Source organism: Chlamydotis macqueenii, chromosome 20 (assembly GCF_036417535.1).
Source record: "Chlamydotis macqueenii isolate bChlMac1 chromosome 20, bChlMac1.mat, whole genome shotgun sequence".
In the NCBI taxonomy this organism is placed as follows: Eukaryota; Metazoa; Chordata; class Aves; order Otidiformes; family Otididae; genus Chlamydotis; species Chlamydotis macqueenii.
In genome coordinates this window covers 9,715,378-9,776,325 of record NC_141575.1, presented here as the reverse complement: position 1 = coordinate 9,776,325, position 60,948 = coordinate 9,715,378, and the positions used below count along the sequence as shown (strand labels likewise).

Genomic DNA, 60,948 nt, shown 5'->3' with positions numbered 1-60,948 from the left:
TCCTATCTAAGTTTTACTCCTGCGTTGTGCTTAGATTTCTAATACTCAGTTTATAAATTTAAAATATCTCTCCAAACTATGAATTCTAATTAATAATTATTCATTGGTAGTCTTCTAACGATCAACCAATGATCATTTATCATCAGCCAACAGCTGCATCGTCTCAATGCCTCGAAGTGATTTCTGCTAATGAATTAAACCTCAGAAGAGAGAAACCAGTTCGGTTCCCAGGCGTTCAGCACAAAACCTTTTTAAAAGAGTAGACAATTGCACAGCATAACAGTTTAAGTCAGGGAACGGAGAATAATAACATATCCAATTGAAAGTGCAGGGGAATTTAGAGAGGAAAAATGTCATTATCTGCTCTGGAAAGAAGCCAAACACAATGTTTAAAATCTCATTCTTGCAAAATGTGTTTTGGAATTTGTAATGACTGCAGGATCATAAGACATGGCATGTGTTTTCTGTGCTTGGAAATTAAAACAAAGACAAGGAAATCTGTATTTTTTTTTCATCCTATTCTAGAAACATCTTCTGATATTTCAGAAACCAGGGTAACATGCATGGAGTTACGACCCAGTGTAGAACAAAAGCAGAAAGATGAAAGACATCACTCCAAAATGAAAATCAGTCTTTAACACTTGCAAGAAAATAAAAAAGCTTTTGGAAAAAGAAAGACAATTAGTTAAGAAATGTGTTTAATTTACTTTCATTAATATGACCTGTGGAAACAGCCAAAGAAAAATAAAAGCTGTTGTTTCCTTCAAGCTCTGCAAGACAGTCCTCCCTTTCAGGCAAGAGCTGGCACGTGAGCCCTAAGCCACCACCCCGGCCCAGCGCCTCTCCTTGCTCCTGGGGCACTGGGATGTTTCGGATCCCAGCAGACTCCAGATACGGAGATGGTATTTCTGAAACAGTAAACTTTTTCACGGTACTTAAATATCTTTATATCTAGCCAGAGAGGCTGGAGTCCCAGCGTGGCAGGGAGGGGGAAAGCAGAGCAGCAGCTCGGATTCACGTGCCTTGAGTTACCCGCCAGCCCGAGCAGAGCTGCACGACGGGAAGCAGTTTCGTACCAGAAAGATTTTAGCGTTTTGTTTTTTTTTTTTTCCATGTGCTTGGAGCACTACTAGCCTTAGCCTTCTAAAGAAGTTCTTCCTCCAGTCTTTGTCGAATGTGAGGCACATGAAATTCAGGGTTAGGCAAGTGTACGGTAAAGAAATCAGTGCTGGACAAATAACGGGGTGCTGGTATCAGGTTCAGCAAGAACCGCTTTCTCTGTAACAGCGAGTGACAAGCTCAGCTACAATGAGTCTGGGGGATTAAAATCCAAGCTCAGAAGTACTCGTGATGCTAATTCATTATAAACCCATTGCTGATAGAAGCTGTACGAGCAACTCTATTACTCATGCAAATGCAGGTTTGAGGATTGGAAACACTTTTTTTTTTTTTTTGCAACAAGTAAGAAGTGATTTTTCAAAATTGTAAGTGAATTGAAAAGTTGATCAAAGAGCTTTCAGATTCACATGTGTTTCATGTGATGCACACCATGAGGTTTCAATTAGCTTTTGGGCAATCTTAAACTGAAAAGCAACACAACCAAACACAAGATCGGTTTAAATACAAGCTATGACTGCCTCATTTGTTAACCATCAAAATGAAACCACTGAAAACTCACAAAATGTTTTTTAGTCAACCCAAACCTATACTTTGGGCAGGATTTTTGTCTGAAAACCTAGTGTGATCACAGCCAGGGTAGTTCTGGGAGCAGAAACGGCAGCATTATCAGCATTATCTTACAGACAGAAGCAACAAGTCTGAAAATCACACTCACCCAGGAGGAAAATAACGCCCTGGTGACTGTTTTGACTTCAGGGGAGAGCTGGGCCCTTTTCAGTCCCTTTGCTGCAAACATGGCTGGATGTGTTGCATCTCCTTGAGAGCATCCTGCTGCGGGGGAGGTTTGTGAGTTCAACTCAAGTGCTTTAATTGGCAGTAGATGGATCTCTCTAAAAAATGGCAGCAGCTAATGAGGGTGGTGTGTTCCTAGATGGGAATGGAACTGAGGCATCGTCTGAGGGCTGCAGGAATTTAATGATCTCGTGGCTTTTGCAGAGATCTGATGGTGTCGGGGGGAAAGTTGCTCCTCAGACTTGTTCCCTGTGCACCAACCGCCCGGTTCCAGGCTTCCTTCAAACCCCAGATTTACAATCGGAGCTCTTCTCTCTTCTCCCCATCTTTCCTTTCATCTTTCTTTTACTGGAGTGAGTGTAACGCTGGATGGACAGACCCGTTAAGCCCATTTTAGTTCATCGCTGGGCCCAGACGAAGGTCACCCTGCCAGACGCTCATAATTCCTGTTTGCACTATAAATATGCATTTGATTCATCGTCTCCTGTCCCTTCCATCACCGCGGACAGAACAGGCGTAACTGCAGCCCCCCGTTCCTCCCTGCAGCGATGTGAGTCACTGTCACGGCTCTGACACTTCATCAGACCAATATTATTCATCAATAATTGTAATTTATGCTCTGAATGTGTTGCGGGAGCCACGTTTCGGGCTTTAAATCATCCCTGGGACGGGATGGCCAAGGGCTGGGGTGAAGTAGGGGTGTTCGGAGCAGAGGGCCCTGGAAGCCCCTGGAGAAGATTGCCCTGGACGGTCGGAAACCCCACCGTGCCGACGGGTGACAGCCCCCCAGAACACGCCGGTGCTGCCGCGGCCTGGAGGAACCGGAAGGCCCGGAGCTGCCGTGGGCGGCGGGGCCGAGGCGGGGCCCGGGCGGTGGAGGCGGGGCCGGGCCTGGCGCAGCGGCTGCGGCGGGGAGACGAAGGGAGAGCTCCGTCATGGCGAGCCAGTCGCAGGGCATCCAGCAGCTGCTGCAGGCCGAGAAACGCGCCGCCGAGAAGGTGGCCGAGGCCCGCAAGCGTGAGTACGGCCCGGCCCGGCCCGGCCCGGCCGCGGGAGGCCTGAGGCGGCTGGGTAGGACTAGGCCAGGCCGGGCACCCCCGGCGCTTCAGGCCTCTCAGGCCCGGCCGCCTCGGGAGAGCAGCGGGGAGCAGGGAGGTGGGAAGCGGGGGAAGGCCGAGGGAGCTGGGATACCGCGCGGTGCCGCCGGGGAGGGGCCGCGGGCCTGGCCGGGGAGAGCAGAGCCGGACGGCTCCGGGGTTCGGTGGTGAGCGCGGTGCTGGGCCGCTCCTCCGGCAACCGGTAACCTGCGTGGAGGGGTCCGAACCCAGGTCCCCGCGGTGGGGAAACCTTTGCTCCAGCGGCCGGAGAGGCCTGCGCGGGGCCTGGAGGAGCTGGGTGGCTCCCGGCCCCGTGGGACTGCCCCTCGGAGGGGGCTGCCGTCAAAATCCTGGCCTTCGTGACAGCAGGGGCTTCAGCTGGGGAACGCTGGTGCTTGTCTGCATCCCTCCTGCTTGTATTTCCGTGTTAGTGATTAAACATTTTGTGTGGAGCTGAGAGAGCTACTCCTTAGGGGGGCAAGTTAGCTTTTCCTCTAAACAGAAATTCTAGTTACATAAATCCCCACCTTTACAAATTTTTCCTGCTTCAAGGTTTTTTTTTTTTTTTTTTTTTTTTTTCCTCTAAATGGAGCTGCAGCATGTTGTGGTTCTACCCCCTGTCAGTTTTGTGAGAAGTAGACTGTTGTAGCTTACTGTAATGATGATAACCTTGGAAAGTGGAAAGTCCAAGAGGGGAAGTTGATGCAGCTGTCATTTTTTCTATCAGTTGCACAATTGGCCTGAGGCAAAACTAAGACTGAATGTCCTTTCTGCTACGCTCTTCGGGATCACTCGGGGATGTTGCACGCTTACATGAGCAAGGCCAGACCTGCAGGTTGTCTAACACATCCCCTGGCTCAGTTCTCGCTGGTGGAAGCTCATTGTGTGGTGAGCTTGGTGATGGTTCAGCAGCGCGCAGGGAGACCTCGTGCTCCTGAGGTCGGCTGGCATCGCGAAGCTGGAGGGGCTGCGAGGCTGTGCAGTGCCCTGCTGATGCCTCCTCCAGAAGGAGCTGCTGCAGCAGCAAACGCTGTTTGCATCGGGTAGCGGGAGAGGTGTGGGGAAATACGCTCTTGATGCTTTCTCTTCTTTATTTCATTTGGTATGTTCTTTGGAAACAGGAAAGAATCGGAGGCTGAAGCAGGCAAAAGAAGAAGCCCAGGCAGAGATTGAGCAGTACCGCCTGCAGAGGGAGAAGGAGTTCAAAGCCAAGGAGGCAGCGGTTTGTTCTCTAGATCATTCACTGTTACCTACCCAGCCCCTTAGCCTTGTGTTCGGGATTACTTGCCCTGAGAGCAGCCCTTGGTGTGGAATATGTTACCGGAGGAGTACTTCCCTAACTGCCTTCCTCTGATACACAGCCGCGTGTCATGGAAAAACCAGTGGCAGTGAATCAGAACATGGTGTAGTGCATCTCAGCAGCCAGAACTATTGACTAGCACAGAATTAGCTTAATAAGCTCATGTGCTAGCTGGTGCCCGATGGGTGCTGGCCTCCCAAAACCTGCTGTATGTGGCAGTGTCAAAGAGAGACTGAGCTCGTTCCTCCTGTGACGAGCTGCTTGTATGATGCAAAGGTGGTAGAAATCTGCTGCTCTCTTGCTGAAGCAGTTGTAAGGCTGTATTCTGCTCAGCAGTCTTGCTTGCTGTGTCCCAAGGGGTGCGTTTTTCTTTCCTTCCCAAAAGGCACAGAGCTGAGGCCCTTTACCAGCCAAGGGCTGCAGCGTAGGCGGGATGTTTCCACCGCCTGTGTACCCCTGTCAGTTTTGAAATCTTGAGAAAATGACCTGGCAACCCTCACCTCTGTCCATCCTCTTGTTAGCACAGTACCACCTCCTGTGTTCTCCTGCATCATAGCCTCCATGTCAGTAGGTCAAGATTAATTTTTTACAATCGCTTGCTAGCTTGGTTCGCTACATGTGTGGTACCAGCCAATTCCAGGCTGATAAAGTGGACTTCACTGCCTGGCAGCTGGTTCTGTTTTATTTATCCCTCTCCAGAGACAGAAGCTCTTTGAATTTCAGTCCCAGAGTGCTGGTCTCCTTCAACGTACTTTTTCTGTGCTTTCCCCCCCCCACTTACCATGGGAATTTACTCTCTCTTTGAGAGACTCCCTGCTGTGCGGGTCATGTGGCCCACAGTCCTGGTCAGAAGGCAGGGGTTTTGTAAAGATTCTCCAAGGGTAGAAGCAATGGGATGATGTGAAGAGTGGGATGGGTGATACTTGTCTTATGCTATCTAGTACAGTAGTGCCCAGGCGTTCCCAGTTCCAATCACCAGTACAGCAGGACTTCATTTTAGGGCCTTATCTCTCTCAGATAGATAATGAATAAGAGAGGGCTTGCGGCGTGAGCTGTAGATGAAGTACAAACTTGGGCAAGTTTAGTGGGAAATCTAAGCAGAGAATCCAACAGTTCCTTTTTGGTGTAGTTCTTCCCTCAGCAAAGATTGAAGGTTGAGATGCACTGAGCCAGAATAACAAAGTACAGAGTTAAGCACAGCATTTTCTTTGTCAAACTGTTTGCATGTGAGCTTTCTTTTTCCGTTGCTGTTTATAGGCGCTTGGATCTCATGGCAGCTGCACCACGGAAGTTGAGAAGGAGACCCAGGAAAAGATGAGCGTGATCCAGCAGAACTTCCAGAAGAACCGAGAGGTGGTCCTCTCCCAGCTGTTGTCCCTAGTGTGTGACATCAAACCTGAAATCCACGTGAATTACCGCATCAACGGGTAGAAGAGGAAGAAGGAATAAGCATAATGGAAATGCTGGTAGTAACGTCTTAGCTTCAGGTGGAATGTACAGCTCTTAGCCATACCTTAAGTGTTCCTCTTGTAAATGTGTTAAATTATTTCAGTGAGTTTTAGGTCATCAGTGTCTTGTTGGAGTTCTATTAGTTTCTCTCTTGACATGGATTCAGAGCTTATTCAAACATTAAATGGCCATGTCTCACATCTGTCCTTAGTTGTTAAATATATACTCCAGTTGGCACCTTAATGCTCCATTTTTATTTGGGTGGTGTTCAGTGAAGGACTTTCCTCTGAGAAGTAGAAAGCGGAGACACGCTGGCCAGGTTTAAATGGAGAGCCTGCAGCAGTAATTTAGACCTGTGTGACTGTATTCTTGTCGACCAAAATGTGTGTCTCAGTGCGTTATTAACCTTTGTACAGGGATTGAACCTTGTAAGAAGAATTCTCTGGCTGTACAGTGCTGGCTGATAATTTTCAGGTGCTTGAGTTCCTCTGTATTGAATATCCTCTGTATATTCTGCTGATAGCTTGAGTTACAAGTCTGGCACTATGACACTAGAAAGTAAAAACACTTATTTAACTCCAAAGTCTCTAGTCAGTCTTGTTCCTGCTAACTTGTTCTGAGAGTGCTGAAAGGTCTCGGTGTGTTCCATGGGAGTCTGGACTCTGGAAAAATGAAGATGAAGAAAAAAGAAAGAGTAAGAGATACAGGAAATGTCTGAAGGTCGCAGCAGGTGAGCTAAAAACCCATTACAGAGCTCCTCCTCTTGGCCCCAGCCTGATGCTTTACCTGCCAGATCATTCTCAAAACCTTCAGGAACGACTGTTCTAGTGACCATTAGGGGCAATAAGATGCTGCCAGTTCATTAGAATAGCTCGATAGCCAGGTGCTGTCAGTAATTATCCTTCCTTTAGTCAAGTACTGGTTGCTGTTTGTTTATACCAAGGTCATACTGTGTCCCACAGCACCCTGCTAGACCCGGGACCAGTGTGAAGTAAGTGCGTTGGGGTTGTCTGTGCATCACTGTCTAGCTCTTTAATCAAAAGTATACACAAATGCATCAAGAGGTTTCATGTTTCAGCTGTTTCTTCCTCTCTCACTAACAGAAAAAAAATCAAGCTTTGCTTTTTTGTTGAGTTCAATTTAAGGCTTTTTGCAGAAAAGAGACCTCGATGGGCATGTACCCGATCAGAGCCGAGAGCCATGCAGTTGGGGATCCAAGCAAGGAGCCTTATTGATGCTGTTCCTCAGACAGAACATCCTTTCTGCGTATTTCCACAGGCTCTCAGCGTAGCATTGAAAAGACCTCTAGAGTTTGATTGTGATTGGGAAGGAGGAAAGCAGGATGGAGGAAAGTCGTAACAGAGGAACAAATGTCTGCCTGCAGTCACACAGGGCAGTGGAAGAGTTGACTGCTATGGTGTCTCCTGTTGTAATATTTTATGTTGGTGTGCTGTAGTTGTGAAGGGATCTCTTTAGGAATTCGAGCTATTAAAGGGGTTGTAAAATTGAAACAAAAGATGCCTGCAAAGTCAAATGTGCCAGGCTGGGGAAAAAGCCAGGTTGGTACAAGGAGAACAAGATCAAAGCAGGTTTAATCAATCTGCTCTAATGACTGGAGAGGTGCTATGGCCTCATAAAAGGTTGCAGCCATGCTGCGTCTAGTCTGTCCTTTGGAGAGGAAACATTTCTTCCTGTTGAGAACAGGTGCTCAGACTCCAGCATGATACTCTTCATAAAAAGTCCTCCTAGCTCCAGGCTGTAATTAGCAATTTTGTCCCATTTGTTTATCAGCAATAGACTTCCACTGTGTCCAGAAAAAATAGAGTGTGCGCCCCACTTTCTCGTATTGGTTCCTAAGTTTCCATTTGTTAATGAGGACTTTCTGTCCTTGCTCTCTAGAGTAGTAAGAAGCAGAAGAAAAGGAAAACCCTTTCCCTCATCATTTGCCCTTAGCGAAAGGTGGTGTGAAGATGCTCCCTTTGGAACACGCAGGAGTTTTGATGTGTTGCAACAATATCCATTTTCTGTAATACTGCCCTGAAACTTGACTGTTGAGAATTACCTGACTCTGTAACTTTGCACAGAAGAAAGTATTTCCAATTACTGCTCTTGAGGAAAGCTGGCTTTGTTTGCAGTGCAGATATTTTATTTTAAATTGAGATTCTTTCATCTTACATGGTGATGCCCTGGGAAAGGGAGGCCCTACTGCTATCTTTGTGCCTAAGCCAGGCTGCGCCAGGAAAGTGCTCTGCAGGGAACTGTCATCTACTCGTCACAGGTATGGAGTTCGACACGCGGCTTCTTGCCTCTGAAATACGATTTTCTAGATTTTTTTTTTTTTTTTTTTTTTGCTTAATCAGAGTAAAACCTACCCCAGCTGCTACTACAAGTCTGTCTCCAAAGTCTCCCTTCTGCTGATCTGTCTGCGTCATCCCTCGCAGATGTGGCCCTTTGTACATGAGCCATAGGTTGCTCTGGCCCCGCAGAAAGGGCCAGAAGCTTTGGGCACATATGCCACTGTCTGATCGCTTTACTTTGAGCTCTCACCCCTGGAAACAACGGCTGACTGCCAGCCCAGAGTCCTGGTGCTGTATGGAGGTAAGAGGTGGTTAGCACTCGTGTCTTGTTTTATTCATGCAATGTCAAGTGAGTGGTTACTGCTGGTGATTTCTCCCAGTTAAAACTGCTTGCAAAGAAGCACTTTCCTGGGATCAGTGTGGGCATGTTGGGATTTACACAGTGCAGTTTGGCTTCAGTCACATCTGTGGACATCAACAATGGTTTATACTTGATTTTCACTAATTCCTTTTCAGACATTATTTATATATTTGTAGAGCTGATTCTTTTCTCTTCTAAAATACCGTTGAGAAGACGTGTCCTCTGTACAAGCACCAGATGGACAAATGGCCTATTAACACCAGAATGTGAGTGTCATCTGGACAGCCTAACGTGCAGTACGAGGTACAATTAGGACGCACATTTGTGCTGCTTGAAGCCAGAGTTCAATTTTTAAGGCAGGTCTCTGTTGACAGAGCTTGCTCCCTGTTTAGCTTTGTGCTGTTCGATCTGAAGGTCGGCGTCTCCTCGCTGCCGCCTGTATAAGCAAGGAGTTAAAGAGCTCAGCACCCTTCTGGGAGGGGAGGCAGAGGGGAAATCAAAGCCCCCGATCCTGCTCAGGTCTGCCACCTCTGCTCTGTCTGATGACGCTTGATACTTTTTTGGTTGGTTCAGAGGCAGTATAGGTCTGGTCCCCTGTGCGTTTGTTGCAGTTAAATTCCAAAAAGTGAGATAAAGGTCCAGTGATGGACAGGAGGGATGAAATGTGATGTGCGGTTGTGGCAGGGAGGTCCTTCCTCGGTCCTTCACAGCCTGGGTGATCCCACCAGGTACTACAGAAGGCAGGCAAAGGGCAAGGCAGTGCTGCTGCTGGAAGACTCATTCAGACCGTGTAGAACGGCAGTGGAGCATGCTTCTTTTCAGTGTTTGGTTCCTGGTGCTTCCTGTGATGTTACAACAATCGTAATTATTTTTCTAGGAAGATTTTATGTGATATTTAACTTGCAATTTTTGTTGTTTGTTTCAGAGAAAGTAATTTTCACCTCTAAAGATCACCCTTCCTCCCTTGCTGGGGTCCAAACAGAGAAATAAAGGAGGGAAATCACCCACAACCCCACATCTGGAGTCCAGGAGTTTGAGAGAGCTTTCATTAAGACAGGAGCAATTTTGACTGCAGTGCTTTAGCAATAGAGTTGTCCAGCTTCATCAGGACAGTTTCAGAACCACGAGAGAGGCCCCTAAATATTCCCAGTGCTGTGGCTACTGCTGGAGGTCAGTGAGCTGTCCCTCGTTCTGCCCGCCGTGACAGGCTGCTGCTAGATGGTCACGTACATGTGCCTTGGATGAATCGTTCAAGGTATTCCAGTGTGTAAGTCCAAATTTGACTGCCTTAAATTCCTGAGGTCCCTATACAATTCCTGATGATCTTTGTTAAAGCTGGGGCTTTTTTTTAATGCTAGATACACCCCACCGAGCTGCTGGCAGTCCCTCTCCTCTCCCTTCCATCCACAGCCTTGGGCTCCTGTTGTTTTCCCCACCTGACCCCACAGCAAGCAGAGTTAGCTGGCAGTAAGTAAACCTGCAGAAAAGCCAGTGATTCCTGACTTGCAGACAGCTCGTGGGAGATGTGGACAGCAAGACGATGTGTCCCAGCAATAGCTGCATGTAGAGTTGCCGGGTTCGCTCTTATGAAAGCGCATCCTAATTTTGGTTGACCTAAATACTGTTGTGCTCTCCTGCTGTTCTGGTGTACCATCGCAGTCCCTTCTGTAGGTTCCAGATAACTATGGAAAAAGAATGCCATTCCTCTTCCTTCTCTCTGCCCACATGAAACCTGCTGGTTTTTCCTTTTTGTCTCCTTTTGGTCTCTATTTTCCTCATCTGGAATCTCTTTCCCTTTTATCTGACATCACCAGTTCTTGCATTAATGCCTAATAAGAAAGACAAGCCTAGAACCCACTGATCCCAGCTGAGGTTTTGGCTTCAAAGCATGAAAAGGCTATCAAGAACCCTGAAGATCAATATTTTGTGGAAAAAGTTCCCCGAACTAATCCAAGAAAGGAGCATAGTGTAATCTTTCTTTGAGGTTGAAAGGAGAAAGTACTAATTTCATGCTGAAAAGAGCGTAGCTCGGACTTGCATAGGAATAGAAAATAAATAGGTATTAAATTACATTTGGCTGTCTCAAAATAATCTAATAAAGCATCTGCTGGATCAATAACTGAGTCATTACCCAAGGCATAGAGCAAGCTTTCTGTCTTTTAATTTGAGATGCAAGGAAGAGGTTTTCACATTACCATAATAAAAAGAATAATACTTTAAGTATTCATAGGAAAAAGGCAGAAGTAGGCAAAATACCCGAGAACCACACTTTATGCCCTAAGCAAGTGTCATTTTTTATTTGAAAGATGTAATTTAGGGCTATTGTGCAATGAAGTTTTTATATTTAATGACTGTCAATCTGTCAGCTTTGCTGAGCTGTTTGACAAAAAAAACCCAACCCAGAGTCTGTGAAGGAAGACTTTATGTGCAGGAAGAGAGGGGAAGGGCAAGACAAGGCTTTCAGCAACTTTATTCTCCTAATTATGGCTCACTGGAAGAAAGAATGATGGAAGTTATCCACTGAAAATGCAGTTTCATCAAAAGAAAATGCGATCTGCCCGTGTTGGCTGCTGCTCACCGCTGCAGCGTGCATGGCCACGAACAAGACTGAGGGAGGGAGAAACTGTAATTGCATGCAGACCACTCAAATAAAGCAGGAAAAACAGGCATGTGTTGTCAGCCTTTCAAACACTGCCGAAAATTTGATTGAATCATGTAATTAATGTAGTAAGAAAATACAGAATAGGAAAAAGGAGACTCATGAGTATGTGTCTCAGTATTTAAAGCTGTGGGACTTGAAGAAGTGAAGAGTGATCTAAGAAATGGTATTGAGAACACGATAGAGGATGAGGTTATCCCAGAGGATGAGGCATCGGTGGTTGCTGCCAGCCTGGGACAGCACTTCAAATGCAGATTTTTTTTTTCCTGGAGTCAGGTTCCCTCTAATATATTCATTAATGCAGCACGATGGAATAGGGAGTGCAGTTGTAATGTATGTCCAGGGCACCAAGCTGGGAAGAGATACAAACAGTGCAGGGGCCTGAATTACAATTCAAAATGATCTTGATAAATGGGAGAAATGATCTGAAACCGACAGCATGGCACTCCCTGAAGAGAGGCGTAACGCTGAACTAAGAAAGGTGAAATCAAACACCCAAACCCGCGCCATTGATAACTGCCTGTACGGCACCGCAGAAATTGTGCAAAGGAGGGTGGGCTCCCCCAGACTCAGCGGATATCTTGGTTTTGAAATGAAGTCACCGCTGTACAGCATATTGATACAGGTGTCCTGGGTGCGATGGAGGTGAGAAAGAGTTGCTACCCTCAGGAATGTGGTGAGGTCTCGGTGTCCTGTTTGGATGCTGAGCTTTGAAAGAGGTGGAAATAATTTGCGCTTTGAACAGAGCGTTGAGGGGCTCTGGGGAGATTTGGCAAACGTGGCTCAGAGCGAGGGTGTTGAGGGCTTATTTACTCTGGAGTCTCCATCACAGAACGGAGAAGTCTTGAAATAATTAGAGGTTGTTTCGAAGAGGAAAGATATTTATTTTTTCACCAAATTCGCTGAGGCTAGAAGAAATAATCAGCTTTATTTGAAATGGGAAAGATTTCGATTCTAACTGCTTCTTCCCAGGAAGGTTGAGGGGCTGTGGTCAGGTGGCTGTGGAGGCTCCAGCATCGCTGCTGCTGGGGTCCCGCTGTCCCCGTGTCCCGGGGCTGTGCGGGTGGGCTTTGTCCCCAGATAACCAACCGGCAGCTGGTTTCGTCGTGTCGGAAGGAAGAGTGAGGTCTCATTTGGCGAAGGGGTGAAGGTGTCCCCTCGTGAGAAGGCTGCAGTGGGAGCTCCTCAATTATCAGAGAGGTAAGACTGGGAAGCAGAAAATAGGCAAACAGTAAGTGAAGTGAGAGAGGGAGAGCTTGCAAACAGCTTTGCTGTGGGTTTCTGTTGAGTCAGGACTTGCTTCTTCGTAGATGCCAGTGAATAAAGCTCAAGACAAACCTCACGCTGCCTTAGCTCTGATTTGTATAAAACAAATCCCCCAATCCCCTGCCAGCCAGCACAGGCTGAATGTGCAGCGAACACAATGCTTCCTGGAGCAGAGAAGTCCGCTTTTTCATTCGCTTTCAATTCATTCTCACTGCAATTTTTGGAAGACTTTCATTTTTAAATAGGGCTGGATTCAGGGGTGTCAGCTGGGCTCGGCAAACAGAAGCATTCCAGTCTGCGCTGGGACCCTGCCAGTGTCCTCTTTCTGTTTTACATGCAAATAGTTCCCTATTTCTTGTGTGCCTTTGCCTCTTTCCAAATGACTTTCTAGTTTACTGATTGACTTTGTATTTGCTGTTAATTACCAGTCTCCCTGTTGGCTTTAGGAGGGTTACATTTCTAATGCTCGAGTTTCGGTAGGGCTATTAATAGGTGGGATAGGGATGTTACAGACGCATCTTTGCATTTCAGAAGCCCAGATATAAAGGCATATGTGCAAATATATATTCTTGCACCTTCTTATCCAGCTAGAATCTAAAATGTGGTGTGTACTGGAATATATTAATTTTTGAATATTTTATAGACTGTTCTGTGAGACCTGTGGCTACAGATACCTGCTTGGATTGAGAGGTTACCTGGCAGGATCCCAGCTGCCTAACAAACTCATCACAATTATGCCCCAAATAAGATGATCAGAAAACACCTGTCAAAGGTTTCTGAGCGTGTGGTTTGATGACCGCCTCTTGAAGAATGCCAGGAGACCTTGCCTCCTTACAACCCAGCCTGCAGATTGAGCATCTTCCTTGGCCCAGAGCTGCAAGCTCAGGGAGGTGATAGGTGGAAAACTATCTCAGAAAAATAACTGTAAAACCTTGCCTTCCATTTCAGTTCGTTTAAACTGCTGTGGAGCTTCCTCCTTGGTTCCTTAGGCATGAAGTGGACACTTTGAAAACCTTCAGAGAAAGCCTATCAGTCCAAAAGTTTCTAAAGATTTAATAGTGTGTGGCCTTTTTACTTCTTCAGAGCAGCAAAACTGGGATTGCTTTAAACTTGGAATTAGCTTTTTCTCTTTTTCTTCACCCCCTCACCCTCCTAGATGAGCAGGATTCTTCTGTTTGTGCTGATGGGATGGGGTGTTGGTGCCAAGATCAGCCCATGCACGCACCTCTTGCTAAATAAACGGTGTGTGCGCTGCAGGTAATTATGAGCGTTGCTTTCAAGTTTATTGCCCCCATAGAGTTTTGCGTCGGGCGTTTTTTTTTTGTGGTGAGCTGACAGCGCCCTTTCTAAGCACTTTTGTCATCATGTTCTCCCTCTGTCAGGATCTTTGTGTGGGCAGGAAGAAGAGGAAATGGAGCCAAAGGTTTTGATGAGGAGCGTTTGTAAAAGAAGCAAAGCTTTGCACGGCCCTGTCTTGGGTGGGGATTTGAGCTAGGCCTTGAGCTAGAGACAGCAGCAGGAGGATTTATCGGATTTACCTCCGTGCCTGGGTGACGTTACCAGGTGAGTTGCCAGTTTCCAGTGTAACAATGTCCCACGTGGGTTAGTGGCTTTGGAGTCGGTTCTGTTCCCCGTGCAGCCACGTGATGCGATGAACGCATTGCTCGGCAATGTCTGGAGCAAGCAGGGCTGCAGAAATTCATCCCTCTGAGAGAGGAACGGCGTTTTCTCCAGGAAGTGTACACAGGTATGTGTACATATGCAATGAAGCTGCTGCTTCTTTTTTATTTTTTTTTCTTTTCTTCCCCCCCCCCCCCCCCTCAAAAACTCCGTTCTCAGCCTTGAGATCTTCGTTCACCTCTTCTGGTTTATCCAGGCCTGTCAGTGATGCTTGGCTTTGACTGATATATTCACAGCAACTAATCTGACGCGACTTTGGGATTTGTGCTTCTTGAGTCCTTCCTGGCCGAGGAGGAGGAGGAAGACAGCCTTCTGTCTGTGCCATTCTTCAGCTCTGCATGACCTTTAAGGTCCAGCTCCAGCTCTGGACCCCCACCCTGCAAAAGGTGAGGATAACTCCTGCAGTGGGATCTCCTCCCGTGGCTGCGCCTGCGGTGGGGAAGCACTTTGGAGGAGCTCTAGAGGGTTAAAACCACAGATTCTCTAACCAGCACGGGGGAAAAGTCACATGCAGGAGGGAGATTTTGCAAGTTGGTGCTTGCAGCTCAGGGTAATGAGAGGGAGTGCGGGGGCGCAGGCTTCTTGCCTTGGGTGAGCTGTGCCTGGTTCATGTGTGGTCCCTGGGAGACGCAGCAAAGAGAGCGACCTTCTCTCCAGCTGTGGGACCAGTGACCTCCCTGCTTGGCGGTGGGACAGTGCGGTGCCTGCGCAGGATCGTGGCAGATGAGGGACAGTGAGGAGGAGGCGGAGAGAGCTGAGCTGGCTCCCTGGGACCAGGAGGTGACCTGGACCAGGAGGTGACCTGGACCAGGTGAGCCTCTACCAGCCACCGTGGAAATGAAGCAGAAGGACTTGCTGAATGTTTCTCTGCTGTTTAGCTAGGGCTTGCAGGTGTCCTAAAAAGAAGGTCCATAACCCAAAGGAGGCAAAGCCATCAGAGACGTTGGCATTGCATAAAGAACAAGAAGAGATGTAGAGAGAGACGGAGCCTGGGGAGTGCAGGGGATGAGAGGATGCCCCTCGCATTAACACAGGGGGTGGCAGGGAAGATTTGGGGGGGACCTGTCTCCAAAACCAGGCAGTTGTTCTGCAGTAAAAGGCAACAGGGCCAAACGAGGTCTGTACTGCACGAAGAAGTAAAAGCAAAGGTGCTTTTGCCGAGGAGTTCATCTCAGTGGGGAAAAGGCTGTTTCCCTCCCACAGCCCTGGGATGGGCTGGGGAAGACTGAGCTGCCCTCACCCTGCTGCACCCATCGCTGTCCTCTCCTGGGGCCTGTTCCCAGGGACTCAAAGTGCTCCACAGCTAAGCTGGAGAGCCTTGATTCAGCTCTAACGTAACGTGACAGCAGCAACACCAGAGTGGCAGGTTTTAAGTAGGTTTTCCTTTTGTTTCTTCTGGTTTTTCACTCTGCTTTGCTTTGCTGCTGTTTTGTGTGGGCTTTTCTGTCTTGTTTTCATTTCCCCTTCTGTTTGATCCTAACCTGAAGGGATCAAAGGCAAAAGGGGGAAAATAAGCGAGAAAATTCCCTGTCTGAATCCACCTTTTGGTGCTGGGAGCTGTGCTCTGTTACACGTGCCTGCCCGTGCTCTGCAAGGGAATTGCGCTCGACAGCAGAATCGCTCCTCACCTACGGTGGGAAGTGGGTGCTGTGCCCACCCCGCACACACACGCACTGCACGCCTCTTCTGCAATGTGCAGCCTGGCTTGAATCTTCTAAGTGTGAGCTTCCAGCCCCTTGCAGATTTTTTTTTTTCTGCACTCGGAAGAACCTGTCATTTTCTTGCCTCAATTTCCTTTCTGACAGCCCTTCAACTTCCTGCCTTTGCGTGAGGGGGTAATTGCAGCACCAACTGTCGGGCAGAAATAAAGCAATCCTCTTTGGAAGGAGAGCGAATGAGCCCCGCGAGGGACCCTCACCCTGAGAGCCAGCAGCAGGCTCCCGGCACAAGAGGAAGAGAAAGTGGAGGTGAAAAAGTAAATGATCTTTTTGGAGAGCCAGTGCGGATGCAGCTGAGCCACGTGAGTGGAAGATAATTGAAAAGTAAACTTCAAAGTCTTCCAAGTATTTGCTTTAATAACCACCCGCAGGTCCCGGCAGCAGGCTAGCGACGTACCTCAGCAGTGTTTGCCTGCAAAACCAGAGGGCACGGTGCCTGCTGCGGGGACGTGTCCCGTCCACTTCCGGCACTTCCTGCAGCGGAGAGGAGAGGGGAAAGGAAAGCGGAGCCCCTCCAAGGCTTTGCTGCTGCTGGGTGAGAGCTCTGCTTGCCTCTGGTTTTGGCAGATGCATTTTTCTTCCTTATCTGCACTGCTTCCTTCATGTGGTGGGGAATTATCCACCGCGTCAGTGAGCGGGGTGCATCCAGGGAAGGGCATTTACACCGGCTCCACTTTCTTCTGAAAGTGCTGGCTGAAAGCCATAGCGCAATACTGTTGGCTTTGCGAGGAGAAATCCTGCCTGTTCCCTGACTAAATGCTTACAAAATATAAATATTTAAGTCTGTTGGGATGATTTAAGGATGATTTAAGGATAACTTTTCCAGCTATTTAAAAAAACCGAAGTAATTGCAGCAAAAGGCAAGCCTGTGCGTGGTGCGCTCATGGCTGGCCAACACCTACCCGGTGCTAACATCCGCAGGAGCGGGGTCTAAAGAGCAGAGTATGCCCAAGTGGGCTGTGCTGTTACCCTCTCTTTGCTGTCTCTGCAAAACCTGGGGTTTTCTTTTCATCTTTTCAGGGCTACAAAATACCTCCTTGCTCATAGAAAGCAAGATCTGGAGGAAGTCATCAGCGAGAGCGTGAATGAAGACATCACAATCTGGTTCCCAACGAGGAGGCTGCCTTGGGGCTGGACCGGTGTTTCCTAACGGTGAAAGATAAGGCGGATGTACGAAGTGCTGGATTTCTGACAGTACGACACAGAGTCCCTCAAGGAGAGGCACCTTCAGCATGGCCCACCAAAGCCAAGCTGGTGGAACTGAGAAAAACGGGTCACTTTCCTCCATCCTCTATTGTACGAGTGATTTAAAGGAAGGATCTCTGCGGTGGGTAAAAGGTAAGCGAGCAACTTGCTGATGGTAAGGAGAAAGGCAGCACTGGGTACAGAGCCCTTAAAATAACGGAAGACAGATTTTTTTTTTTTTTTGAAAGATGCTCATTAGCAGCACCTCATTTGCAAAAGTAACTAATCATGATGGATATTTCGGCATATCAGGGAGGGGATGGACACAATTTGACTTTTTTTTTTTTGGAAAGCCTGATGTGTAGGAATGAATGGACATCAACCTATTGAAAATCAGGACCCTGGAAGTCCTCTTCTTTTAGCCTTGGAAAGTCAAGGGATATTTGGGAACCTCGACATGTGCTTTCCAGGTGACTCCCTGCCCCGGTGAGAATTTGCTCTGTCTTTGCAGCACTGCTTCAAACACTGCCTGAGCTGCTGTGCAGCAACTGAAGGCAGAGCCGGGGACGGCTCTTTGCACTGAGACCTCCACGCGCTGTTCAGCAGGGCACCCTTTTCGCTTGCTGGGTTCCTGGAATCTCCTTAGCGCTCAGTTTTTGCAGGGCGAAGCAGCTCTTGTCGCTCCAGCAGAGCTCAAGGAGCTGAGGCCCTCTGCAAATCTCAGATCTCTGAGCCTGGCACCCAGCTTGCTGAACTTCGTGCCAAGAAAATGGCCAAAGCCGTGGTAACAGGGCAGTGGAGCCCAAGATGGAGAGCATTTGTTTTTATTCTTGCTTTATACTCACCACCTCCACTGCTCTGTGTCAGGAGGAGATGAGCCTTAGCAAGCAAACAGGACTTTGTTATCCTGGAGGTTTCAGATGCATCCACTCTTCCCTTTTTGACTCCATGCAGTCACGCCCTGTTGTAATATAATCGCCTCCTTTCACTCCAGAGGTGATGAGGATGGAGGATGTAACTGGGAGAGAAGGGAAAGGTGGGTGTGCACTGGGTTCTGACCAGCACAGCAGCCTGGGAGAGCACTGGGCAGGCAGCGTCAGCAGGAGCAGCTGACCCCGGATCTGCAAAGGGGAAGGGAAGCTGGGCGAATTGTTTTGGTGAAAAAAGTGGAACAAGTTACTTCCTTAGACCTGATCTCTTCCTCTTGACGCTGCACAGCTTGGGTACACTCTAGATGAATGCCAGATGGGACGCCTGGAGATCACAGCTCTCCTGGGCCACTCCAAGGCTGCTCTGCCTCAGCTCCGAGCAGCCGGCTCCTCAAATCTAGGGCAGGCTGTCCTCACGCTTTCTGGGCTCCTGGCTGCAACCTGGGTCTCTGGATTACATCTCTGATTCTAGCCCCTGCTGAAACTGGGGAGCTGAGAGCCCTGAGCTACCCAGGAGCCCTGCGAGGGACCTGGGTGATGGAGAACCTGTGGAGCTCAAGCTCCATGGCAGCCCTGCCACATCCCAGATGACTTGATTATTGGAAAGCACCTTGATTTGATTGCTCAAGCTTTGTCTCGTAGTAGGTGGGGTGAGTAGGCGATGTGGATCTCTCTAAGCCTTAGGAACATGGAGCAGCTCGAGTCTATTGTCCTTCAGTGAGGGATCAGCGAGCCAAGACGTTATTCTGCTGAAGATCAGAGCATCGTGTTATCTCTGACTGCTCGCTCCTGGAATGCGTTTGGGGTTTCCTCCCTTTTTGTAGGTTGTTTGCTTACAGGGGACATCCGGCTGCTGTGCTGTTTCCAAAGCTCTTTGTGATGTTCTTGGAAATGTCCAGGGGGGGATTCTGGATCCATTTAAAAGGCATCAGCGTGGTCTGCGTTCCCCAGCCTTCCCTTTTCCATGTGTTACTTAGCAGCTGGGAGAAAAACCCTGGCCAGAGCTGTGCTCATGACTCCTTCGGGCTCTTGCAGAACCCCTCAACGGCCAGGTGCTCATGGTGCTCAGCATGGACAACAAGTGCTCAGCCACCTCCTTTGACGTGGAGCTTTGTGCAGAGAAGCTGAAGTCCCTTGGGGTTCAGGTAAGCTCCCCACGCGTTATCCCCCCTGGGGACCCTGTAGGAGTGGTTGCTAGCTGGATCAGCATCGTTTGCATTTGCACCCATGTCACCGACAGCTTTTCTTTTCAATTGAGTAGCTTGTTTCTGTTCAGCTTCAGTCTATTCCCCATGGACTGCAAGTCAAGTGTAATGATCTTGGCTTAAACCTCCATGAAGGAACGCATTCAACGCAGGTTCAAGTGAATTGCTTGAGAGTCACTCTGATGGGATGGAGCATCCCTGGGACAATCTGTCTTGTCTTATCCTTTGTCATAAAAGTGTGGTTTTCTGTCGTGACTTTCCCTGCACTCTCCGGGGAGATATTACTCATGGCAAATGAGGCCAGCGCACAAGTTTTTGGTCTGTGGCAGCTGTGCGGATGAGATCGGAGCTGCGCTTTGAGGGAGGGTGCTCTGGGACGCAGCTTTCGGAGCCGTCCTCACCCCGACTGCCCAAGCTAGTTCCAGTGGGGCTAGGAACCCGAAACCGGAGCATGGCTCTCCTTTTCTCTTTGCTCCCCGAGCAGGTGGCAGCGGATCGGTGGGGAAAGTTAATCCAGGATGCTGTCCTGAAGCCTGAAGTGAGACGGTACATGTTCTACAACTCCCGGGCGTTCCAGATAGCCATCGCCGTGGTAAGGGTGGTGGAGTCTCTCGCAAGCTTGCCATAGACATGTGCTTGCTGAGGTGCTTCGAGACCTATACATGGGGTTCTTCTGCCCAGTGAGGAAGAGAGGTTTGGATGGGGAGGAGACATGGTTTTCACACACTGTAGTGGGCTCCTCTGGGAATTTCAGTCTGCAGAATTTCTGTAGATGGAGGGCAAGGCACCTTCTCCAACCCCTTGCTGGTAGCCCCACCCGAAGCTGGCTGCCTGTGGCTGGATAACCAGCGTACGCTGAGGTAATAGTGCCTACCTCAGACTTTTTTAAAAACTTCATTTAAAAAATCTGTAGATATTCTGGTCCTAATGCTAATTTGGACCAATGGACCAGGCAATTTTGGTTACTGAGGTGCTTGTCTGGTCTTGCTTGTTGTCTTCTGGTGAGAGAAGCTCTTCCAGACACCCCAGCCATTAGCATTCACCATAAGGCTGATGCTTTGCAGCGTGCTGGGGGTGTGCTAAAATCTAACTGCTTCGTTTTAGTTGCATTTATTTTTTTGGGTAGCCGTTATACGTGTCTTCTCCTCCTTTCACTATTGTAGGACTTGGTGCTCAGTGCATTGAGGGTTTTGCTGCACTTCAGTGCAAACGAGCTGTGTTATTGCAAGATGATGCTGTGCCATGCTGTGCTGTACATGTCATCTGCGCTTCTAAGGCAATCTGCTCCCCAAATGCATGCTGTCTGAAATAAAGGCCAAGCGAATTCAGTTTTGCCTGTCTTTACGCAAGAGCCAAGTTTCTGGGTCCTTAGCATAGTCCTTGACCCGGTGCCAGTGCCTGCCGTTTGAGTGTGATTGTGATCGAGTAGTCTGGGCACCACCTTGAGTGCCTGGACACAGAACTTTTCTAAATACAGGGACAGATAGAAGTATTATCAATGTGCCTCAGTGAGTGCATTTCTTATCTAAATGGAAGAGCTCGGTTGAAATCCTTCCTAGGTATGAATCATCATTAATAATTGACTCTCTGTCTTTGATGATGGGGAATTTTTTATAATAAACTAGGGCTTACTCAGTCCTTCTAGTTCTTTCTTCCATTTATTACTGGAAAGAACTTCTGTCCTTTCTCACCCTCTAAAAATCTTGTGTGACTTAATTTATGGTAAGGCATTACCCTGGGAGAAGGGACCGGCAGTTTCCTTCTTCCCTTGACTTTTCTCACTGTCAGGTGAGAAATCATCGGTAAGTATCATCAGTCTTTCTGGGTTTTTGTAGGTTTTCTACGTGTCTCTCTGGACAAATATTTACTCCACGGTCCAGCTGCATTCCTTTGGACGCTACTGGGAGGCCAGCGTGCTGGTGACCCTGGCTGCCGTAGCGGTCACCATAGTTGTGATACTGGTTCTCGACTGCCGGCGGAAGAAGGTAAGAGGAGGCTGCTTGTGTGCAGGACCCCCTCTCACCAAAGCGCTGGGACCCAGGTCGTCTCCCAGATGCATGCTCCCACGGCTGGTGGGAAGCAGAGGCAGCTCCTGCCCCGCTTCTAATGACGGTGGTCCTTGCAGTCTTGCCTGTGTGCAGCCATTCATAGCGTTGCTTACTTGTGTCATGGCAGTGCTCTGGAACTTTGTCCGGAATGAAAAGGCAGCTCCTAACCCATAGGTGCTGCAATAAAATTATAAACCCAAGGCAATAGAAGGAGACAGGGAGATGACCTGAGAGGCAACCAGCCTGCAGCACCCGCTGCTTGGTTGTTGTCAGCTTCTGTTTGCAGGAGTCACAGGAGTATGGACATTTCTAAGGAGTGATCTGAAGAATAATGCCAGAAAGGCTTGATTCAAAATGCAGAGGGGTCTCTGCACTGGTTTTAATGGATTTGGGAAAAAGCCTCTAACAACACCTGTGTAATGATTCTTGCAAAGAGAAACCTGGCAATCGTGGATGCACAGAAGTTCAGGAAAGGAGTCCTTCGTGCGGGGACTGCTGGGGAAAGGAAGAGAGAACGTGATAGTGGAAAGCTTTCCTTTCAGAGACACAGTATTTGGGATTATACAGCTGTAGCCATAGGCTGGCCCAACTTTTGCTGTACAGGGTGTTAATTTTTCCTGTGTTCTTTAACAGATAAATATGAACACAGATGTGAGGCTGGCAGCTGTCAATGAAATCTTTATCAAACACAGTTTGATTCTGGGGATTACAGATGTCCTGCATGGGCCACACAACATCCTACAGGTATCCTTTCTGTAGGGAATCGTTTGTGCCCCTCCTGAGTAGCTAATGATGTGGAGGTATGTATTGATGTTATAATCCGTGAGGATTTCCAGAGGATGGGATTTGTAGGATTTGTTTTTTTCTCCTATTGGATGGCATGAGAGAGTGGGTATTTTTTTTCTTCCCCTATAAGTGGGAATTGAGATATGCCCAGAGGTAATTGGAAATAATGAGTCTAAAAGATTGAAGTGGGATTATTCCTTTGGGCAGATAATTATTCCTGAAAGTCTATTATACTTGTGTGACAGTGATGATTCTTGTTATGAGCAGAGTGACAGTGACGTGCCTATGGCAAAAAAAAAAAAAAAATCAAACAAAAACAACACAGAGAAAATCAGAGTCCCCCGCCCTGGGAGCTCACGTTCTGCCTTGCAGAGACGAACTGAGCCCACAGCTCACGTGTCTCTGCTCCCAGGTGGTTTGTAGCCTTGGGCTCCCTCCTTCAGGCACACTCAAGAACGTGATTTCACGGGGCATGTGCCTGGCAGCCAGGTCTCCGTCTGCTCCAGTGTCGGATCCATTTTAACCCTCTAGCTTTTACGTTGATCCTGAATCCCCCTGGTGATGGCAGCTTGAGTAGATGTACAGGGGCAGACCTCTGGCTGCCTTCTGGGGGCTGCTGCTTTCCAGCTGGCAGGACTGGTGTCCCCAGCAAGTTGCTCTTGGTAGACTCTTTGCAAACAGTCCCTCCATCCTGCAGACAAGCACCAAGTACAATACGTTCTGTAAAAAATAAATGGAGTGCATCTCTAGAAATGAAGGAGAGGAAGCAGGAAGGAGTTTAGGGGAGCTGAGTCAAGTTGACCTCCTGGTTTATTCAGATGCAAAGCCACCGAGATGAGCGATGGGCAGTGGCCCTGGGTTATCCCCGTTGTCACCTCCCCAGGCTGTGGGAGATGGGCAAGGTGGGCTGGCTGTCCTCTGGGACAATATGCTCCTTCCCTGCCACCCCTCTTCTCTTCCCCTTTACCTTCAGGTTTTGCCTTTGCCCAGACCCTCTTGGCTTAAAATTAGCCCTGTGATGTGTTATTTGGTTCCTGACTGTGTCCTGAGCATCCCACAGGCACCAGCTGCCTTTGCTTTGCTTCCTGTGAGGTTCATACCATGATCTGCATGACACATGAAAAGATCTTTTCCTTAATCCTGCCTATCCCAGCTCTGGTTCGTGCACTTCAGCCCGGAACGCTGCCTCCAGTCCCTATCCGCCTGCATCACGGACCTGCGGAGGACACGAGAGGTAAGTGATGGTGGGCACAGCCCGAGGACCCGCAGGGACAAGGCCAGGTCCACCCCTGTGCCCCGATTTTGGTGGGATGGAGGTGGGCAAGGAGAACTGAGTGTTTGAGTGTCCTCCTGGGCATCCCCTGCTGTGAACTGGGAGCTGGACAGAATGGGAGGTGGGTAAACTGCATCTGTCGGTGCCCCGTTCAGCAGGAATTTGTTTAGGCCCTGTGGTAGGTGCATGTCTGGATAATTAACCAGACAACTTTAATAAAGGAAAGTCATCAAGAATCAAGGGCAAACTTTGAAAGCGGGTGTCACAACTTGAAACAGCTGACACCTTGAGCTGTCCTCCCAAAATAAATGGGATAGCCTGAGGAAAAAGTAAACACCATACTGGCTTAACTGTGTAAAAATGTTCTCCTCTTGGCCTCCAGAAGATGTTTCCCTCTATGCAGCTGCATAAGATACAAACATGACTCTCTCCTGCACAGAGGACGCTCTCCTTCCTCATCACAGCCATGAGGTGAGGGGGTGCAGCCCTCCAGAAATCTCAAGGCTGCTGCTCATCCATCTCCCTGGATGAACTGGGGGATGCACAGGAACACACCGATGCACATATTGGCTGATACTACTCGTACGGTTTTTAAAGACGAGATTCTTCATGCCAGGCTGTGACCATCATGCTGGGAGCGGCTACTGGCACAAGAGACAGCTGATGGCAATGGGGCTGGGGGATGGAGATGCTTGGTTCCAGGTGCTGGCACCTGGCCAATGCTGCATTTTTTACTCTTGTGATGATAACTCCCAGGAGGAAAAAACATGCAGGAGGAAATGGTGCCCTTTGAAGGCTGTCCTCAGGACCCTGATCTGCCTGCCTTGGAGACCCCCAAAATCTCTTTCTCTTCCAGTCAGGCTTGCGGCGCAGCCTGGACCAGCTCTGCGTGGTTACGGAGGTGGTGGTCCAGCCCGACCCGGGGATGGAGGAGGAGGCTTCGCGTGAAGAGTCCCCTCTCTTATCCAGCGGGGTGAACCTGAACAAAGAGCCTGTGACATGCAACGAGCTGCTCTGCCTCGTTCCCGAGGGTCCACCTGAGGTAGTGAGAAATATCCCTCCCTGATGGACAGGGGCACCAAATTGCCTCCCCAGGCACCTTGACTCCAAAACTTGTCCCAGCAGCCATGGAGACACCTCCATTTTCACCAGTAGAAGCACCTGGCAAACTGGGGGTTCACACACCCCTCCTCCAGCCCTGACACTGCTGAGCAGTCAATGCTTCCTGAGCAGCCAGTGTTCAATCCCTGAGGAATTAGTGGACTGGCCTTTTTCTTGCTGGTGGCCTGGGGTACCATTTGGAGGCCACCCCCTCCCCAGGGTCCGTGCAGGACCCAGTGCCCATGTCCAGGCTAGGGGTGGTCATACGCAGCCTTTGTCTCCTCCCTGGAGCATGCCTACAAAGACTTGTGCCGTGCTGAGCAACAAATGTGTCCTCATTCCCCCTCAGCGAGAAGCTTCAAAAGGGATGATTTGGATTTATTTCACAGTTTTTTCCTTCGCTGTTACTAAGTGAATTTGATGCAGGTGACATCCCTGTGGATTGAAGTTTTTTGGCCGTGTATAGGCAAAAACCAGCACCAGGAGGTGGTGGTCATTTCGTGTCACTCCCCCGTGGGGACAGCACTGCTGACCAGAAGGGGATCTGGGACAGTTATGTATGCCGTTGGCTCCTGTCCTGTTTCGTTCAGACAAGGACAGTCCTTGAACGAGGGAACAAATGGTATTCAGTGTACCATCCACCCTTCCCACAGGTGGATGCTCTGCTCTAACGCCTCTCGTGTTCCTTCCAGGTGATGGCCCAGCAGCTCCTGGTGATCTTCAGCGGATGCTATGTCCGGCTCCTGGTCACCGGCCGGCTCCCTCGCCCTGTGGCAGGGGGGCACCTGGAGGACAGCAGTGTGCCCTGTCTCTGCCAGTTCATCGAGACCGCCGCGCTCGGCGCACACCAGAGCTGGTTCACGGGCAGGTGACTGGAGGGGGCTGGAAAACACTGAAGTAAAAGCTGCCCATAGACAACAGCGTGAAGAAGCCGTGGGGCAGAGGAGAGGACTGCGATCGCTCATCCTGGACTTATCCGGGTGAACAAGTGGAGATATGACCCTAACAAAATAAAACGCTCACCAGAAAGCGAGATGGTCACCAGAAAGCTGCTTACCTTTGAGGCCTTCTGCTTGCCCACCAGCTTGGTGAGAAGGAGCTGCTCTGGGGGTCAGAAACGAGCCAGGGACAGCCTGGTGCTCCCATGGGTAATTCCCCGCTGCTCTTACCTGGGGACCCTGGGGAGCTGCAGGGAATACCTGCTGGTGCCAGCCTCACACCTTGGAAATGAAGTACGTGGGGTTTGTTTAGCACAAGGAAGATGGGGAAAATCTGTGCACAGCAGTGTCGCAAATGTGATGTTTGCTCTGGATTATGTTTGTGTCATGTAGTTGTCGGTGACAATGAGTTTTGTCCTGTGACGGACAGGGACGTCTCAGCTGATGACTTGGCAAACTCTCCACTTCAGAACCGGCTCAGGATGGTGCCTCTGGGAAGAGGGTGATGGACATCCTGATGATCCATGGGATTAAGCTTTAAAGGCGGCACTGGGTAGGGAATCCTGGAGCATGGCTCTTTTCACACTCCCCTTTCTGCTTCATTTTGGGAGAGGCTGCTTTCTTTTGGTTTTTCCTTTCCTCCTCTCTCCCCACTACATTTGCACAAAGCGTGTAAGCGGAGCCAGTGGGGAGCAGGAGACTTCAGCACTTGTGTGGAGTCCATGAGGGGACGGGCAGTGAAGTGCTGTAAGTGTGCAAGGGGTTGTGTGCTCAGGTGGTGCCCGGGAACAGAGAACTGCTGTATGGCCAGGGAACTGCTGGTGTCCTGTGTCCCCAGAACTTGGCGTTACCATGAAATTCCAGTGACTGCATGCACTGATGTTTACCTGACCACCTAACCACATGGTGTGGTAAATAGAGGGAGGGAGATTCAGATTAGATATTAGGAATAAATTTTTTACGCTGAGGGTGGAGGAGCACTGGCCCAGGTTGCCCAGAGAGGCGGTGGATGCCCCATCCCTGGAAACATTCCAGGCCAGGTTGGCCGGGGCTGTGAGCAACCTGATCTGGTTGGAGATGTCCCTGCTCCTGGCAGGGGGGTTGGACTGGGTGGTCTGGAAAGGTCCCTTCCCACCCAAACCATTCTGTGATTCTATGACAGCTGTCCTAGGAGGTGGCAATTGTGAGAACAGAGAGTCCTAAGGTCTGTGTTTTCCAGCCTTACTGTGGCTGAGTGTGCATGGGAGGTGTGTGTGGGTCTGTTCTGCACCTCCCAGCCTCCCCGCCCTCCCTCCCCATCTCCTGCAGAGCCCTGTTTTCCCTGGGGTTTGTGCCTCTCCCCCCTGAACGATTTATCATGGGACACCTGCCCTGCACAAAGCCAGGAGCGTTTTAAAATTAAGTCAGTAGTTTGTACACATTCCTCCACTGTGTACACCCCATCCTGCCTCCCAGCATCACCCCCTCACACGATCTTGGACCAGGAAAGTTTTGGTACTGAAGGGCAAACAAGCAACAAGCATGCCCCGTGCTGCCAACGTACCGTCCAAAGCATGGGTCTGGTCAAACACTGCAGTGACAGCAAACCCCTTCCAGGAGAAAAACCACCACGCTGCCAGCCAGCCTCTTCTCATCCGTCTTTATTTCTGGTTGGGCTTGGGCTGTCACAGGAAGGGGTCGGGCAGATTCCTCCCCACGCGTGTGGGGTTTGCGACTCTGCCGTCATTGCTCTCGGTGACGGCATGGGGTTTGTGTGAACGGGAATCCACCTGCGGCTCTCTGCTCCCTGGGTGCTGTGCCTGATGCCGGGGTGCTGGCTGCCCAGTGAGGACAGCTTCACCAGCTTACTGGGCGTGGGGAAGGGGCTTGTACAAAACATCATGGGATCTCCACAGCCCTAAGCTCTAGGACTCCTTACTCCAGCTCAGGAGCTGATTTTACCTTCATGGAAATTGTCTGAACGTACACCAACATCATTGGGAGCGCAATTTGGTTTCACAGCATAAAAATCCGATTTGCTGCTAGGATGCGATGGCTCATGCTCTTCCCCTGGCGCTCCGCAGCCCAAAAGTGCCAGGAGCATCTGTTACACATGGGTAATATTTTTTTTTTCTGCCAGCTGGAAAATTCTGGTAATGAGAGACCAATGGGGACATTTTCTATCATCGTGCTTCTGTGCTGAGAGCAGATACAGGAGGGATGTGCTGGTATTTTCCAATCCCTGGGCTGCAGGATGCTCAGCAAGTGGATTCCCTGGGGAAACCAGTGGGAAGAAAGCTCGTGGCCTTCAGGAGAGGGACCGCGAAGGCTTTTACCCTCAGGACTTGCAGGGCTGGGCTTGGACGGGGTTGCTGCTCTGGGGGAGTGCGGTTCTTGCTTGGGGGGCTGCTGATTCCTCTGCCTTTATGTCTGCAAATGCACAAGCGTTGGAGAAAAGAGGGGGATTCAGGATTAGCGCAGGGGAAAGACGATTGCTGAGGGGATGAGGCTGGGGCTGAGGCTGAATGAGCAAGGTGCTCCCAAAACCTTCTCCTGGGAGTCATACGCTATGTTAGGTGAGTGCGAGGGAGTCGGGCCAGGTTTACCACACAGAGGGGTCTCCAGCAGAGCCCACCTTGCCGCAAGGAGCGGGTAGAGCTCCGCAATTCCCGAGCTGTGACCTGCACACTGACAGTGCCTCCGGATCATCCACGCTGATGAGGGGCCGGTGTGCCCGACCAACTAGAATGGCATGGGGCCAGGCCCTCTGCTAGTGCCAACTGGGCAGCTCCCGCATTGCGATAAACCCTCAGCAATTAACTGCAGAGAAGGAGCTTCACTTCTTTGCTCAGAGGAGTTTAATTCCTCCTACTACTACCCTCATGGGCTTGCCCCGCTCTTCCCATTCCAGGCCCCTGCAAAGTCCTGGTCCCATTGCAGGCCAGATCAGAACGTTCTGTTTTTCCTTCATGTGCGTGTGATTAAGGCATTAGTGAAGGGAGACATCCTTTGTCCCCCGCCTTCTCCCCCTGTTAAGGATCCAGCTGGTTTTATAGGAGAAAAGTGATATTCGGGAGATTTTATAGGGCCCCCTCGGCACACGGTTCCATTCCTCCCCTCGCACGCAGCACGTGGGAGCAGCGGCGAGAGGATGGCTCAGCCCTACATCTTCCCTGCGAGCCTCCCGTGACAGCCCGGAGCTCCTGGCAGAGGTAGGAGACCCTGGGGCACGGCCCGACCGCTGCGGCAGCTGCCCGGGAACCTGCTCCTGCCCCGGTGCAGCTCTGGGCACGTTTGTACGAGAGCAATCAGGAGAGACTCGGCCAAACTGGCGAAACTGGTGTTGGTGGGGCAGATCTTTCCCATGCTGAGATTCGTCCATCGGCTGTTCAAAAATGATTCAGTTTTAACGACGTGCTTTACCGCCTGAGCCGCGCGGCTGGGCGATGCGGGTGCGGCTCCCCTTGCTGGCTCTGGGCAGAGGAGCCAGGAAGGTCCTTGCCGTAGCCAGCGTGCTGAATTGGGGCCAGCTGGGAGGAGCAGCTGCTCCTGGGTGCGTCACACGCGTGATCTGCAGAGTCACGGCGATTTGCGTGTTTTGAACGGGGCAGATCAGCAGCCAGGACAGAAATTTCTCGCTGCCAGCTGGAGTGCGTGGTGACGCTTTTTGGTATTTAGCCTGAAATATCAGAGATCACTCCAGGGAGATGCAGCTCTGGGTGCTTCAGCAGGTTACATCCCCTTGCCCCTCAGGTCACCCCAGGAGCGGATCTGACCTCCCTGCCGAAGGCGTCGTTTGCTCGTCCGCCCTGGCAGGGGCTGGGACGCAGCCGTGACATTGCAAGGCAAAACCCAGTGAGGGAGATAAAGCAGGAAAGAAAATAAACTTTTGTGACTTCTCCCTGTTACGGTCCTTTCTCAGGCAAAGTGCTGGGCTCTGAGGAAGACTATGGTTGCTGGAGCACAGGCAGGGAGGGATGGAGACCCAGCACATCTCCCCTGCGGGCAGGGCAGCAGCCGGAGATCCCCCCCACGCCCGTGAGCCCAGGCCAGCCCTGGCCCCTCTGTCCCCAGCGAGGTGGGGGCTGAGGCCCATGGATGTCCCTGTCCCCAGTGAGTTGCACACTTACTTTGGTGGCGGGCACGCGGGGCGGCCTGCGCCGGGCAGGGTGGTGGCTCCTGGTGCTCCGGGCTGCACAGGGTCCGCATCTTCCTGGCCACGTAGCGGCAGGCTGGGGGGAAAGGGGAGACCTCTCTGCAATGCGAAACACCACATACCCCCCAAACCCTCCCCAGAGAGCCCAGAACGGGACTGGTTCGTGAGCCAAGGGTCCTGGAGGAAGAGGATCTGCTGGGGGTTGCCCTGGACCTGTGGCAGGTTATGGCCAAAAATAGCAGAGGACACGGAGGGGACTGGGTTTAATGGGTACAAGGGAGTCGCTGCATCTGGCGTCCTGGCTGGCAGTCAAAGCACTCCAGCACCAGCCTCTCTCCCCCGGCAAGCCGAGGCCGTAAAACATGCAGAGTGTTTACCACGCAGAAATCCCTCTGAGCTTTCTCGCCTCAATCGCGAGGTTCTCTTACCGTTAATAATTACTCAGACCATTTTCTCCCGGGCTCGGCAGAGCTCTCCTTTCCAGCCAGCCTGCCTCTTCCTCCCTCTCCTCTCGCAGCCAGCTCTGCTGTGTTTTTGCCTCTCTACACCCGGCTTCCTCCTTCCGTCCCTCCCGCGTAGCGCTGGGTCATGCGCGGGGAGGCAGGCTCAGCTCGGGCAGGGCCGCGCCATGCCGGGCGTGGGATCTCCCGGAACGGAGAAAGCGCTCCGAGCGTCGGCACCAAGGTTTGAGCCAACCGTGCCGGAACGGCGGCTTGGCCTTGGCTGGGGGAGGACCCGGGTGTGGGACACGGGGACGTAAACCTTGTGCTGCCATCTCCAAGCCGAGCTGGAGGGGAGCAGGGCAGTGTGCGCTTGGCTCGCATGGAGCAGGGGTGAAGAAAAGGTTCCTCTCCTTCCCTGCTGCAGTCTGAATGCTGCAGGGATGTGGGTGTCCCCTCCCCAGCCAGACCTTCAAACCCTCTTACACCCCGTCCCGTGGTGCGCAGGGGAAGGTGAGGGTGGCATCCCCAGCACACTCGATGTAGCTGTAGCCTTGGTCCTTCCCCCAGAGCACCTCCAGAGCGCTGCTTGATTTTTGTCCTTCGGGGTCACTGCAGCCAATTACTAAAGAAACACATCCTTTTTTTTTTATTTTTGTGCATCCTTTGCAAAATGTTGCTGTTCCTCATGCTCGGTACATATTCCTCGAAGTCAGGTGAATTCTGAAAACTTCTGCTTTGCCCTTTGACTGGGGCAATGTGCTTCTATCTCCACACCAAGCACTCACTGGTTCAAGCAGGTTGGACTTTGGTTTTGATGGCCCTGCCTTGGCGTTGCATAAGGTTGGCCAGAGACGTGGCTGATGCGTCTCACAGCACTGCAAGGAGAAAGTGCAAGATGCGTGTGTGAGATGGAGAGGAGCCAACATCGCTGCACCCCACCCTCGGTCTTGTTCTGGTGTTTCATGTCAGGAGATTTTGAGTAAGCTCTGATGCACTGGGCTGAAAATTGTAAAATCCAGTATAAAAACCAGCTTGGTCCTGACATGCTGCTGTGTGGTGTTAACGACACGCAAAAGCTTCAATGGAGACGAGGAACAACCTCTGCTCTAAGCCGTAGAGGACTCCCCATCACACCATCAGATGTCGTTGGAGCCTGCAGGAGTCTGTGACGCAAGATCTGTAGGTATTCTAAAAAAAAAAAAAAAATTAAGAAAAAAAGAAAACAAACCCTGAGCATCCCCCTCCAGACGTCCCTCCACACAACCCCCCCCAGCCTCCAACCCTCTCTGGAGGACCCACTGTTCCATTTCACGGAAGAGCTCGCCGGTACAAGGGGAACGACTGCGCCACGGCCCTGTGCTTTAGCAAATAACGACGGCAGCTGGAGAAGGAAACTGCTCTTCTGAGGCTTGGCTTTCCGAGGTTTGGTGTTCCCCTGACTCCAAACCCAAGGTGTTCCAGACGGGTGCTGTCCCACACCCTGCGGAGCTGAGGCCTGCGGACCCATCCCTCTAGATGGTGCTAAGCTAAAGAGAAAAGGGCGGTGAGCGGCGCTGGGAGAGCTGGTGCACTGCCTCTGCACATCTGGCACTGTCTGAGGTCTCCTGGGCCAGGAGGACATCTACACTTGCAGCGAGCGCCCACGCAATTGTATGAGCACTCTCCAACGGCGCTCATCGTGTCTATTTGCAGCGAATGCTCCTCAGGCTCTTCTTTGCTTCGTGTTTCCCTTGCTGCTGTGTGAGGCTCCCCAAATGCATCGCGATTTTACTCCGTGCATCTGCTCACAGCCACGCACTAAATCAGACAAGCTGATTTTTCATGGCCAAAATCCATCTTGGCTATTTTCCCCACCAGTTTCACTGAGCAGCACAAGCAAGACTACGTCAACCGAGTCCTCATCTATCTCATACATCATTAGCCAGAATCTTAACCAAATTAACGCGTAGATAATGTCTGATTTATTGATGTGGACAACGGAGAGAGAACTCAGCCTGGCCGCCAGAGAACAGCGAGCAAGGATCATTGAGGATTAGCTGTGAAGTGTTTTAGGTCAGCAGCCGAACAGATTTTACTCTGGAGTCACAGATGGGCAGCAAATAAGCTATTGGGAGAGAGCTACTGTTGGAAGAGATTTTTTGAAAGAATAGCCACATTCGGGTCTGTTTTGTTTCCCACTGAGTATAAATAGGGGGAGAACAACTCTGTGAACCTCAGGAGCCCTGGATGGATGTAACGGTGGTGGGAGAGAAGCACCGAGCTCCTCTCCCTGTGCCTTGCTCTGCAGATGGAGAAGATGCTCGTGGGCACCGACGGCACCAGGGGACAACTTGCTGTTTTCGGAAGGGCTGCAGGAGACAGCTCTCTGACACACCAGGCTTAGCTCGACCTGAGCCGAGGAGCATTCGGCTCCCACCCATGTGCGTGACCTAGAGAAGGGAGTTTTGGTGTGGGTCCTGTTCCTGTGCCATGAGCTCTGGGTCCTGCCCTGACGTTACCGCTTCCCTGCCACGGAGAGAGCCCGCTACGGGTTTTAATTACTCCCCGTCTAGATTTGTTGGCCTGAGCTTTGAATGTGGTTTCTACTGACACAGACTGCTTCTGCCAAGTTTTCCTTCCAAGAATGGCTCAGCTCCATTCGCGATGAGCCCGTAAACTGGATTAAGAGCACAGGGACAGATTTTACAGTATTTGCAACCCGTAATCTGGGCTGGGCTTTTGGAACAGCTCAGACCCCTTGTAAACAGCAAATTATGGTCATAACTGCTTGGCACTTTGAAGTCTGTATCAGGCCACTTGAGACCATGTTTTCTATAAAGCGCAGCACCAAGCGCTCCAGGATTTTGGGAAAGGCAGGGCGGTTATCCGAGTGCTGACGTGACACCTAAGCCTTTTTTGAAGATGAGACTCCTCAACCTCTTGCTTCTCCTTCTCAAGAAGTGCAAGCACCTCTAAAAAATTAGATGTCAAATTAACCCATGGGCTGCAGGCAACCTATCATCCATTGAACCCTCTGACACTGACAACAGAACCCATCCATGACAACAGAACATTAACTTGTGAAGCTAATGAGGGCCCTCATCTCCAGCCGTCTGACTCTGTTTCAGAGCGTCTCCGCTGTAGCCACCTCCGTGACCTGGGCGTTCTGCAGATAGACTTGCAGATACCTTCAGTCTGAGTGAAACCAGGGCTGTTCCAAGGAGCGACGTGGCCACAGGTAAATGCCCACTATTTTCCCAGTTTTGTTGGTGGTTTTTACCTTCAGCATTGCTACGCCTGCCCTTCTCCCAGTGCTTCAGCTTAGCTCCACAATCGCACCTTTCTTTGAGCATCTGCTTGCTTAGGAGGAAAGAAACTGGGTGAGATGGGTTTAGGGATCCGGTCCAGTTCAGAAGAAAGGAAGGGTGACATTGAGCACCCAGGGGGCTAGGTCACCGCAAACCAGCTGAGCATCGCGGCCACCACGGAGCAGCTCAGTGGGCTGCGGGGAGGCAAAACGTGCTTCTGTAAACATGGTGCTGCTGCTGTTTACGTAAGTGCTGAGAAACAACCGCGCGCAGACTGCTGCGCTGTGTCGGAAAACCTGACTGCCGTCAGGAGGAGGGAAGGCTTACGCAAAATGTCAGCGAGTCCAAACAAGGTTTTCATCCAGAGGTCCGGCATGCAGGGACGGAGGGGCCGTGGTACGCGGGGGCCAGCGAGACTCTTGCGATGGCAATTATTTGTGACTATGGGTAGTAAGACAGGGAAGAAGCTTTTTTGGACCCAAAGTTGGCATCATGTTTTTATGGATGCTTTGTTCTTGGCATTGGTGGTGGGGAATTCCTGTGGAGGCAAACATTCCGTAGGTGGGACTGGCTCTTGCCACCTTGGTGACCTCTTTGCTGTGGCATGGCGCTCCTTTCCGCTGGTGGGCCCGTGCTCTCCAGCCTGGATGTAGTCATTGCAAAAAGCGTATTTTGGAATAATTGGTCTGGGCATTTGCAAGTCTGAGGAGAGATGAAGGTGACTGCAAGCCTTTCATGGAGAAACACCCCCAAAATTGTTTACCTGTGCCTTTCCAAGCCCTTGGCAAGGCGACCTTGCTGGGCAGGAAGAGAGACACCAGTGCCACCCGGGAACGGATGACCATGACGTGGAAAGCGCCCAGCCATCGTGGGGAGGGTTTCAGTAGGACGGGGGTTTGTGAGAGCCCCTGGGAGAGATGGTGGATTGGTTTGGCCCCCGTGGAGCAAGGGCAGGCAGGCAGCGGCAATGCCGTGAGGCTTGGCTGGTCCCCAGGCGCTCTGGGCACATACTGGCAGCAGAGCCAACGGAGGAGATCCCTCGGAGCGTGTTTCATCTCCTGCTGCTTGCTAATCATTTTAACGGCACGGGAGCCATCACCTGGCCTGGCCTTGCTGCGGTTATCATTCCTGGCTGTGCATTCCTAGCGATTACTGGCAACCCCTGAATGAACTGTATTTTGAGATAATTTGCCCAGAAAGCACAGGATGAAGATCACTGTCCCCTGCATCTTCTCTGGATGCACATAGATGAGTGAACATGAACTTCAGAGCTACAAGGGCTCATGTGCACTTTCTCCAGCAGCCTGCTGTCATGCAAAGCAGCCTTAAAAACCCATACAAAAAAGATATACACCTGTAAATCGGAGCTCAAAGCCCTGCTGAAACCAGGTGTATCTGCTTCCTTCTCACCCACACAGATACCTGCCAGAAAGACTGCTGTGTGACCCAGTTTGCTCTTGAGAAGTGCTTTTTGGTTGTCTCTGGCCATCATGGTGCCCTCCGAGGGCTCGCATGGGGATTGCTCCGCCTTTTGACGCTGCATCTTCCTGACCATCCACGCTCTGTGGTACTCTGCCTTCCTGGGTGACTGGCCCTCCCCTTGCTGTGGCCCCCAGGTCTCCACTGGATGGAGATTCAAGGAGATCTGGAATTCAAGGAGATTTTGGGATGGCTATTAGTGCTTCAGGGTCTTTCAACCCTTAAATACCAGAGTATTCAATGCTACCAAATATCTGATGCATTTTTTAAAATGTATAGTCTTTATTTTGCACTGTTTTCCTGGCTCATTGCTGGGCAGCTGGTGAGAACTAAGCTGGTTTTTTTTTTCTCCGCAGATTGAAACAATAACGATATCTAATTCTGTAGCTTTCCCTGTGGCTCTTGGCGTTTCCTTTTCTTCTCCTTTTGGCTTTGATGAATGCAGAAAACCTTTTTTTTTGGTGTCTCTCTTAACCCTTTCTGTCTACATCTCCGTTTGCATGTCAGCATTTGAGTTCATCACTAAACACCTGTACCGCTCTCAGACGGTATTTACCCATACATCCTCATTTCTGGGCGTATTGCTCTCTCTGATTTTCTAAAAGACTTCTTGTTGCAGCTGTGCTGCTTCTTCATAACACTTTGTATTTTTCTCCACGAGGAGGGTTTGCTATTGTGCCTTTATTTTTCTTTTACGAGCTGCCCACTCTTCTGCTTCTCTTTAATTACTTTCCATTTTCAGATTTTCAGTCAGTTCACATTATGAACTAAAACTAAAACTGACTGTTCACATGATCTGCGACGGTTCAGAAGCGCAAATTCGCCTGCTCTCTCTAAAAGCTGTGGTTGTGTTTTTCACTCAGCGTGGGCATTGGTGCAACCACATCAGTACGCGCCAGTCCACAGGCTGGGTTCAGCGGGTCGTGGGAGGGTGAGGGAGCCGTGCGTCCCTCCGCCAGCCGGGCCGGCGGCTGGAGCACGCCGTGGCGGAGCATGGTGCGGACGCTCTTCCTCCTTCCCTGCCGGCATCCGGGTGCAGCCATCTCCAAGAACGCGAGCTGCTGACTTCAAGAGACGAACTGTTTTGACTGAAGCCAAAAGTAGTAACGGGATCCTTAAATATTCCAGCCAAAAGTATTTCCCCACAATCCTGGGATATGACCGCTGTGTTGGTAACGGGTCTCATGTGATGCAGTTTGTTGTTGGGAAGGAATCGCGTCTGCGGTTAAATCACGCTACAGCGCTGTCGGGCAGCCAAATGAGCAAAGGACGTTTGGCTCACCACTGAGCATTCTGGCTTTTGGTTTTTTGGTGACCTCAGATTCACTTCCAGTGATAAACCCTGGCAGAGCTTCCTGTAATAAAAGAGGGACCACAGCAGCAGCATGGCAAGGGCATTATCTTGCCTGTGACACTGCGTGTTGTTATGTGGTTGGACCACAGAGTTTTATTTTTTTTCTTTTTTTCAGGCTGAAACAATGAGAAAGCTGCATCAGGAGCCATCAGTGATAGCAGTAATGAACGGCTGTGCTCTCCCGTGGAGCGTTCAAAGCTCCTGGGTTATTTTTATGCCTGGGGCCATGCGGTTTGGTGGTTAGGGCGCAGGACAAGCGCGACGGGAGACGGGAATCCCCTGGGCTGCAAATAGGAAATGCCGGGGCATTACTGCCTCTGGGTCAGGCTGTGGTGTTTAAAGAGCCAGTTATTGTTTAGGTGACATGGTATTTAATTCCTCCTTCTCACCTGTGAGAAACCATTGCTTTGGGTATTAGTCAGGGCTGAGACGTGGTTACTCAGGGACTGGGGAAATTTTAACTGGTGCGGGGTGGACTGTGCCTTGCTGAGCCCTGCTTCACCCTTACCAGGAGCCGTGGGGAAATGGGCGCTGAAGGACTTGTTAGGTGCAGGATGGACGGCTCAGGTGCTGCTTTTAGCTTAGAAAAAAAGGCCACTCTCTTCCTATTAATACGAATTGTTTGGTCGATGTTGCCTAGCATACTTGGTGTGCTGGGCGTAATGAAGGGACCGATGCATCAGCTTCAGGGTGCGCTTTACTTAAAACTCTTTCTCGTGGTGGGAGAACACAAGAAAGCCTCAAATTCCTTTCTTAGAGAAGAAAATATTCCACCAAAATTCATACTCATAGGGAATTTTCCAGTAGGTGAAGTTTAGATGAAGAATTCATAGAATTGTAGATTGGTTGGGGTTGGTTTAAAGCCCATCCAATCCAACCCCCCCACCAGGAGCAGGGACATCTCCAACCAGATCAGGTTGCTCAGAGCCCCGGCCAACCCGGCCTGGAATGTTTCCAGGGATGGGGCATCCACCGCCTCTCTGGGCAACCTGTTCCAGTGCTCCACCACCCTCAGCATAAAAATGTTTTCCTAATATCTAATCTAAATCTGCCTCCCTGTTTTGAAATTGAGGGAGAAGTCGTAGCACTGAGGTCTTCAGTGGTTTCTGATCAGATTTTGTTCCATACCTTGGAAGAGGATGGTGCAAAAACTTGGTCCTCAGCCAGGGTTCTAACTGTACCCCTGCTCATGACAGTAATAAATGTGATTGGCTTCAAGGGAACTACACCAGCTTGAACCCACTGAAGGTGTGGTCTGTCAGCTTCAGCAGCAAATCAAATAAGAGCAGTTGTTACAAACTGAGGTGAGGGTGAGGTTTTTAGAGCAGGCCAGGGATTTAGCTGTTAACATTAATGGAACATTTATAGAAAAATTTCTCTGGGCTGCTTTACAAATCAGCCTGGGGTGGCTGTAGGCCAGGCTGTCGACTGCACGGCGCTGATGTGACTTTTACTCATAGCAGTTTTAAGTCTCCAGTGTCAGCTCCCTTGACTTTAATGCGGTTAGCCTGGATTTACAGCGCCGTGAGTGGGGCTGAAATCAAGTTTTCTGTGCCTATTAGAGGGTGAAATTGATGTCCTTGCAAAGAGCCAGGCCAACCAAAGCTTCTGCAATACTGAAACCTCAGAGCAGATGGAGAGTGGGGTTTTCAGAGCCACCTAACAGACCTACAGCTGGACTCACGGTGTGGACTGTGAGGCTTTGAAAATCCCAGACGCAACCCCTCTAACGCACGCTGCTGTCAAGTGTCTCATTAGCCTCAGCACGGGGAGGTCAAGTTGATTAAACCACTCTCTAAATTAGGGTGGCTAAATCAGCTTCCCATTTTGCACAGGGACGTGGCAGTGGGAGGCGGGTCCATAAGCAACGCCGTGGGGCAGACGCTGCTCCCACCCGGATGAGCGTTTAGCGTGTGGCACCTTGGAGGGGACTTGGGGCACGGGAACATCCTCAGCCCCATCGTCCCCATCACTGGAGATCCCGTGGTGCCCGGAACCAAAAGGCTGGCTGCAGGAAAGCTGCTTCTTGTCAGATGTTCTCCCCGACCCAAACCGGAAAGTGCTGAAAATTCCCTAAAAAATTCACAACTCGGAGGCTTTGCAGAGATGTCAGGCAGACCCTGGTTAAGCAGCAATGGTGCTGAGCGTGGCTGCGGAGATGAGACATGAATCTCGCCTGCTCCGTGCTGAGCGCAGTCACCCGCTGCTTTGCAAATGCTAAGAGCGCAGCGCTGCGCAGGGAGGAGACGATGGGTCTTGCAAAAGGGGTGGCGAAAATTGTGATGCTTGTCTCAGCTCAAGCTCTGTGGTGCGAGATCGACCGCAATGAAACAGGACCTCTTGTTGCTACATGAGAAAAGCTGGGCTGAGCAAGAGTCACGCTCTGCTTATCCGCGCCAGGGCAGGAAATCAGGATTACGCGCGACCCAAGGGACACATCCGTCATGCGTGGTCGCAGGCACGGGGAACGCAGCGCTGCTGCTCCAGACCAGCTGCTGAGTCAAAGCTGCTGGTGCGCGGGCTGGCTGGAGTCTGCTCTTGCTCTCCCTGTTGCGCGGCAGGAGAAGTTCCTCTGCAGGTGACAGCAGTGGCTGGTGCCTGTCCCATCTCCGCAGCAGTTTCTGTGCTGGGGTGACGGAGCCAGGACTGATCCTGAAATCTGCCCGCCGTGTCCCTGAGTGAAGTGTTCCTAGGAGAAACGGATTGATAGCCACTGAGGGGTGGTGAGAAGACATCAAGCAGAGATTCCCATGCTGCACAGCAGATGCGGTATCCGTAGATCCAATGCAGCAGGCAGTCTATTAGACACAGTGGAAATCACAAGAGTTAATTGTGACAAGAGGAGTGAACGGGCTGAGGTCTGTGTCTGAGATGTGCCTGTGCTGCCCTGTTTGAGGCTGGGCTGTGCTTGGTCTGTCCTAGGTCTGTGCTTTATCATCAGGACATAACTCCTCTTGCTGCCTCCATGCTTAGCCTCCCAAACCAGGATTTCCATGCAGCCTCTCCTCTCTGCCACCTGATTTCTAGATCAAAGATAATTTCTCCAGAACTAGCTTCCCCAGACAGAAGTTGGGGGATTCAGGGATAAAGGATCTCCAGGAGTCACCCCTATAAGGGGCAGATGATGTCTCCTGGGGCAAAGGAATGCCAAAAAGCCTCTGCCACCCGGCATGGCTGGCAATGCACAGGTGGGTGCAGGACCCGAGCTCTGCAGTTGACCCCAGGCCAACCCCGCGCCGCTGTTTCGCTGTGCAGCACCCCCATGGAGCCCAGCTTCCTTTTCCATCCTCGCTCTTCTCCTTCACCGAGAGACAAGCCAGATGTGGAGGATGCGACAAATCACACTGGGGGGTTTCTGAAGGGGCACGACGGTCAGGTACCCGGGTAGGGCAGGAGACACCAGCTCCGCTCTGCACTTGCTGCTCTTTTACACAAGGAGCTTCTGATTTCTCTCACATCTGATTAGCCAAGGCATTTTTCTGGGCTGGGGTGGCGCTTTGTTTTCCTAGGGTAAAGCAGTCCCTGCGAATGAGCCTGGAGGAAGCTGATGGGATAAAGAAAAGCCCACAGCACGTTGCCGTTCTCGCCTGGGGCAGTTGTGCAAGGAGCAGGGCATGTGGCCACGCACTGCCCTACGGCATGGACCCTGCTGTGGGTCTTCATCTGTACTTGTGCGGGATGAAGACCAGGGTGTTGGAGGCCCTGGGGTGCTGCTGCTGCTCCCTGCGCATCCCTGCTACGCCCTCCCCAGGTCCAGAGTGCAACGGCTGTGACAGGACTCGGATGGGAGAGGGAAAGGGTTAAACCTGGGAGTTAGACGGCTGGTGTGGCTTGGGCTGTCACAGGTTTTGTCAAAAGAGAGGTCTCATAAAATTATTAATTGCTTTTTTTTCTTTTAATATACTGGTAAAGACGCATTGATTCCAGGAAAATGCTATTTCCTCCTTGGTATAAATCTTAATAAATAATTCCCTGCAAAGGCAATTAATCATCTTGTTCCAGACTTTGGATTATTAAACAGATGCCCATTAAGAATTATGGTCTCATCCGCTGTCACCGTTACAATAGCTGTCCATAGGAACAGCCCCAGCTAGCTCATATTTTCCCACGTCCACCTTACGCTGTTACAGTTCTTACTCTTCTTTTGTAAGAACTCAACAAGAAAAGATTGAGCAACGGGATATGAAAATGACAAAGTGCTGAGGAGACGAAATGTAATGCCGATGGATTTTGCCAACGTTGGACTTTCCTGGGGGATGCTTTAGGATTCATTTCCTATGACGGGCTGCTGGAGGGAGGGGTTTTATAAATTCATTCATATTTCTCTTGGTAGAAAGCTCTGTACATAACCCATTCCAGCCGCTCTGCTGTGTCACGTCCACTGGCCCTGGAGACAGCATTGCGTTAACTGCGAGATAGTATGAAAATCTTCATTACAAATTGCTGTGGCAGGAGGCTGCCGCAACCGGCTCGGGAGGCAGGGGAAACACATCCGCGTGGTTTCCCTCTGTAGGTCTGAAGCTGCTGATGTCAGGGAGTGCGGAGTCCTGTGGCTACGAGGGTTTGGGCAATTTGGGCTGCGTCCAGGCTTTGTCACAGCCTCGCTCCGTGACCGGGAGCCAGTCGCTCTGGAAACCCGCCCCGAGTTGTGGGATTGTACAGGAGCTGGGGGTTTTGGATTTTGCCTGTCGGAACTGCAGGGCCACGGCGACAATTTCTTCTTCTCCGTTTGCTGTTTCTGCCCACTGCCGCCCCCCAGCAAAGCATTTCAGGCAGTGACCCCCTTTTTTAACCACTTCTCTGTGCAGCTCCCTAAAGCTGCTCATGGCTGGGCTGGGAGATGCCAGTTTAAAGAAGGAACTGGGAGAGGCTGGTCGTTGGGAAGGACGAATAATTTGTTCTAGAAGGAGTAAAACCAAACCAGCCATGGATGCTCTGTGCCTTCTGCAGGGAGCAGAGCTGCCTTCATCCCCAGACCCCAATCCTGGCGCAGAGGGAGGAGGTGACCCGGGAGTGCTCGCGCACTGTGGATACAAACCCAGCCCACAGCATCGCTGCGGGGCAGGGCGGGGGCTCTGGGGAAGCGCCGGCAGGGTCTGGTATTGACGTGCTTGGTGGCTGCCGGTCCAACGTGCCCAGAGCACGCGTGACGTGGGGGTTTCCCATGATGCGCGCCAGGAAGCAGCTTTTTTGGAGGATGCCGCTGCGTGGATGTACCCCCCTTGGAGACTTCTCCCTGGTTGCTAGCTGGCAGCATCCTTGTTCACTCTAATGTTGGAAAAGGGAAACAAATCCTCTGAGCAGCCGCACTCCTGAAATAGCCAGGCCTTTTGGGAAGCTGATGAAATTCGGTGATTCTTTTGTAGCCATTGGCCCCACGCTCATATGATATCTTCTTCCCTATGCTTGGCAGTAGTGTTTGGATTTTATTTTCTCCCACCATCCTTTTCTCGGTGTATCCCAGGCCTGGGGGAAGCAGGGAGTTTTAGCACCAAGAGGTGTCCAGTCCCTCTCACTGGGATACTGGGAAACCAAAGAAGCTTCCAGCAGAGATGCAGCAGACTTTGGCGTACGCATGGGCCTTTTCTTCTCTCAGTGAGTGCCAAGCTACCTGGGGGATGAGTTTCCAATCCTCTTTTGGGTCTGGGTAAGACATTTTTTTCTTATAAACAGGTGACCTCATCATAGCTGGTTGGCTTACGGTGAGTAGAGCCAAGCGGTGGAGTTGGTGGTCATGTTAGCCGTTACGTCCGAGTCCTTCCTCCTAACCGGCCACTCATCCGGGTGCCAAAAGCGAGGGCTGCAGGCAGATAGCTGGAAACAGGCATCTCCAACTGGTTTATTTTCGCAGCCTGCTACACTCATTTCTATTTATATCCTGGATCCAGTACTGAGCTTGTGGGCTAGCATGAAAATTCAGCTGCGTTAAATAAAGCAGAGACTTAAAAATAGCCCGGGCTTCCGGATCTGAGCTCACCGCTCCGGAATAGCTTCCTCAAGAACTTTACATTTTCAGATAAGCACCTCACTGCTCAAACAGCAGCTTCCACTTGGCTAATCAAAACAGCAATCTGGGAAATGAGGTTTATTTATTAAGTTGAAAAGCAAACAAGCTGCGTTTCCTACAGCTCTTGGGCTTTAATGGAAATCCCAGCTTAATGATGCAGCCGGGGGAAAGGGCTGACGGCAAAACGAGCGCTGTGGGAGCGGAGGGCTGCTCCAGATCCGCTCGTGTAAGCAGGGCAGGGATGAGGCGTCCGTCTTTCAGCGCGCCGAGGGCAAGGCCGTGCTTTTAAACATTTGTTTGTCCTCAGGCTTTGGCCCTGAGGGATGAATGGAAAAGAAATGTGCCTCCAGGGATCGGTGACGCTTCCCTGGGCGTATGGCTCAGGGATGCTCTCGGTGAGTCACACAGATGCTGTTACAACAGTAAAAGTTGCCGCACGGAGCCACTCTCCAAGCAAAGCAAGCCACCGGTGCAGTGGCGGGGGACGCACGCGGAACTTCCAGCGCACACCAGGTTTATCTGGATTTCAGGTCCTTATCTGCTGGTAATGGATGATAAATGCCGCCCTGTGTATTTAGCCCATGAGGTACCTATCATTAGCCTTATCGTTAGTGCCCTGAGCATTGCTGACGCGTTCGTGTCCGGGTGCACAATACAGGTCAGGACTACTGTAAGGCAGCGCTGATAAGGCTGCACAGCCAGGAAAGGAGGAAGAAGGAAAAAACCCCCTTCTGTGCATGGTCTATATTGCGTGTCCTGCGCATGCAAAAAATCAGGCTGTTTGGGAACGGATGGGAGGGAGGGGTACGCAGGGAGAAGACGAGTTCTGAGGATGCAGTGGGAGAACGCTGTGTTGGCTCTGCGCAGAGGTGTCACAGGGGTGAGGAGTGAGACCAGCCCTTCCCAAGAACCCCTCTGACACCTTCAAATCCCAAAGAAGGATGCGCAGTTTCATCTTTTTGTTCTGTACAGCTGCTGGGAGGCACTCCAAGCGCAGAACGGCTTCTCGCCTGGAGGCACTGCCACGTCCCCAGTTCTCCCGGGAGAACCTGGTGCCCCCGGCCGGGGTCCCGGTCTGGTTGCTCAGGGCACCGCAGGTACCACGTCCCCTGTGAGCTGGTTTGGTGATGTGAGCTGACATGAGTTAAAACTCAGCCTGCCGTCCCCTCGGTGCCGTTTGCACACGAGTCAATCAACGTCAATGAACCGCCCTACGCTATTAACAGGGTCTTTCTTTTGAGCTTCTAAGGTAATCAAGATTTCCAAGGCCACTACCAGGGAAGGGGAAGGCAGGACCTCCCCGGGGCACAGGGCAGAGCGAGGGGTCGAGTCGGGTCCTCCGCAACCCCATTCACCCGCCGGTGGTGGCAAGAGGCCCCGTGATTTGGGAGGGAGCAAGGGCACCCGTGCTCCCCATCGTAGGCACGTAGGCCGCAGACTGGGTTGGATCAGTCTGCGGAGCCCTGTCAGCGAGCAGAGGTCCCTGACCCAGGAGGATTCATCGCATGTGAATCAGCAAAGCGAGGAAAACGTGACGTCTCCTTCTCACAGCTGTGTGCAAAGCGAGACGTACCAAGAGTGAGCGGCCTGTTCACGCCCACAGAGGAAATCAGTGATGAAAGCAGGATTTCTGCTCTGGTCCTCAGCGAGATGCAGTATTTTAGGCCAATTGTGCTTTTCAGACGGTGGGTTTCCTGGGAGCACACAAGCGGTGCCTGGGTGCTAATGAGGATCCCACGTGATAAGGCAGTATTTGGGGGTGGGCAAAAGACCGAACTGAAAAGGAAAGGAAGGGCAGCTGTAAAGTTTCTCAAAACCTGTAGCAGATACAGAACAATAAAGGCAAATGGATGAAAAAAATGTTCCATTTTCTTAGGTGGAATTGTCAGGGAATTATCTCTGATTTATACCAGGTAAAGGTTAAAAATCAGGTTTAAGAACTCTACCCAAGTTAATACCAGACAAGTCGTGCTCACGCCAGTATCTAATTATAATAAAAAGGAAAGTTATTTATGAGCATGATTAGCATAATTGATCTGCCGATGAATAGAGTTGCACACACGTGATTTACGCCTCGCAGCTGAGATCACTACTTGTGTATCAGCCTGTCAGGTACCTCGTGTGCAAGCGTTCAGATGTTTCTGGCTCGGGGTAAAGCAGGTGGCTGATCAGAGAGCCTGAGCCAGCATGGACAGCCAAACCAAAAAGTGCATCCGCTTCCTTGGAGTGTTTTCAAACCTCAGCAAAACTAGGAAAATCTTGTGGCTGATGAGGTAAACTGACTAGATTGTCCTGGCCAGCCCTTGCTACTTGCAAAACTGTTTTGCTGTGAGAGCGGGAGGAGAGCGCGAGGTTTCTGTGGCTGCTGCTGGGTTTGAACGGACAGGTTTTGTGTGGGTCCCTCCCCACAGCCTTGGCGGTGAGGGACGTTTGAGGACAGCCAAGGCTGAAGGCAGAATTAAACTGTCTGGTGAGAGCTGATGGGGTTTTTGTGTGATATTAGTGCCAGCGCGGTCACAACATGGACTAGGGATGGAGCTGAAGTACCTGCTAGGAAAGAGGGATTTCCTCCACGTGGGGGGCTGAGCTCACCTCCCTGCCCAGCTGTGGGGCAGGGGAGCGGGGAGGGCTGGTGGAGAGAGGTCTGCAGAGCTCTTCAGGGGACGCCTTCCCCCAGAGACACTGTTTTGGGAGACAGGACGCCTCTCTTTGGCTCATCGCTGAGTTCAGACAATTCCTTTAAGAGCTTGAAAACTGAGTGAGAGGAAAATTGGGAACTGAAGGACTCTCACTGCAGTGCTGGCTCACAGAGAGCATAAATTAATTAAGCGTTTGCACATAATTTTGCCAAGCGTTTACCATGGGGCATCTGCGGGAACACAACTACACAACTTTTTGGATATATCTTTGAAAATGCTTTTCAACCTTTTTGAAACCCTTCCAGCAGCAGGCTCGGTCACGGCAGCGCAGTGACAGGAGGGGAAACAAGAAGCCAAAGGAAAAGTTCAGGCCTGCCATTTTTGAAGGGATAAGAATTGTTTAATGAAGCCATCACGGCTGGTTGATTGGAAACTCTTGCTCACCTTCCTGGAACAAAGGTGCCTGCTGGAAGCATCCTGGGCTGAACGGCGGCCACGCGGAAGGGAGGTGTCAGGAGAAGGGGAAGGGCTGTCGGGATGGGCTGGGTGGCACTGAGGGTGTCGCAGCACGGGATGGTGCTGGAGGCTCCCATGGTGAGGGTGCTCGGGGGCAGGAGGCCGCGTCTTTGTCCCACGGCTCCCAGTGGCACGAGAGCAACATCTGTGTCAAAATCCAGATGTGCTCAACAGCTGGGAGCTCACCTTAGTCTGCGGCGGTGAAGTGTCCCCGCAGTGTCCTGGGGGGTCCCAGGTCAAATCCGTGAAGCAGTTTCGGGTCAATCCCAAGGATGGGCTGGGTGGGATGCCTGGTAAAAGGACCATTTCTGCTCTTGGACCCCGCTCCCCTGCCACTAAACCCTGGTCTCCCGTTCCCATGGCAGAGAGATTCACACTTTACAGAGGTGTGGAAAAGACAAATTTATTAGCAATCATTGCAAGACCTGTGGGTATTTCTCTGATCAGGTGAATTTCTGGGAAAGGGTGAATTGTAAGAGTTGCTGAGGATAGCTGGGAAAATCTCGCATCCTTACAGAAATCCCCTGTGTGAGCAAACACAGACTGGGATGTGCAAAACTGTCCTGCAGAGACATGGGCTTAATCCTCTCTGCACCCGAGTGACTAACGTGCCCTTTGAGCAGAGAGCAGTGCGATGGTGATGAAAATACGCCGGGGCCTGACCCAGAGGTGCTGCCAGTGTCAGGCTGCAGAGAGAACAAGACAGCAAAGAAACCAGCACCAGTGACAAAGTGAGTAATTTGCCCAGGAGGATGCTGCCTGAGTCAGCGGAGTCAGTCATTTCAGGATTCAGAGTGCTGAAATATAATTTCCTTTCTTGTGCGGTTATCTTGAAGGTCACCATGGTGCGATGTGCTGGGAAGCGGTTCCAAGGCTCGGCGATGAACCTAACCTCAGCGCAACAATCGCGCATTGTTTGTTGAATTTCCCCTCTACCTAATTTTTTATTTCCTGATTAACCTTCACCCCCTGTACCTGTTCTCTGTGAACTCGCAACCGAGAGAGCCGAAGAAAGGATGGGGGAACTTTTACCGGGACCGCAAAGGTACAAATGACGTCTTAACTCATTGTTTGTTTTTTTTTTCAGCCAAAAATACGTTTATATTTGTATATCTGACTGAATGGAAAGATGGGGTGGAATTTTTTTGTTGCTTAATATTTCCATGTGTTTTCTGAAATGATTTTACGGGTGGCTGCTGAAGTCATTTGTGGTAAACGGGTAAGAGGCGTCAGGCTCGGAAACGGTCCAACGATGTGACTATGCCAAGGTCCCGACGCTATTGTTTTGGACCCATAAATTACGTGTCCTTGCACCGATGCCCCTGGTACCGTGCAGAAAGCCTTGTCCACCGTGTGCGTGCTGAGACGTCTGCTGGGAAATGGCGACGAGACCAAATGCAAGAGATTCTGGGGCTGGCACGAACTCTCTGCCGTTGGTGTTGGCAAGTCTCAGAGCAGCGACGGCACCGCTGCTGAGAGCACAGCACGGGCTCTGCGGGGACGGGAGGATGGAGATCTCTGCCCTGCTGCCCGCTGCCTGGAGCAGGTACTTCCCAAAGGGCTGTAACGTCACCCTGGCAGCAGGATGCTAACTGGAGCTGCTTTGATTTTGGAAGCTTTCCAGCCCATTGTTTTAAATGACTGATTTTTAAAAATATTTTTTTTCCCTCCTCAGCTCAGAACTGCTTAGAAAAATAAGTAAAAATCGATAAATTTCAGCACCTGCATGTCACTCTAACTTTATCCGATACTTTCTCTATGAGTGACCTGCACATCCCATCCTGGAGGAACACTGGTGTTCACTCTGTCAGAGACACCATAAGATATCGGAGAATCTTTTCCATTAATCTGAGGTGTGAAATATAATTACTGCTGCCAGACATTGCAAGGGTTTAAAATGATCAGTTCTCATGAAATCTCTGCGGCGGGAGCTGAGCCTTATCTCCTTCCAGCATGCTGACAACACAGCCCACGTAGACCTGTTCCCATTTATTTGCGGGGAATTTGCTTGTCACTTAATTGACTCAGCTCTCGCTCCCCTGCCACATGGTGCAGAGCAAAAACTTCTCAGCAGAATGCTCGTTAGAGAGTGAAAGTCCGATCATGTTCAGGCACATCTCTCTTGTTCGTGCTAAACTTAGAGCTGAAAGTCCACACCCAAACCAGAAACTAGGGTATGCTCAGTTTGGTGGGACTGCTCCTATTGCTGGCTTTGGGACTCGAGAAACCATTAAACGTCTTGGCTGAGCTCAAACACCAGAGTACTGGTGGCTTCACCTCATTTTAAAGCAAAAGGCAGGCAGGTTGCAGTTCTATAAGGCTTACAGCAACCGGTTCCACTGGGTTAGAAATTGCCACCAGCTGATTTCTTTTGCTAGACATTTACCCTTGGCCCCTGGAAGGGCTCAGCATGTAGGGAAGATCCATGCTGACAGGGAGCAGCTGAGAGTGGGAGACCCAAATCATCTCTGCTTGGCTGAACCCCTCCCTCACCTGGCAGTGGGTGGAGAGGATCAGGTTCAAAACAGGCCAGAACAGGCTGGAGTGTGGCAATGCTGGCAGAGGCTTTTCTTTTGCAGTGCTCAGAGGCATTTCTGTGAGTGTGGTGGTGGCTGCAGAGGCCAAACAACACTGGAGCGGAGTGGCTTCTCTGTGGCAGCATCTTCTGTGGCATGCAGCAAGAGCACGAGGGCTCCTAAAGGTCTGTTTTGAAATAACTCTAAGGTTTTGTGTTTGGGTGTAGCTCTCTGACGTCCCTTAGATGTACTGATATGTTCTTGAAGGATGGGGAGGCGGTGTGGGACGAGGTAGGAAGGAGCTCATGGGATGCTCCAAATGAAGAGCTATACCCAAGCTGTTCCTCAAAGATACCCGACTCACTGGTTTCTAAAACCCCCAAGCTGGGGCCTGTTCCCTTCTCCCCTTACACCAGTGATGCAGCCAGCTCTCAGCACAACAGAAACTTGCTTAGGAGATGCTTAAGGGCCTTCGGTGGCTTTTGTAAGGTACACAGATGCCATATGGGTCAGCCAGCCTTTCCCTGCTTGCGTCTTGCTCCCAGCAGAAGTCAGTGCTACCAGAGTTGAAGGTCTCCTTCCTATCGCTGTCTGTGGGACCTGCTGCAGCAAAACAGCCCCGAGCTCTGCCAAGGGAGGCTGCTGGGATGGGTGTCCCAGGTGCAAAAAATACCGCTGTGGGGGTGCTCACTGTATTGGAATGGAGAAATACCTGAAAAAAGAACATCCAGCCAGAAGCCCTGTGTCTTGGCTGCCGTACCCTGTTTCTGACTCTTAACCCACACTCGTGACGGCCAGGAATGCTGTGAATAGCGTTAGCAGCCGTAACCCCGCTGAGGGCAGAAGCGCATGTGGCTTGTCCAGCATGTTGATCAACGCCGCCTCTCGCAACACCTTCCCCATTGCAGCACAGGCTCCGTGGGACTTCCAGGAGAAATGAATCATCTCCAAGCAAACAAAACCGAAATAACATGCCAATTTTGTAGAGGACAAGGAAGGGCAAGGCTGTGGGACAGGGCCCTGCAGAAACAAGACAGCTTCCAACCTCCTTAAGCTGCATCCAGCCCCCGCCTACACACAATGCCAGGACCTTACGGGAGCAGGGTTGAGCTGGGTCTTGCCTCACGTCCTTCAAACACACATTGCTAAGAGCTGCCCTGCAGAGACCTTGGTGCTGGTGCTGAGCAGGGGGAGATGGGGTGAGTTTTGGGGATGTGGAGACCTGCCGGTGAGGAGCACGGTGCTGGGGCTGGCTGGCTCAGCACTGGTTTCCATTTCCCTGTTCTGGCTGTGGCGAGAAGTTGTGCTGCTGAAAACACGGTGAAGGCCCGTGCTCGACCCCGTTTAACTCAGCTGAGACGAGTGTGGTTGCGGCAGAAATGAGCCTGGCACAAGGTTTTATTTTATTTTTAGCTTGACTGGAAGTACAAAGTGATAGAGATTTTGTAATTGAGCAATTTCCGGACTCATTTTGCAAACTCTAGAAGATTCTGCTGCTCAGGTAAACATGCAAAGTGCCCAAAACTTTGCACCTCGTCATCATTTCCCATTGCCTCTGTCTACCTTTAGACACAGCAAATAGAGATGAAAGGCTACGGCAGTCATTTGGGGTTTGGGTGGCTGGCATGCAAATAACTACTTTGCCACGGTCTGGGCGAGGGGCTGAGTCTGAGCCCCCGTGTCCCTCCATCCGTCGGCTGTATCCCTGAAGGAGGATGCAGGAATGCCCTGAAACTGGGGAGGTCTCAGGTACTCTGGGAGTGGCAGCTGTGTAAACGGCAGCTATAAATAACTGGTGTGCTTATGGCATGAGCAAGACAAGTTTGAGCTCTTACAGCGAGCACGCGGCTGTGGCTTCACAGTAAAGCTGACACATTGGGAAATAATTCTCCCAGTTACGTCAGAGCCAGGAAACTCTCTCAATTAGAGAAATATCCTTTCCATTACAAGATGCACCCACCGTTCACTTGACTCAGAAAATCCCTTGATCCGAGTGCCCGTGCCCACTTCTCAAACATCTGCTAAGGACGGTTTAAATTTGGAGCTGGGATGCCCAGGGGCTGCGGGCTGTGAAATGTCGGTTGGGATGCTGTTTGTAGGCAGCAACAAGGGCGTTTTGGTCTTCTGCCGACTTCTTGCGCTTGCACCATGGCCCTTTTCCTGGTCTACATCAATAGCAATAGAGGCAGACTCAAACCTGTAGTTCTCTTGGTTTCTTTCCCCCACCTGCTCTCCCAGCTATGTCTCTGCAAAAGTAACAGCTTTTTCCATCTTCTATGGTCGGCTGTCCTGAGGACACCCTCCTCCACACGCTGCCTGAGGGTGAGATGCTCTTTTCGGGCTCTACATTGCTGAAATCACTAGTTATGCTCTCGTGCTACGCCTGTGGTGCTATCTGAAAGGGGACAGACATTGTGCTGGGATAAAGCTTCCAGCCCCACTTCCAGCTTCATTACTCTGAACTTTGGCTAAACTTTTTCTGACTGTTTCCCTTCTCACCCTCTCCTTCAGCTGTAGAGCCCAGTGTTGCTGGCTCCAGCCAACCAGCCCTACCTGCATGTTTTCCCCATATTTTAACTATTTCTTGTTCTCCATCTTCTGTAAGCTGATCTCTGCAGAGCCTGGGCAAAAGGTGCCGAGATCAGAGCCTCTCTCAGCCGTGAGAACAAGACTGAGGTTGTTTGCTGGTGTCATCCTTGATTGTACGGTGCTGGGACCAGCCCAGTCCCAGTGAGAGCCCTGCAGTGCTGGTTGCTGTCCTCTCTGCTGGGTTTGGCTTGGCCTCCCACGCTGTCGCATCTCGCTGTGCCTGTTCCCGGTGAAGCTGGTTTGGTTTTTTTTTTCTTTCTTTTTAAAAACAACTTCAAAGTCCCTCCAAAAAGTAGAGTTGGTGGTAACCTCTCTGCAGTCCTGGCAACTGAAAACAAATCTGCTGCCGTGGCTGCTCTGTGTAGCAACTGTGCACACGGAGGGTGGTAGCTTCAAAAAAAACAGGTGTGGGTGCCACCGAAAAAGCTTTCCTGCCTGTCTCGGGATGCTTCTGGTGATTTTTCATGTCGAGGATGTGCTATCCTACTGCTGATCCTGCTCTCCAGTTGGCACATGGAATGCCATAGGGGTTGGACTCCCATAGGTGCAAGTATCTCAGATGGGCAAAGCAGAGATTGGCTATTGGATGGAAATAGGCGTTTGGAAATGCAATTTGCAGTGGAAGGAATGTATAAAACTACAAAGCCCTAGGCTGCATTGTCCAGCTTTCACAAGATTCCCTATTCTCATTGTTTCCATTTGCTGGGATGCACCTACATATCTCCAAGGAAAGACATCTCTCTCTGCTTTTACTAACGGGTGCTCCGTCTCTCTAGAATATAGAATCATAGAATATAGAAATACATCCTCCAATTTTCTTCTGAAGGGAAGACAATCCCTTCAAATAGTTACACTGGATAGGTCACACTTTGCAAACCCCAAGCTGTAGAAGAGGACAGTGGAGGGAAGGGTGGCTAATACCTTTCCTTGAAATAAAGATTTCTGCACAGAATAAAATGAAATTAATTTCTTGGGTCCCATGCTAATCTCCTTTCCACACTTAGAAAGAACATGCAATAATCTTGAACTGCACAAACTCTACCTGCTTTCCCAGAACCAGTTTGCTGTGATGGGGCACATGGCTTCCTGCACATGGCTGGGGGCTCCTGCAGACTGGAAACGCTTCACAAATATTAGCACAGGTAACTATTTTCTTGTTTGTCTCACTGTAGCTTTCTTACTTGGTTTCAATCATTTATTTAGGGTGCAGAAACACTTGCTCACACAGCCATCCACACCACACAACCAGCAGGTCTCTGCTGGGAACAGAGATCTAGACAGGTTTGGAGCTGGCTTATCGATCCCAAAATGAAAATTGCACCTGATTTCAGTGCTTTGCCCACCTACCATGGCTGGTGTCAGCAGAAAGTGAATGCAAAACACTCCCACCAGTGGAAGTGGGAAGCTCTGATTTGGTACCGCTTCACGCTTGTTTTGCACAGATGCACTTCTTCCCAAGGGTATGCAGTGGTGCAAAACCAGCCTCAGCTCTTGACAATTAAAAATCTAGCCAGCCCTGCTTCCAGAAAACCCATTAGATAAATGAGAACAGAAATACCACTGCAGGCTGCTCACAGTTTCCCCTGGTGCTGTGTAGAGTCTTCAGGATGGGGTTTCTGTTTCTATAATCAACCCTTCAGCATCTCGCCTTCCTTGCTGAGGACATCTCCTCAAGGGTTATCACCACTTCTTTCTCCAGACTGGTAAATGAGCAGAGCTGTGTCCTCATACCCTCATCCTGGAGCCTTCCACCACCTTCTCGCTCAATTAGCGGTGGATGAAGCGATGACAGGAAGCCCAGCGAGGTGTTCAGCCGGGCTCGGGAGATCTTTGCAGGGTGGTTTCTCGCTCTGTGGTGAGGACAGGTGCAGATGTGGAGACAATTCACACGGCAGCAGGTGCTGGAGCCTGAGCTCCTAGGGCCGTTGCATGGTCAGGACGGTTAACTGCTTTGTCTTCCCTTCTCACCCACAAAAACAAGCGTGAGCACTGATTCTTTCACTTTGAAGCTCAGTGGCTGGGTTTGTCAGCTTGAACATGAATGAGGTGTGAAGCAGATTTTCTCAGCGCAGCATTTCAGGTGTTCAGTGTGGCCAGGCTGGACTTTGCACTCCAAATTCTGGCTTCCTTTTACATTTTTACTGTTTAAAAATAAGCCAAACTCTTTCGATGGTTTAAGCAGAAGCAGAAAGTGTTTCCTTCCACCGGGGAACTGGACAGCTGAGCAAATAACGGATATATTTTTGTTTTTCAAAAAACTTTTTAAGGTGAGCTTGTGAGAGGTGTCTGCCTACCTCTCTGTCAGACTGGAAGCCTAACGTTAGTGCTAGGACTGACAAGACCAGAGAAGCACCACTGCTTGTAGCAATACGGATGTTTTAATGACCAAGGACAAAGGTTTACCCTCACTCAAGTGGGTGGCAGTTAGCTGAGGTTATTCTCCTCCTTTATGACATGAAATTACCTTTTGAGTTTATATTGTAATAAATATGAAATCTAACGTTAAGTTCCCCAAAGGGTCATTCAGGGAAACTCTTTGAAGAAATTCATCTGACCGTTTTGTCAACGGTTGGCAAGGGGCGCTGGGGGTTTCCTCCACGCAAAAGAACGCGCCTGGCCCAACAGCTGCCCCCGACATGTTTGCAGAGAGTAAAACTGATTTAAATTCAGGCATATTTCACCTGAATGCAATCCTCGTGTCTGCACACATCTCCTCAGCAGTCTGCAATGTGGATGGGAGGGGTTCCTGCATTTTCTGGCACTTGAGGAATGAACCTAAATGTTTCCAGAGCTGCATGCAATTCATCTCTTTCATCCCCAGCCATCCCCACCGCTCTTCCCAGAGGAAATCTAAACTGGTTCATTGCCTGTCTGCTCCCAAATATCCTGGCAATAAGGATCAGTCTTTGATCTAAGATCGTCCTCAAAGTGGGAGGCTGAGCAGATGCAAGGGTTGTAGGGCTCCTAGGGCTGTCTTGTCTTGAGCACCTGCAGGGGGGCTTGGCAACAGCTTGGGGGAAACACAGAGGGACTTTTGGGACTGGCACAGGTCTGATCTAAATAATCTCATCTCACATAAGCCAGGAGCGAGCACCAGAGATGCACCAGTGCAAACTACTGTGGGAAATAACAGCCTTGTGTGGCTACCATGATGTATCTGTGCCCAGATTAATTAGTTTAGAGAGAATGGAAACTGGAGAGCTTCACATTATTAAGAAACATCTCCTCCTTGCCCCTCGGGACCGTCCCGTGGTTGTCTGGCCTGTCTATGATGGCATTTCTCTCAGGAGTTAATGCTGCCTTCTCATGATGCCCCACTCAGTGTGTCCCTCCTGAACAGGCATTTGTTTTTTTTTCAGATGAGTTTCTACAGCCACCTTTACAGGTGCTCTGAACCTTTCCAGACTTCTGAAATGTCCAGCTGCTTCAACGGAGTAACTTCCCCCTCCTGTTTCAAACTGGCGTATGGCTTGCTTGGGTTTGATTAATTTAGTTGAGGTTTAGTTAAATTTACTTAAACTAAAGCAATGTAAGGCTGATTAAACTCAAATGGAGAGCATCCACACTAGCTGTGGTCAATACTTTTCAGCTGATGACCAATGCTGAGGCGAGAGCAGTGCAGCCCTTGCTGTCTTGGCAAGCCCAGAGGTTCTGCATCTGGGGGCTTTCATCCTGCATCTTTCTCCATCCCACCCTGGGTAAAAACTGTGGTACCCAGGCAGGCATCAATGGGCACAGCGTTTTGGAACCACGGTGCAAAGACCGTGTCTAGGTGTGTAACCTGAGTCTGCAGCAGAGGCAGCGTCAGCCGTGCCAGCTGTGATATTTCCACTCACACTGTCTTCTGTAAGATCTACGTGGGATTGGATGTGCATATGTAAGCAATTTGTTAAAATGCTGTACTTCAAGTTTCTTGTTGCTCATTGGCGGTTTTCTAATTCCATTGGCGCTTCTAAGGACATTGAAAAATCAACACAAGAGAAAGTCTGAGGACTTGTGTCCTTTCTTGCTGCTTTATCAGGTCTGAAAGGGCTTTTAAAAACTTGTGCTCTCCTTATCTGCTGTAGCAGCCATCTCTTTTACTCTGGGAAAGTGTGGACTGATGGAGAATTAATGAAGCGGCGGCATCCTGGCAAGGAGACTTCTTCCAGACTGTTTAAGATCTTTGCATTAGCAGCTATTTCACTTCTGCGTTTTGTTCAAAGCTCAAGGCTGCAATTATTTCCCAAGACTGATGGTAAAACTTAGGGCTAATTAAAAATGGGCAAGATTTTTTAATGAATAACTTATCCATTGAAATTTCAAATTCAGGTCTAACAAAACAATCTGTCAAATTCTGCATTGATTTTTTTCCTTTTGAAGCCAAAGTGCTACCTTTCAACGTTTTTCAGTATAAAATGTTTCAACATTACATTTCAGTATGAGTCTTCAATGTTAAGTTTAGAGACCTTTTGATCAAAAAAAAAAAAAAAAAAAAAGAGGTAAAAAGTTTAATTCTCATGAGAACGTTTAATCTGACTCCACAAAAAAATTTACCATTCTCTATTTTGGAAGAAAAAAGTTTTATAACAGGTTTGACTTTAATTTTGGAATAGATGGAAGAAATTAATTTATTAACCGAGTCACAAATGCAGTTGTTTCCCAGCACCACAAATTAAATTAGTCAGATGCAAAACCAGAGATTTCTCACAGATTTTTGTAATTCTGGCTAAATCTCCATTGCTGGCTCATGGAGGGGCAGGGAAAGGAGATCTGTCTTAGTTGCTTCTCGGTAACAAGCATGTACACACAGCCTTCAGCCCAGCTTCAAAAAAACTCCTGAATTTTGCTCCAGTTGCCTGCTACTTTCAGCAAAATTTTTGCACTTTAGCACTGTGGATTCATTGTGTACCTGCACTGTGTTTGCAGGAAGCACCCATGCGCTGGACTTCTCAAAACCTACTTCATCTAGAAGTCTTAACGGTGCTCATCCCACTGCCAACCGACCAGAGGAAACCCAACCAGCTGACCAGGGTCACACCGCAGAACCAGGAGAAAACTGGAGAGAAGGAGGTTGTTTGTTAGTGGCTATGCTGGAATAATTTAGGGCAGAGACCCAGGGTTGTCTCCATTGTAGGTCATCTTCAAGAGCTAATTCACTTGTCAAGGGCCTTCAGAAAGAAGCTGTCCACGTCCCCACTTTCTTGGTTCAGTTTTCTGGTACATCTCAAGAAGATACGATGAACAAGGATTGTGTGCTATGGAACAGCTTTTTACTTGGTGTTAGCTGGCAAAACTCCCAGGAAAAAGAGCAAAAAATACACAGTGAGGAACCAGACCAGGGGACTCACACCATAAGAGTGACGGTCTGACATGCCAGAGGAGCGAGACGTGAAGTCATCTCTTGTGCTCCCTGTTGTGAGCTGCATGCAGTTATGAGTGAACCAAGCTTGCACTGCTCAGCTTTATTTGCTGTCTTTCCCAAAGGGCAGGGACATCTACGAGTCTGGCCTCCAGTGTGGCAGGACACTGTGGCTGGGCTGGCAGTTACCTGGCCCTCAAGCCTTTAACTGGAGACCTGGCCTTCACATGCCAGTGACTGACCCAGGGAAGGGCTGATTTCCAAACTCTGACAGCTGCTCTTTATCAGCTCAGTCGCTTTTCAGGGGCTGATGGCCAGAGGAGTGCCCTGCTAAATGCTTCCCTTGAACACAGTTTCCTCCTCTCATTATTTTGATTTCTTCTACAAATCTATGGAGCTTCTCTTCCAGCCTCTCCAACTCCCATCCTTCCCCACTGCAGACTATGCCTTCCCTTGTGTGAGTCTGGTGATCTGATTTCTATTGATATTGATGGCCTTGGGCTCCTTTTTCTCTGGCCTGGAACTTTGCTTTTACCAACAAAATTTATCTTCGTGGGAAGTATTGACACAGCAGGAGATTCGTTCAGGCATCTCTTAGCATTGCTAAGAGGCAGGAGGTTTTTTGCTCAGCGGAATAGTACTGAGATCAATGGTAAAGCTGTATTTTAATTTTTTATAACTAAAATATTATTGCAGCTAATTTATGAGCTGAGATGAGCTTCAGGAGCAGAAGAAAGAGCTGCAGCAGCCCCCTGCTTTTCTTTGGCCACCGGAATTGTTCCAAGGATACGTGCTGGTGTTCAGTCAGTGAGGACATGAAATAAAGTGTGACACCAGCTGAGAGGGATGTGCTGCACGCTGAGCTGTGAGGTTGGCTGGAGCAGCTCAGGTGACTGTGAAGAGAGGATAGATGAAGGACTCCAGGATTTATACGATCCAGAGTACTTCAGCACTGACTGGAACTGCGGGCAGGTTCCTACAGCTGGACGGTGCCTGGACTGAGGAATGTGAAGGTGATGGTGGCGGTGCTGGCACAGCTGTGGCAGGTGGGGCGATACGTGTCCCTCTCCACCTGTGTGGCCAACCCCCTTGTCCTAAAGGGAGAAATAGGTGATTGTTTATTAAAAATCTGATTTTTTTTGAGCCTACAAGGAGCCAAAGAAGTGCTGATACTTTCTTCTCGCAGAAGGTATCTGTTTGTCTGGAGGGTCCTACATGGACACTGGAGTGAAAACCAAGTTGTTTGTACCATTATCCTCACACACAGTGTTCTTCTGTCTGGATATTACCAGGCAACTGTTGAAAACCAACAGGGTTTGCTTTGCTGGTTACTAAAAAGTTTGCTTTTCTATTTTCTTTTCACCCAAGCAGAGAGGGCTTCTTGGAGACGGTGTCTGAGGAAGGTCTGCCCTTCCCTTGGGATCTGCCTGCGGCAAGAAGGCCTCTCTGCTTGATCACCTGCCCGCAGGCGAGGGGCACCGGTGGGTGTGACGCCTAGAGAGCCTTGAGCAACACCCTTCCCGTTAACATTTCAAACATTTCATAGCTCGGCTGGAAAGCCGCTGCCTCGAAGTGCCTGACCTGTGGTTTAGCTGTGGGCATGGTGTTCCTCAGCCTTTTCCTAGCAGTTCCCTCTTTCTAGCATCTCCTCCTGGGTCAGACCGAAGCCGCTGTAACATCCAGCCTGCCCTGCAGGGCTGAGGAAGTCACTTCATGTGTAACAAGATGACTTAATTCAGTTTTCCTCAGTCTGCAGAGCATCCAGCTCCATAGCTCTGTCAGCCTTCCCTTAGCCCGAGAGCTGACGGATGGCTGAGCGGCATCTCCTGCTACACCTCTCCCTCTGTCATGAGCCCTGTCCCTTTGCCCTGGGTAATGGTGAGGGCATTGTGTTTCCTACATTTCAATCATGTTCAGTAAAACTCAGTTCAATCCTGGCCAGACTAACCCAGTCCTTGATTACAAAGTGTCTCAGGCTACGTCACTCTTCCTCACACAAGCCTCCAGCAGCGTGCAGAGACAATTACGGTGAGGATGGCTGTGGCTCAGCCTCTCCTCTTCCCCCTCTTTGCAGCGTTTCAGCGTTTGCCAGGTCTCTGCTCTGCAGCCAGGTTCCCCTTTCTGTGCCGAGCGCGTGGCGGATGCGTTTGGGAAGTGAGCGGTTCTGCTTCGGAGGTTTTGCAACTCTGACTCCTTACAGCTGTTGCAGTTACTTCTCGTCTTTCCTTCCTGCAGACTGGGACAAGGTACAGCTGCTCTGAAGGCACTGGCTAAGAGCATGGCTGGCACCCATCCTTGTCTGTACGCTTTTATTTGCTTTATAGCTCTTGTCCACAAATCATTCCTGGCCCTGGGCTGCAGGAAATTTCCCTGGTAGGATGTTCAAGGGACCTCTCCCTTCAGCAGCTGGGTTATATGAAGGTTGTAGGCATTGCTAAAGGGTGTCCTCCCTTTCCACCCTTATTTTGATACAAACTTTCAGCAAAAATTCAAAATGAATTTGGAGCTGCTGCACTTTCGGTGTCTGGATACAGGAGCTTTGAGCAAATTCCGCCCTGCCTGCTCTGAACCCCAATGCCAATTAACTGAGCTCCAGTCTTTCTCCCGTAATTACTGCAGAGCTGAAGACACAGGAAGCCGTACCTGGGACTCTAGAAGCCATGCCACGCATTTGTGATAACAGGTACTAACGCTTGCCACGCTAGCCCGTGCTGCTGTCCCAGGCGTGTGCCGCTCAGGGCCCAGTATCCTGCTGGGAGTTTCCTCCCAGCCACCGGTTACCCACCGCTCCTCATGCGACGTTCTGGCTGTTACCGCAAGAGTAGTGTGGTGTGAATGTGTGACTCGTGCCTCGGCGATTCGTGAAATCACTGGCAATCCGTTTATCGGGAGCAGGCTGGTGCAGCAAAGGGCAAGATGGAAATAGTGTGCTTGGGATTTTCATGGGAGACAGAAGGGAATTAAGCATTCAGGCTCCCTAAGCACTTTAAAATGTTATTCTGAAAACACTTTTTTTTTTCTCTTTTTTTTTTTTTCCTCCATCCTTTAGTCCCCTGCAACATATCATGGTGTTGGCCTTCAAATGCCAGGGCTCCTCATTAGCTTTTGCAGTGGGCGCTTGCTCTTTGTCTGCAGCACCAGAAAAGAAGAAAACATTACATGCTACTTTTGTTTGGCTTGTTCTGATCTCCTGGAAGACGTTGCAGTTGAGTTCAGCTACGCAGGAAACATCTCTTCCAGCCTTGTGGCTAAACACTCTTCACTTTCCTTGAAGCTCCATGGACATTTGTGACCACGTGGTGGGAGATTTCAGTGCTTCAGAGCCCTAACAACAATGGAAATATCAGAGATGATGTTGGCATCTCGGGGAGAGCATGCAAACACGGCTGAATAGTGCCTGAGGTCCAGACCAAAGTTAACTGCTTGAAATTCAGGAGAAGGGGAACAAAGCATCCCCTTGCGAATGTTGAAAGGGGCCTGAGCTCCTCAAAGCACGTCCTGCCGATGCTGCTGCCAGTGCCTCTTGGAGATGTGAGAGACAAGGCCAGCGCTGTTGTCGCGGTGTTCCTCCAGACCATGGAGAACCTCATCGCTTGCATGTTGCCCATCACACCTGAGCAGGATGAGAAATTCACCTCCCTTTCAACCTGTGGACCAGGTCCAGTATCAGTTATTTTACAAGTCTAGGTGTCTGTTAAACATACTCAAGCTTTCCCAGACTGAGATGACTCGTTAACACCGTTTGGCTGCCTGGGTTTACCACGTGTTCAAAAACAACACCTGGAAACTTCAGAATACTTCTGAGTCTTTTGATCTGACACTTGCAAGCCAAGACAAGGTGGTGTCTCCACTCTGGGAATGAACCACACAAAAGGTTGGGGACCTTTCTGGTCTCCTCAAATCTCCATCCCTATAAAAATGAAGGCAAGTCAGCCTTGTGTCAGGCAGCAGGAATTCGCCCCCCTCTTACCCAAGGCTGTGCCGTGAGCTGGATACCAGCCTGGGAACCCTTTTGCTGAGGGAGAATGGACTGTGGCCAGCCCCACACCTCCTGGCACGTCTCTTCCCGGATGACAGGGCCTTAGCACAAACCCAGAACACACTTGGCCGCAGGCGGGCATCAGGGTCTGCCTTCCTTCTTCAGCGAGGGTTAAAGGTTAAGAACCAGATGGATCGTTTTGTAATCTTATTACAGTAATGACCCCATTACAAGAATTCTTACTTTTGTGCTTCCTCCTTTCCTAAGATTCTTCAGACAAACCTCTGTTGTGTCCAGATGTTCTGTCTGGGACATCTAAAATTATAGCTTTTATTACTCAGAGACATTGCAGCAGTTGGATGCCTGTTAAAACCTTCCCACCTCAGCTCCAGAATGAGCCCATGGCTGGAAGGATTAGCAGGAGAGCAGATAAGATCACACCATGACACAGATCTGCATCACAGATTCCCAGCTATCCTGCTTTGCTTTGTTCTGCTGCCAGCACGGACAGATGATCTTCCTATGTCAGGAGGACAGCTATATCTCCCAGGCTTGTGTTTCCCTCAGGATTGTTCATGGGAAACCTGACAGGTCTTTGACCAACGACTCATGCATGCATTCTTCTGCTGTCAGTTGTTACTTCAAAAGGCCAAAGACCATGCAGTTATTTTGAGTGAAGAGGAAAGAAAACTGGTTATTTTTATTGGGAAGTGCTGATTCATTGAATATTTACTGGAAGCTCTTTGATGGCATTTCCTTCAAGGATAACATCATCCTTCAGTCACTGGTCTGGCAGGCAGCTCAGGAGCCTGGACATGGCTGGATGTGGAGGGCGCATTCGATGTTTTGGCATGTGTCCTTGGGAAAGGAGCAGCTCACATTCTGCTGCTTGGGGAGTCCAGAGAACGGCAGGCATGCAGCTGTGGTGCCTGCAAACCCTGGCTTCCCAGACTCCATCCAGCAGTAGATGTTTGACCACATTGGTGATGCAAGCTGTTGTCACGTATCCAACATCAGTGCAGACATCAGTGCCTAGAAGGATATTAGGATTCCCATCGCACCCAGAAATCTGAGATCCTTGGCCCCAAAAGGTGGAAGAGGTTATTCCAGAGAGAGGGATTGTGGCTCTGGCCCAGCACCACGCTGTCTGTAATCACTGTAGCTTAGAAAGCGTTGACTTTGCATCCTCTCAACACTTTTGTATCTCTGCATCACCTTTGATAATGGACCCTGGTTGCAGATGGTAACAAACAGAGGTGGAGGCACTGACAAAGACAGTTTCTCCATGGCAGAAGGAAAAAAACATACAATTTCTGACTTATTGCTTCAGAGGATGTCACTTCAGTGCACTATGTGTCACATGAAAATAATTTAAACGGCACGCTAGAAAGCCTCCTCATTTTAAATGTATCATTTTCCTTCAGATTTTCCTTTGTATTTCCTGTTTGAGAAGCTCCAAA

The 60,948-nt window shown here is 50.2% G+C and overlaps 2 protein-coding genes and 1 long non-coding RNA gene across 24 annotated transcripts; 2 read left to right on the top strand and 1 right to left on the bottom strand.

Annotated features, from left to right (window-relative positions):
- The first annotated feature begins 2,770 nt into the window (after window positions 1-2,770).
- Window positions 2,771-6,340, top strand: ATP6V1G1 (ATPase H+ transporting V1 subunit G1). Its single transcript, XM_086764050.1, has 3 exons — window positions 2,771-2,928; window positions 4,130-4,230; window positions 5,566-6,340. The coding sequence occupies exons 1-3, from the start codon at window positions 2,847-2,849 to the stop codon at window positions 5,737-5,739; spliced, it is 357 nt and encodes a 118-aa protein (XP_086620176.1). The 5' UTR covers window positions 2,771-2,846; the 3' UTR covers window positions 5,740-6,340.
- A 137-nt stretch (window positions 6,341-6,477) lies between these two features.
- TMEM268 (transmembrane protein 268) lies at window positions 6,478-26,171 on the top strand. Of its 22 annotated transcripts, none has more exons than XM_086764041.1 (13): window positions 6,478-8,035; window positions 9,341-13,597; window positions 13,723-14,087; window positions 14,217-14,406; window positions 15,826-16,273; window positions 16,759-17,076; window positions 18,888-18,997; window positions 19,539-19,649; window positions 20,893-21,042; window positions 21,739-21,849; window positions 23,045-23,125; window positions 24,021-24,206; window positions 24,958-26,171. In XM_086764041.1, the coding sequence occupies exons 6-13, from the start codon at window positions 16,971-16,973 to the stop codon at window positions 25,135-25,137; spliced, it is 1,035 nt and encodes a 344-aa protein (XP_086620167.1). In that variant the 5' UTR covers window positions 6,478-8,035; window positions 9,341-13,597; window positions 13,723-14,087; window positions 14,217-14,406; window positions 15,826-16,273; window positions 16,759-16,970; the 3' UTR covers window positions 25,138-26,171. The 22 variants fall into 22 exon arrangements, with proteins under 22 accessions (XP_086620167.1, XP_086620165.1, XP_086620162.1 ...); XM_086764039.1 differs by having other exon boundaries at window positions 8,571-13,597; XM_086764036.1 differs by having other exon boundaries at window positions 8,118-13,597.
- A 656-nt stretch (window positions 26,172-26,827) lies between these two features.
- Window positions 26,828-29,990, bottom strand: LOC147598259 (uncharacterized). Its single transcript, XR_015260748.1, has 3 exons — window positions 29,767-29,990; window positions 29,313-29,414; window positions 26,828-27,612 (listed from the first exon to the last, which is right to left on the bottom strand). It is a non-coding gene; the product is annotated as an uncharacterized LOC147598259 (long non-coding RNA).
- Window positions 29,991-60,948: the final 30,958 nt, after the last annotated feature.

What these genes read in the sequence shown, in the direction of transcription:
- ATP6V1G1 (XM_086764050.1), top strand. Translation starts at nt 2,847, where the DNA reads ATGGCGAGCCAGTCGCAGGGCATCCAGCAGCTGCTGCAGGCCGAGAAA. An exon ending in GGTGGCCGAGGCCCGCAAGC is followed by an intron (nt 2,929 to 4,129) that starts GTGAGTACGGCC and finishes CTTTGGAAACAG; the next exon opens with GAAAGAATCGGAGGCTGAAG. An exon ending in TCAAAGCCAAGGAGGCAGCG is followed by an intron (nt 4,231 to 5,565) that starts GTTTGTTCTCTA and finishes TGCTGTTTATAG; the next exon opens with GCGCTTGGATCTCATGGCAG.
- TMEM268 (XM_086764041.1), top strand. Translation starts at nt 16,971, where the DNA reads ATGGCCCACCAAAGCCAAGCTGGTGGAACTGAGAAAAACGGGTCACTT. An exon ending in TCCAGATAGCCATCGCCGTG is followed by an intron (nt 19,650 to 20,892) that starts GTAAGGGTGGTG and finishes GGGTTTTTGTAG; the next exon opens with GTTTTCTACGTGTCTCTCTG. An exon ending in TTCCCGAGGGTCCACCTGAG is followed by an intron (nt 24,207 to 24,957) that starts GTAGTGAGAAAT and finishes TGTTCCTTCCAG; the next exon opens with GTGATGGCCCAGCAGCTCCT.